At 32.5% G+C, this 72,089-nt stretch overlaps 2 protein-coding genes across 2 annotated transcripts; both read right to left on the bottom strand.

The window, feature by feature from the left end:
• Window positions 1-24,048: 24,048 nt before the first annotated feature.
• On the bottom strand, window positions 24,049-25,058 carry LOC124912473. The gene is made up of 2 exons (XM_047453098.1): window positions 24,919-25,058; window positions 24,049-24,769 (listed from the first exon to the last, which is right to left on the bottom strand). Exon 2 carries the CDS (start codon window positions 24,765-24,767, stop codon window positions 24,441-24,443), a length of 327 nt encoding a protein of 108 aa, XP_047309054.1. The 5' UTR covers window positions 24,768-24,769; window positions 24,919-25,058; the 3' UTR covers window positions 24,049-24,440.
• Window positions 25,059-45,631: 20,573 nt separating this feature from the next.
• LOC124911912 lies at window positions 45,632-55,156 on the bottom strand. Its single transcript, XM_047452445.1, has 10 exons — window positions 54,823-55,156; window positions 53,500-53,734; window positions 53,293-53,382; window positions 52,203-52,372; window positions 49,928-50,070; window positions 48,392-48,569; window positions 47,732-48,308; window positions 47,534-47,646; window positions 46,845-47,088; window positions 45,632-46,165 (listed from the first exon to the last, which is right to left on the bottom strand). Exons 1-10 carry the CDS (start codon window positions 55,080-55,082, stop codon window positions 45,941-45,943), a joined length of 2,235 nt encoding a protein of 744 aa, XP_047308401.1. The 5' UTR covers window positions 55,083-55,156; the 3' UTR covers window positions 45,632-45,940.
• Between the last annotated feature and the right edge of the window lie 16,933 nt (window positions 55,157-72,089).

The following is a 72,089-nucleotide window of genomic DNA, read 5'->3' as shown; positions in this document are numbered from 1 at the left end:
AACTAATTATAAGTATTCATGTCATCAATTATTTGTTTCTTAATTAATTAGATGACCTTTAACATTCTATAACAAATATTTGTCAATCAAAAAATACATAGTTTTGTGACAAAATTCAAAATTATCTATTAAAATAAAATAGATTAAAAATAAATCTTTATTTATATATGTATATAAATTTTTAGATAATCATACTTATTATGAATGAACATGAATCATCATATTATTAGCTAATATACAAGATATATATAAATAATCACTTAGCAATATAATCAAATAAAACATAACTACAAACGTACCTCATGTCTTAATTGAAGTAATTACATTATCGTCTTATGAACGATAATCCACGTGAAGCGACAATGCTCAAAACAAATCTAGGTGAATCATTCTCACCGAGATAATTCTTGCGAAAATATTTCGACTTACATAATTGTCTCTTTCAATGTATGATTAGAATAAGTTCTAACACAAATAACTTATTTAATCTTAAGAAATTAAAATTTCTATGCTCAATTTATTTCATAATTTCTACATAAGAAATTATAATGATTTCAACATTCATAATTAATGTCATTTAGACAAATCATGTTTTTTTTTTATAAGAAGACCTCATTTATCTTCAACATCATGGGATAGAGTCATTTTAAAAGTCTAATTTCTACCAAGAAATTATTGACTATCCATTCATCTCATAATTTCTACACAAGAAATTGGAATGGTTTCAATATAAATGACTAGTGTCATTTTATAACACATTGGCTCCATTCATCTAATAATTTCTATCAAAGAAATTTGAATGGTTCCATCAAAAAATCATTGGCTAAATGGGATTCGAACTAGGGACCTTTTGCCTCCTCACACCCTTGCGTCTGAACTTTGAACCATTGTGCCAATGCGCCTTTTTATTGTTGTATTACTGTTTACGACCTTTTGTGTTCTCTTTAGAGAAACTTATTTTTCTCTTATTTTTGACTTAAACTCTGTCAAACAAAATTGATAACTTAGTATCATAATCAAACCGTAAATATATAAGACAATTTATATGTACATATATAAATAGACTATACTTCGTTAATAATCAACATATCACATTCTTATTAATCATCACGCTTAATTAATTTAAGAATGTATATATATATTATAATTAATTATTTTAAAACTGAAACCATATGTTTCAATTATAACTAATTTTAATTACTATTAAATATAACCACAAATTTTATTTTATTTTGAAAATTATAAGTTAACCTTTTAGTTACCTTTTCATTTATTAATAATAATAATTCTAGTAACTCTCAAACTTTTAATGAAAAAGAAAACAAATTATTGTTTTCTAAATTATTTTCAAGATATCATTTGTATATTGAAATTCATCTGAACTAACAACACTAAAAGATAAGAAGTTCCTCACACCCTGATTTCAGACAACGGTCAACACTTCAAAGGAAAAGTATTGCAATTGCTTGACGAGTTTAAGATCGAGCATCATAAGTCATTGCCCTACACACCCCGAACCAATGGTGCAATCGTAGTGGCGAACAAAAATGTGATTATGATCAATAAGAAGATGATCAATATGTTTAAGGAGTGACACGCAAAGTTTTTTTTTTTTGTAAAAATGGTTTAACACCATTTCATTAAGAAGTCCAAAAAGTGGGAGGGTCAAGAATCAAAACAAGAAAAATCTTAGTTTTAATTATAAGATGACAAACAAACAACCCTAGAATTTATGAATGGTAGCAATCAAATAATAGTACAATCAAAGATTACAATTTACATTTCCAATCTTTATTGTTATTTCCATATTTTCCTTGTAGGTCATGTTGCTTTCTTCCACGCCCCCTTCCTCGATCATACTTCACAAAAGGTTATTGAATTGTAGCAGATGATGATGTTTGTCTTCTCTAATTGTTTATCCTAACTCTATATGAACATGTACTAATCTGATAAAACGAATTTTTACCAGAATTTTAGGCCTTTATCAATGCTTTTCTATACTTCAGTTTTGCGAATTTGAGGATCAACAACCCTAGTTTCCTCCTCACTCGTCTCCTCTATTATTTTTTTACTTTCTTCTTTTGCTTGTTCCTCTTGTTATAAATAATGTCTTGAAATAACAGAAAAAAATATATATATACAATGTTACAAATAAATAAAAATAAAATAAGATATACGAAGAACAATATCACCGTATTTGATGGTTGATTTGAGGCATGTGTTAGACACATTTCCCTTAAAACAGTTCCATCGTCTCCCCATGTGCTAGAGCTTATCACAGATGGCTGTCTCCCAGGGTACAACGAATCTAGTAGTGATTCAACACCGAAATCACTACACAACGAACTTGATAAAGTACCTGAACTATCACCGGGTTTCAACGGAAAATCGAACACAGAACTCGAAGAACACTCACAAAACAAGAAGAAGACTTTTGGAATTCTAGAGTGAGAAAGAATGAAAATGAAGAAGTTGTTTTTGATTAGAGATGAGAGGTCTTATATTGTTGAAAGTTAAACCATTAAATAAAATCATCATTTGATCCAACGGTTGGCATTGTCTGCCTCTTCATTACCTTAACGGTTTTCTCTTCATTATAGAGTAATTGTTTGCCAAAACAATTAAGACATTTACAATTCAATACTAACATTACATGGTTTTCCAATTTGTTAATAATAATATAAACTATCATAACAAATAATAATAATAATAATAACAAACTCATGTAAGTTACACTACAAATTAACAACATTTTGTTAATTGGTCATCAAGGCATTTTAGATCAATTAATTTAAATTAATTGATTTAAATTATACATTTGGATCAAATTTCACCATTTAATTCACGTTTGAATTTCATGTGAATTTGATTTGATTTTATTATCCATATTCTAATTTCCATTCATTAATGGAATTTATAGAATTAGTTTAAAAATTCCAACACCTCTTCCTTGTCTTCAGATTGAATCTTTTCAACATTCTTTATTTCTTCATTATCATTATTTTCTTCCTTCTCTGAATCATCCTTGCTTTTTTCCTCTGCATTTTCCTCATATTTCTTTTTTTATCACTATCATTGACTTCCACAATAAGCTCTTTCATTCTTTATTCTTTTGTTTTATTTTCTTGCCTTTTTGCTTCCTAAGCTTTCATGGTTTTCTGTTCTTATTCATTTTTTTGTACATTTATTACAAATATGTTGGAAAGTATTATAGAAAAACACATGTTTGGCCTCCATTCATATGATATTTCCTTGACTGTGGGATTTCCATTCCTATTAATAACTGTCATGTTCTTTTGCAATATACTTTGAGGATTCACTTCAATGCTTATTCTAGCAAAAGTAAGGTGTTCTCCTCCCAAGTGACACGGAAATTTTCCCTATTCCCTATAGGGATAACGTACAATGAATCGAACTTTGACAAACGAATCTCCCTATTCACTGGTTTATGGTATGGACATCACACAACCCATCAAAATCGAGATTTTAACTCTAAGAATACTCTTAGAAAGCTATGTTATTGAAGAAGATTAGCTCAAATCTCGATATGATCAACTAACGTTAATGGAGAATAAGAGGTTAATGGTTTTATGAAAAACCCAAATCTACCAAAAGAGAATGCAAGATACCCTCAATAGAAAGGTAAAACCCAAAAACCTCAAACAAGGTGATCTGGTTCTCAAACAAACCCGAGAATTCCTAGACCCCAAGGGCAAATTTTGTCCCCAATGGAAAGGACCTTTCCTAATAAAGAAAATCCTCTCAGGAGGAACTTTCAGCCTATCTACTATAGAAGGCGAAGAATTAATTGCACCCAACAATCTCAACGCACTTAAAAGATATTTTGTATAATATCAAGCTACGCATAGAACAATTTTAAAACTTATTTCAATAGAATTCAATCCCAAGTTTTGTAAAACTTACACCATGGATAGATGACTCATGTCAAACTATGATAAACCTGATTCTTCTCAGCATAAAAATAAAGGAGAGGAGATACGTAGGCAACATTTGTAAGCTTGGTCTTACTTAAATAAATAAAACCACCAGTCCTTTCCTCGCAAGAAAGAGAAAATCTTTTAATAAAGGAATTAAACCTTGATCCTATCCTAAAATTCAATGTAAAGCATATACCGACCTCGCTCCTCTACAATATGAAATCACTTGGCTTTCTCTACATGGGTCATCAATATCATCGGGAAAAATTACCCTCATGCTTCAAATGGACACAAGTTCATAATCATATACATAGATTACTTCATCAACTGGGTTGAAGAGGCCTCCTACAAAGTCTTGATATCGTCTCAAGTGACAAAATTCATTTGAACTATCATCATCGCAAGATATAAAGTTTCTCATGCCCTAATTTTTTACAATGGTCGACACTTCCAAGGAAAAATATTGTAATTACTCAATGAGTTTAAGATCGATCATCATAAGTCATCGTCCTACAGACCCCAAACAATGGTGAGATTGAAGCAACGAATAAAAATGTGATTATGATCATCAAGAAGATGACCAACACGTTTAAGGACTAACACAAAAAGTTGTCATATGCCTTATGGGGATATCGTACAACCGCTCGAACTTCGACGAATGAAACTCCCTATTCCCTTGTTTACGGTATAGATGTCGTACAACCAATCGAAATTGAGATTTCAACTCTAAGAATACTCTTAAAAAGTCATGTCATTGAAGAAGACTAACTCAAATCTCGATATGATCAACTAACGTTAATGGAGAATAAGAGATTAAAAGTTTTATGTAAAACCCAAGCCTTCTAAAAATGAATGGCAGATACCTTCAATAGAAAGGTAAAAAACAGAAATCTCAAAGAAAGTGATCTAGTTCTCTAACGAACCCAGGAAATCATAAACCCCAAGGGAAAATTTTGTCCCCAATGGATATGACTATTCTTAATAAATAAAATCCTCTCAAGAGGAACTGTCTTCCTATCTACTATAAAAGGTAAAGAATTTATTGCACTCAGCAATATCGACGGGCTTAAAAGATATTTTATATAATATCAATCTACGCGTATAATAGTTCTAAGCTCGACCTTGAAAGAAGTTTATTTCAATAGAATCCAATTCCAAATTTTTTAAAACTTACACCATGGATAAAGGACTCATGTCAAACTACGATAAAACTGATTCTTCTCAGCATAAAAATAAAGGAGAGAAGATACGTAGGCAACATGCATGTTTGTAGGCCTGGTCTTACTTAAATAAATAAAACCCACAATAATTTCCTTAAAAGAATGAGAAAATATTTTAAGAAAGGAAGAAAACCTTGATCCTATCCTAAAAGCCGATGTAATAGATTTTAGGAAACAAGTATGGCCAAAACTAAAGTATATGCTAACATAAAGCATATACTGGCCTCACTCCTCTATAATATGACATCCACTTGGCCCTTCTCTACATGGGGCAACAATGTCATTAGGAAAATTTACACTCACACTTCAAATGGACACAAGTTAATACTTGTAGCCATAGAATACTTGACTAAATGGGTTGAAACAGCCTCCTACAAAGTCTTGAAATCATCTCAAGAGGCAAAGTTTATCTGAACTAGTATCATAGTTAGATATGAAGTTCCTCATGCCCTGATTTTAGACAACAGTCAAAAGTTTCAAGGAAAAGTGTTGCAATTGCTCGACGAGTTTAAGATCGAGCATCATAAGTCATCACCCTACAGACCCCAAATCAATGGTACGATCAAATCGGTGAACAAATTCATAATTATGATCAATAAGAAGATGACCAATACATATAAGGGTTACACGAAAAGCTGTCATATGCCTTATGGGGATATTGTACAATCACTCGAACTTCGACAGACAAAACTCCATATTCCCTAGTTTACGGTTGATAAGTAAAAATAGTTAATTAAGTAGTAATACTAATTAACTGTTTAAATAATAATTTAATTGTGAGAAAATAATTATTTGCAAATTGGAGGATATCGACAGTTGGCCAAAATCGGCTTCGGGAGGATATCGGTAGTTGGTCAAAATTGGCTTCTAGAGGATATCGGTAGTTGACCAAAATCGGCTTCTGGAGGATATCGGCAGTTGGCCAAAATTAGCTTCTAGAGGATATCGAAAGTTGGCAATATCGATTTCCGAAGGATATCGGTAGCTGGACAAAATCGGCTTCTAGAGGATATCGGTAGTTGGCAATATCAGTTTCCGGAGCATTTCTACTCCCGGTACAAATCGGCTTTTGGGAAAGATCGGCTCCCCATTCCAGTTTTCCAATAACGGCTTCCCATTCCGGTTTTCCAAGATTGGCTTCTCATTCCGGTTTTCCAAGATCGGCTTTCCATTCTGGCTTTCCAAGATCGACTTCCCATTCTGGTTTTTCAAGATCGGCTTCCCATTCTGGTTTTCCATATTTCAGCATTCCACATTTCGGCATCCGATAATTCACAATCTCCATAATTAGTCAACCTGAGGAATATATACACATGGATATTTCCTAAAATATTAGACGTCAGCTTTACACTCCCCAAATAATCTTTTCCATTTAAGTGCAAAGACTGATTTCTTCTCACTCTAGCAGAATTAGATCAAACAGTCTGAATTATACAATTACTTGAAGATTGAAATCGCATTAAAAGGAATTTGGCTTACTATTATCCAAAGTACAGATAAGTTCAAAGAATATCCCATATGTTGTACCATCCTGAACCTCAACCAATCAAAGTGAAGACAGTGATCTTATGAAGCAGATATAGCCATTGAAGTTGCAAATATATCTGTTGATATATTTGCCTACTTAAGAAAACAGAAGTCAATCTGCTTCAGCACCTTTTTCAACACCTTCAACCTTTACTATCAAATCGCTCAAACATTCGAAACTTACAAGTTCTCAAAGAGTGTTATAATCTCAATTGTATTATAATACTAACTATTCTGTGTGAGTGGTGAGCATTGTAAGTTAACATAATTCATTTATGTTCAACAGAGTGAGTATATTGAAATGTCAAAAACAGGTAGTAACTAAGCATTGGTTGTTTGACTGAGTCTGTGTACGTGTTGTAAATAGATCAAATATTCTAGTGAATATCATTCTTAAAGGATATTCTAATCTATTCTAGTGAATAGATTTGAAGAAGGGGTGACGTATGAGCTTTTATCTCAGAACATTCATAAAACCTATGTCTTGTGTTGTGTGTTCTTCGTTATCTCATTATTTCTGTTGATCATCTGTTTCTTCAAATCTAAACAGACAGTTATGCACTTGACTTTGTCAAGAGTTTGTGACGGTTTGTGTAGAGTGAAGACGAGATAATCAACCTATAATAGGGTTATTATTGAACGGTGTGTGTAAGCGTTCAATGTTGCGAGACCCTTGTCTCCTTCGGCGATCCCGATCTCAACAACGATATTTACGTCGTACAACTCATCAGAATCGAGATTTCAACTCTAAGAATACTCTTAGAAGCCAAGTCATTCAAGAAGACTAACTCAAATCTCGATGTGATCAACTAACGTTAATAGAGAATAAGAGGTTAAAGGCTTATGTAAAACCCAAGCCTATTAAAAACAAATGTCAGATACCTTCAATAGAAAGGTAAAACCCAAAAATCTCAAAGAAGGTGATCTGGTTCTCAAACGAACCCATGAACTTCTAGAACCCAAGGGAAAATTTCATCCCTAATAGAAAGGACCTTTCCTAATAAAGAAAATCTTCTTAGTAGGAACTGTCCGCCTATCTACTATAGAAGACAAAGAATTTATTGAACCTAGCAATCTCGACGCGCAAAACAGTTCTAAGCTCGACCTTGAAAGAATCTTATTTCAATTGAATCCAATACCAAGTTTTATAAAACTTACACAATGGATAGATGACTCATGTCAAACTACGATAGACCTAATTCTTCTCAGCATAAAAATAAAGGAGGGAAGATACGTAAGCAATATGCATGTTTGTAGGCCCATTCTTACTTAAATAAATAAAACCTCCAATCCTTTACTCAAAATAAAGAGAAAATATTTTGAGAAATTAAGAAAACCTTGATCCTATCCTAAAAGCCGATGTAACGGATTTTAGGAAACAAGTAGGGGAAAAGCTAAAATATAAATATGAACGGTTCCATTGCCAAATAATCTCCTTCCATGCTTATAGTTTTTCTTGATTTGGTAAAACAGAAGCGCACATTATTGGATTTCATGGAAAGAATTGACTCACCAATTGTCGCTTTAATAGCTCAATTCTCGTTTAGAGTTTTAACATTTCCATGTCAATCACTTAAGAATAAAACAGATTTTAAAATTTACCGAATTAGACACATGGAGACCTATGTAGGAGATGAAACATAATGACATTGTGATCTTACAGAAAAAATGCAAGTTTTATAGTTTTAACATGTTTCATTGTTTGAGAATTCTCTATACTAACTTGCCGAGACTTTTTTTTTAAGGCGAAGAGAATAATTGAGATGCTTATGATCAAATACAGTACGACGATTCTAAAGTTAGATCTCAACACTTATAGGAGCTTATTGCTTAAAAAACTAGTGACTTATACAAGGAGTTTAACAAACGAATAAATGTTTAGAAAATTGACACAATTGTATAGATGAACATTTGACACAAATGTATAGAAATTTGACACAATTGTATATATGAACATTTAACACAAATTTATAGAGATTTAATACAAATGTATGTTATTATTTATAAAAATGAAAGTTTTAGTTTAATAATCGTATTTGTAGTTATTATTTATAAGGAAAGTTTTAGTAAAATTTAATAATCCAATTTTTAGTTATATTTTTTAACGCTGGATATGGCATTATTCAGCAATGGATATGATCTTATTCAGTGTTGGATATCTACATGTTCTCTCATCGGAAAAAAAGTATAACGATGGATATGACTAACTTCAACACTTGATATGGCCTTATTCAGCGCTGGATATTGCCTTATTCAACGTTGGTTTTCTATTTGTTCTATCATCAAAAGACAGTTTATGATACCTTTCAGCTTCCACTACAAATTAGGGGTGAGCAAATGGGTAGACTCAACTTGTATTATCCCACTCTTATTTAACCCAAATTAAATTTAATCAACCATTTATCTAACTTATATTATTCATTAATTAATATGGGTTGGGTGGCCCAAACTAAATTTTAGTGTTTTAACATATTTATTACGTTGTTGACTCGTTTAAGATATTTTTGACATGTTTAACACATTTTTTACCGTTTAACAATTATTTGATTTTTTTCCCGTTTAATACGATTTTGACTTGATCAACACTTTTTTTTAACTCATTTAACCAATATTTGTCACGTTTTAACTCGTTTAACAAATGCTTAATTTATTTTGATCTGTTTAATATGTCGTTGACCCATTTAATATGTTTGTGGTCTGTTTAACACACTTTTGACACATTAACACGTTTTTTTATTTGTTTAACACGTTTATGAAATGTTTAATACATTTTTTATCCGTTTAATATTTTAATTAATAAATTAATCGATAAAATAATAGGTGGAATGAATAAACAATGCCTTGATTATGGTAAACTTTATTTATTTTTAAAACCAAACTAGATATTAAAGAGATGGGTTATTGATTGTTTATATGTTTTAACAGTTGTGAACTATTTTTTTTTATTATTAAACTGTATACAATAAATATATTATTAATAAGTTTAAAAAAAAATAATTTTGTATCCCCACTTGAATGTAGGTTCCACCAAGTATTTCTCTTTGCTAAATAATGAGGAGGTCAAATAACAATATAGTGAGTAAGAAAAGCGTGAATTGTGTTGACTAATTAAATAAAAAAAATAATGAAATTTATTTTATTTTGGTAATTTTGGTAACCCTTACCCAACTCAAACTCAACCCAACACAAACCAAATTAACTTACCCAAATTAATATTTTTTTGGGAAAATACCCAAATTAATATTTTGGGTTAGGGTTGGGTTTGGCTCAACCCAAGATATGCTCATTCCTACACACGACTAACAACTTTTGGGCAAAGTTATTTCAGCTTCATCTTTTAATTTTAATTTTCTCTTTGTATTTGAGTCTATTACTTTGTAGGATCTAAGATGCCGCGTCTTCCTAGGACTTAATGTATGGTTATGTTCAAATTCTTTTTTAATCTAAACAACAACATTAATCTTAACTTTATAATTTGTCTTAGTTTGTATGACTAGACTGTAAAATATTTTTGGACATTGATGTTTTCCTACCACTTTTGGCACAAACAATGAAGTATTTCGACTTACCATCAGGGTGAGGCCTCACCGTGTACCCAAAATACATAATAATAATAATAATAATAATAATAATAATAATAATAATAATAATATATTTAGTAAAATTTGAATCCATAAACATAATAAATAGTGATATAACATATGAAAAAAATTAACCTCCCCGCACATTCTTCCCTTTCCACTCAACCAAAAAAAGAAAAAACTTTTTATGACAATTAAGGTCCTCTCATGTAAAATATTAAATTTTGATTAAGTTAATAAATTTATTTATAATTACTTTTTGCTAATTCAAGATTTTTCAAGATAGGTATAGAACTAAAATACTAAAATTCTAATATTTTTATTTCTTTTCAAATTTTATAAATAAAAGTTACAAATGGATGTTTGTCTATATATAGATTTTTTTTAATAGTAATATTTTTTTAATATTAATTCAGTCATTAAAAATGAGGGTGAAGATACTCTACATAATGTAAAAAATTGTAAAATTTAAATTATGAGGGGCTTAAATTATTGTAAGAAAAAAAATCCAAATTTGAAGATGATCGAAATTAAGACAAATTATATATGGATTATCTTTATAATTTATTTTATAATAAATTTTTATTATAATAAATAAAAAAATAAAATAATAGTATATATATATATATATATATTAGATGTGAATATATCTTTTATTTTCTATATAACTATTAAATAAAAATAAAAATTAAAAATAATAATGGTGAACACATGGTAATTTATTATATCGAAATTTTGGTATAATATATATATAATTTTTATATACCAAAAATTTCATTATGTTATATATTATGGATAAAAACAAAATTTGACTAATAATAAACATACCTTGAAAATAATGGCGGACCCAAAAATATTTTCTGGGGAGCCCAATACATAGTAACGTAGCATTTTTTGGCGATCAAATAAATGGATTTTCTAATTAAAATTTTACTCGATAATTGCATAAAAATACTAACAAACACAATTACAAAATACTATTAAACACAATTACTAAATTATTCTTGTCCATGAATTAGTACAAAAAAAGACAAATTTATTCTACGAGATTCCATTTGTTGAAAATATTGCAATATTGGTTCATTTTCAATTATTGAGAAAATATTTTTCTCAACATATACAACTAAACTATCATTCATCCATTTATCTCCCATTCGATTACGTAAATCAGTCTTCACGGTCTTCATTGCAGAAAAAATTCTTTCAACGGATGCAGTTGCAACTAGTAAAACTAAAACCAACTCTATCAATCGATAAACTAATGGAAAGACTATATATTTTTCTGTTGCAACCAATTTCTGAGCAAGAATTTCCAAATCTTCAATTTAAGAAAATTGAGGATCATCCCGCAAATTAAATACGTAAGCCCGAAGTTGTTGTTTCAAAAAATAAATAATCACTGCCAGTGAAATCTTCGGGATAAATTTTAGCAAGACGAATGAGTTTACGAATATTAAATTGGGAGAATGAATTTCTAGGATGAAGACATGATATGCAGCCAAGTAATTCTGTATTAACTTCTGAAAAACGATTATTCATTTCTTGCATAATCAAGTCAACAACCGAGCATTAAATAATAAATAATAACTATTAATAGATAAGAAATAATAATTATTAATAGATAAGAAATAATTTTTATTATACTTGACAAAAGATTTCCACACGATAATGATGAAGATTAGTGATGAGTTTCCCTTTTCCTCTCCGCCTACCATTGCTATCAATTATCATATGCTCATTCATATCAAGTATTGAAATAGAGTGTAATTGACAAAAAAATTTAACTTGTTCCAAAATATCATGTCATCCATCTTCTCTAAATTTTTGTAATTGATTTTTCGAACTCGCAATCAATGACATGGCTTGAACTATATTTTGATCTCCTCTTTGTAGGCAAAAGTGACAATTCACTTGTAATTCCCAATAAAATTTTCATCAAATGCAACACAAAAACAAATTCATAAAACACTAACTATATAAAAAAATATGAAAATCTAATTTAATAGATTTCAGCTTAGTTTTATGAGAATATAAAAATAAAATAAATAATATAACTAAGAACAAAAATACAAAAACGTGATAAACACATCTTATCAAGTGAATAAACATTCGAGATACCGAATCAAAACAATGTAACTATTTTAACTTGTTTATTAATATTAATTTATATTTTCTTATAAAATTTTGAAATAGTTTAAAATTAAGAAATATAAAACAATATTATTATTTTAATTTTTATATTTTATCCTTATAAGTAATTTGTATTATTAATTATATTGAAATAAATAAAAAATAATGTGTAATTATTATATAATTTTAAAATAAATAATATTATTATATGATTTATATTATTTTATATATAATTTTTTATACTTTATTTATATAAATAAATCTTATTTATATATTAATTAAAATTTATGTATTATTATAAATATTTATATATTAGAAAATATTGTTAGTATAAAATAAAATATTAATAATAATTATTTTAATAAAATTATATTTAAAATTAAAATAATATAATTATGAATTAGTTTATAGATAAATTATATAGATATAAATTATATTATAAAATATAATAAATAAAAATTGTATTATTATAAATATTTGTATATTAAAAATATTTGTATTAAAATTTATGTATTATTATAAATATTTGTATATTAAAAAAAATAATAAAAAGTTATATTATAAAAGCCAATTGAAATAAAAGTTACCTATCAAAAAAAAAAATATATATATATATATATATATATATATATATATATATATATATATATATATATATATATATATATATATATATATATATATATATATATATATATATATATATATATATATATATAAATTTATTTTAAGGTTGTGGGAGCCCGCCCCAAAGAACCTTGTGAGTCCGCCACTGCTTAAAAGTAGTTATACTTTCAACTATCTCTAATTTATGTAGTTTAAAAAATTATTATTAAAAAGTTAATAACTAAATAAAATGTTAATTTAACTTAGAAAGATTTGCTCATGCATATTGATGGTTGGAGTTTGTGGTAGAAAACAAACAACTCCAAAGCTTCAAGCTGACAGACATCTAGCATCATGCATGTTGTGCGAGATGATTGATCAATCCAAAGTCTGAAATTCAGAAACTCAAGAATCTTAGAGCAGATTATCGCCCATAGCTCGGAACAAAGCTCGTCGAAGCATACTTCTATGCCACATCTGGCCGCTTATGTTTATTTGTTCGGCCCCTTCTTACCCCAAATTCGAGTGTATCCAAATGTCTCAAGAATCGCATCAAATGATTGATAGTTTTGAATCGCATTTGCATTCGTGACAATACATTCATAAATGTTAGATAAAAATAATAATAAATATTAGTTAAGTTTAAACTTAATTAATATAAGCTCTTATGCTTCTTAATAATTTTAATTTCTTTAAATACTTCAAGTTCTATCATGAGTATAATTTTTTAATAAATTGAATTTTTCACATTTTACTAATCATTGTTAGTACTCATCAATGCCTATCATTTTAGTATTTAAACTGGTCATTCAAAGATGCAGTAGACTTAACAGCAACAGCAACAATGATTTGAGTTGAAGATGAAATTATAAAATATCATTGCCAATAATTGAAGGATTAAGTGCCTAATTTCCCTTCATCTCCATCACATTAAGAGATCACAAAGAGATTGAAAGAATTACTAGATCTTTTCTCAATCTAGCTCATGGCAAGGTAAATATCTACTTAACTAAATATATATTGAAGTTTTTATTCTTTTGTGCATCCATGTCAACAAACAATTTATCATACCATCACCATCACCATCACCATCAATCTATTTGCATTTCTAAACTTAAGCATAATTCTATTTTAAGTTCTTCAAATAATTAAAAAAAATCAAACATCACTTCACTCTTTTCTCACCCATTAAATCAATCAATTCATGAACTAAATATTAAAATAATTTATATTTTAAAATTTTATTTTATTTATATATATTAATATCATTTTAAGTCTTTTTATAAATAATAAAAAAAACATACCCATTTCCTCAAAATCATATCATTTTTTTTTCTCTTTAAGTTATTTTGACAACCTTGTAAATTATTATTTATTCTTTTGTATTTTGTTCAGAGTTACCTAATTTTATTTGACCTTAAAAACAAACTATTGGACCTCCAATCTATTTATGCTAATTATAATTATTTGAAGTTTGTTCATAGTCCAAAACATTGCCAATAAAAACAGGGTTAATAGTATTTCAATTCCGCCAATAGTTGCCAAATTTAACTTCATTGTCCCTATCTAATTTCTCAAAACTTTAACTTCAATGCACAAATTATATATTTTTTAAATTGGATCAGAATATCATTTATCCTCTCTCAATCTCAATTGTAGTGCAATGATTGATTGATATCAATCCTGAGATTGATACCTTAATTCTAAAGTGGCATCATAAAACTATTTTAAAAAATGTACAAAAGTCTTTTTCCCAATCATTTTTAATTGCAGGCGCGTTCATGCTGGCGACGAGCATTCCGCCTGCTCAGTTGACTTACCCTTGTGCGCATTTCCTGTCTGGTCATGGTTGGTTTCTTGCGGTGACACGGTCAACCATCTTTTTTTTTCTTTTACATAAACAATATTAATAATAGATGCATTTAATTTAGTATATTCATCTAATTTATTTATGTACTTTTAAATTTTATTTTAAGTAATTTATAATTTTATTATTTTAAAATTTGATTAGTATAACATTATTTTTAAAATAATTATTTATTTTAATTTTTACAATCAATTTATAAATTTATTTTAAAATTATAAAATTGATATAAAAAGAAAAGAGTGTTTACAATAGTAAAAATTAAAATTGTTCTAAAACTTCTCTTCTACTTAATTATCATTTTCAGCTTTAAAGTAAAGAACTTTAATTTTTTTTTTTTGCACTTTTTCAATGTCTCAATTTGTTTCTAGGTATTTCTTTTACAACCAAGAAATCTTACTCATACTTATCATTATTCTTCTTCATCATTTAAACCTAATATATTAAATATTAAAATTTAATATTATTAATAATTTATAAAATCATACAATTAAACTTAATACATTAATATATTAGACATTCTCCATTCATAAACTAATTTCTAAATTCTTTAAGTAATAAATTAACAATTAGATTAAAACACATTGAGTAAGATTATTTAACTAGATCATAAATTTAAAAAAATTATTTAAATAATTAGAAAATTTTAGGTATGGGTCAAGGTAACTCTATGCAACAGCAGCTGCATCCTCCCTCCCACCGAGCCTGAACATGATCTATCAGAATTCACAATTTGTTAAGAATGTGAATGATGCAATTGATTCTACTAAGAAGGTATGTATTGTTAATGATGTCAAGCAAACTGTTATTGAAAAGAAGGAAAATGCAATATATAAAGATTGTAATATGAATGGGCATTACAAAGAAGATTGCTTTAAACAATGGATACCCTAAATAGTGGGCATGGCAGTAAGTGCTCCAATGGATCATGAAGGAACAGATACTTCAATAGAGGTTTTTGATCTGTTCAAATCATACTAGAAAACCATGAAGAACAATGGCAGCCACTCTTAATGTATTTCTAAATGTATATATCATATATAATTGCAAATCATATAGCATGAGCTTAAACAATTTTAAAAAAGAAAACTAAATCAAAGCACATGGTTTATTTTTTAGTGCTATTATTAATCATATATGTTGAAACTAAAATTTGATGTTTAATATAAAAGAAACGAAGTAGTAAGACTATTTCTATTCTATGGATCAATTAATTGATCAAGGAAATGAAAATGGTTTTGTCAAGGCCTAAAGTAATCCTAAAAATGTGATGCTAGCATTGGATTTTAGATATAACCTCTTGTATGTATCTAAACAGTTGAAAGAAAATTTAATTAAATGTACATTTGTTGATGAAAATGATGTGTTGCAGGATTCTAAAGCAAATCAAATTCTAGAAAATCAAATGATATATGTAGAAATGCCAAGAAAATTTTGGCCATTTTACTACTAATAACTAGGGGTGAGCATAATTTGGGTTTACCCAAACCGAACCTCAACCCAAACCCAAAATATTAATTTGGGTTGGTTAATTTGTGTTGGGTTGAGTATGGGTTGGGTTTAATTTGAGTTTGGTTAGGGTTACCCAAATTATATAAATTTAATTTAATTCTCTATTATTAATCCAATATAAACCAATCACCTTCCAACTTTAAGTCAAACACGTTTTTGACATTTGTGTTTTTCACACGTTTAACGCGTTTTAAATATTTTTAACACGTTTTCACACTTATAACACGTTTTCACGTTTTTGAACGTTTAACATGTTTTTGATATGTTTAACACGTTTTCACACTAATAACACGTTTTTCACGTTTTTATCACTTTTAACACGATTTTGACATATTTAATACGTTAAACACGTTTTTCACGTCTTTGGCACATTTAACACGTTTTTGATATATTTAACACGTTAACATGTTTTTCATAAATTTAACACGATTTTTACGTTTTTGGCATCTTTAACACGTTTTTGATATGTTAACATGTTTAATACGTTTTTGATATATTTAACACATTTTTCACGTTTTGGCATGTTCTTGGAACGTTTAACGCGTTTTTGACATTTTAACATGTTTTTACACATTTAACATATTTTTGACATGTTTAACATGTTTTTTGCACGTTAACACGTTTTAACAAGTTTTAACATATTTTGGCCAATTTAACATGTTTTTGGTATGTTTAACATGTTTTTCACGTTTTTGGCACGTTTAAAATAATTTTCACGTTTTGACACGTTAAACGTGTGAAAAGCGTATTAAACATGTAAAAAATGTGAGAAACATGTTAAACGTATAAAACGTGCCAAAAACATGGAAATGTGGAAAACATATCAAACGTGTTAAACATGCCAAAAACTTGAAAAACGTGTTAAACATGTTAAAAACGTGTTAAACGTGTAAAGAATATTAAAAACATGAAAAACATGTAAACGTGTCAAAGCGTGTTAAACGTGCCAAAAACATGAAAAACATGTCAAAATGTGTTAAATGTGTCTTAATCGAGAAAAATGTGTCAAATGTGTTAAAAACATTTTAAACGTGTTAAACATTCTAAAAACATAAAAAAAAACTTATTCAACGTGTCAAAAATGTGTTAAATGTGCTAAAAACGTGTTAAACGTGTCAAAACGTGTTGAATAGGTTAAACGTGTGAAAAATGTATTAAACGTGTCAAAAACGTGAAAAACGTGTCAAAAATGTGTTTAACGTGAAAAACGTATTTAACGTGACAAAACATGACAAAAATGTGGAAAGCATGTTAAACGTGTCAAAACGTGCCAAAACGTGTTAAACGTGTCAAAACGTGTTAAACATGCCAAAAACGTGAAAATGTGTGAAAAAACTTGTTAGAAATGTTAAAAACATATTAAATGTGTCAAAAATGTCTTTATCGTGAAAACATGTTAAACTTGTCAAAATGTGTCATAATCGTGAAAAACGTGTCAAAAGTGTCAAAAACGTGTTAAAAACATGTGAAACATGCCAAAAACATTTAATAAAAAAAGGTGTCAAAATGTGTTAAACGTGTCAAAAACGTGTTAAACGTGTCAAAAACGTGTTAAATGTGTGAAAAACGTATTAAACGTATTAAAAACGTGAAAACGTGTAAAACGTATCAAAAACGTGTTAAACGTGTTAAAACATGACAAAAACGTGAAAATTTTGGAAAACGTGTTAAATATGTCAAAAACGTGTTAAATTTATAAAAATATGTTAAATGAGTCAAATAAATGTTAAATGAAAAAATAATTTGGGTTACCCAAACCATATTGGGTAAATTTAATTTGAGTTGAATATGGGTTGGATAATACAGGTTGAGTTTATCCGTTAATAACAACGTGCTTGCTTGATTAAAGGGGTTTGATAATGCTAAATAAATCAAAACTAAAGATGTAAATTTCATTGAACACATTACCATATAGAAATCCTAAAATGGAACCAATTTTTGTTGATGCAAGGGAAGAAGATTCTCAAATTCACAAGCAAGAAGAGACATAAAAAATAACTAATTTATCTACAAATGAAGATGATATTCAATCAACATTTATTCATAAACGCTCTATTTCCCATAGCATCCTACTCATGCAGAGCTTATTGAATGAATATGGCAAGAAAAACATATTATCACGTGTGGCTTCAAAATTGACATTAGAAAAGCTTTTGACTCGATCAGATGGGGATCAATCCATGAATTCCTCATTGTTGTAGGTTTTCCAATTATTTTCATTGATTGGATTATGCAATGTGTTTCCACTCCTCACTTTGTTGTGAGCGTGAATGGTATTTATGGAGGCTTTTTCTAGGGTGAAAGGGAGTAAGGCAAGGAGACTCTATATCTCCTTACCTATTCGTCTTAATAATGGAAATTTTTGACTGCATTTTAAAAATGCTTCTGAGAAGTCATCATTTCAAATTTCACACGTACTGCAAAGAAGAAGAAATAACCCATATACGTTTTGCAGATGATCTATTTTTTTGTGACTTATGCGGATGTTGAATCTGTTAGTATAATTAAAGAAGCTCTAACAATCTTTTTGAGTATTACAGGTTTATACATCAATGAGGACAAAAGTCAGGCTTTCTATGGAGGGGTTAATGAAGAAAGGAAAGAAAACATATTCAATATTATGGGAATCAAGAAAGGTGAAATACCAGTGAAATACCTTGGAGTACCCATGTCATCAAAACAACTCCGATATAATCACGTCAGAAAATTGGTAGAAAATGTTAGAAATTTTGTCCTGGGTTGGGCTACGAAAAAATTGTCTTATGCAAGTAGAATCGAGCTCGTTAAAAGAGTCATATTTGAAATTATTGGCTACTAGGAACAACAGATAGTCATCCCAAAGAAAGTAATGGCCGAACTCGATAAAATCATGAGAGATTAGATCTGGGGAACACAAGGCAGAGGAGGAAAAAAAGTCAAATGGCAGTATGTTTGCACTTTCATAGAAAAAGGCATACTAGGAATAAAAAGTTGTGTTGAATGGAACAAAGCCCTCACCATCAGGAGCTTATGGGAGTTGCAGCAAAAAGCGGACTCTCTATGGGTCAAATAAGTGCATACAAGATTTATGAAAGAAGAGCAGAGTATCTGAATACGAAGCATCAATGAAAGAATGACATGGTCATTGAAGAAAATCCTAAAAACAAGAAAATATGTCTTTCAAATGGTGAAAACTACAATTAGAAATAGAAGAGGGGTATTATTCTGGCATGATCCTTGGCTGGATAATATTCTCATTATATTCAAAGAAGAAATGCAAGGAAACAGAGTTAGAAGAGAATACATGAAGTACTCATTTAAAGACGTCTATGAAGGTAAATGTAATTCACTTTTGAGGCATATTCTAGAAGGTGATAGAATCATAAACTTAATGAGGCAGAAACAACTCAATGAAAGTAATAATAAAATATGCTGGAAAACAGAAAGTAACGAGAAGTTTATTATATGAAAGTCATGGAAAATGGTTAGAATAAAAAGACAAGAAGTAGATTGGCATAATGTGGTATGGTCTCCAAACAGGGGCGGAGACACTCATAGCGTGACCCGGGAAGGACTTACCTGCTTAGTAGTACTTTAATATATAATATATAATTATATATCTACCTAATTTACTAACTTTTCTATTATAGCCCGAAGACCCACCAGCTAACTAAATATATATTATATGTATTCTATTTAACATCTAATTTTAACTAATATATTTTATAATATATTTATTCTATATAACATCTAATTCTAACTCATATATTTTATAGTATATTTATTCTATTTAAACCACATAAATATAATTTATTATTTCTTAAATAAATAAAAAGAAAATACTAGTCAATACTAATATATTAAATATTATATTTATTCATAATTAAAAAACATCCTAATTTATTCCTAAATAAATCATTTATACAATAATATATAATTTATTGCTTTCTAATTAAAAGTCTCTAACTAATTCATTCTTAATTAAATTTAATTACCTATAGATAAACTATATATAATTTATCCAATTTAACTTAAAAAAATATGTTGACGTCACTAACAATAATAGTCACGGTCATAATTTTAAAATTTGAATTCTTACTACTCATTAGGTTAAAACGGAGGAGTGTATTTTGTCAGTTTAAATTGAAATTCATTCTCTCACCAAGTTTGTATAATTTCAATTTTATAGTAATGTGTGTCTATATGAATCGTTTTTACATTATTCATGTTTTGATAATAATTTTCTTAGTATTTAATAAATTTATAGGTTGAGAATCTCAAAATTCAACAATTTTTAATGTCAAATTCAGAGAGAAAGAGACAAATTAATATTTTATCTTTTTTTAAGCCAAAATTGATAATCCTTCATTATTTGAGTCAATCGAACCAAATACAATAATTTCCGATAAGAATTTTGAATCTCCTTCTAAATCTCAAAGAGTTGAGTTTGATGAAAAATACATTGAACGAGATCCTGAATTGCGTATTTCTATGTGGTGACACCCTGTAAATCATCACAATAAAATTAGACGAACTTACATTAAAATGAAACCATATCAACCTATGTTGTCGGAATTTCCGAGATCTGAATTTGGAAAGCAAAACGTCGATTTCAATACTCTTGGTTTAAAAAATTCACATGGTTGGAGTACTCTCCTTCGAAGGATGTTGTATTTTGTTTTCCATGTTATCTCTTTGAGTTAGGTAAATTCCAACAATCTGCATTTACAGTTGAAGGTTTTAAAAGTTAAAAAAAGGTTTATGATGGAGGAAGTGTGCCTTTATGTCTCATGAGGGGAGTTCTAACACCCTGCACAATAAATTTTCAAATTTTGTTGCTGATGTGATGAATGTAACTCGACATATAGATAAAGTTATGAATCGAGAATCTTCTGAATAAATTGAAAAGAATCGATTAAGGCTTGCAGCAACAATTGAGAGTATTTGTTGATTAAGTTTGCAAGCATGTGCATTAAGAGGTCACGATGAATCTTTAGATTCCCAAAATCAAGGTAATTGTATTGAGATGTTAAAGCTCTTGGTAAAATGGAATGATAATATTGATAATGTTATCTTAGGGAAAACTCTAAGAAATGCAAAGTATATGTTACAAAAAGTTTACAAGGAAATCCTAGACGTTAGGGATATGATGGTGCTACCAAACATCGTGTTATTAAGAACGTTTAATATATAATGGAATATTAAAAAAACATCGTGTTATATTAGTTTTTGTGAAAATGATTTTAGCCCGGGTAGGCTTGAAATCTTGGCTCCGCCCCTGTCTCCAAAGATTATTCCTCGTCACCAATTTATTCTCTGGCTGGTATACAGGAAAATGTTGACAACAAATGACAGAATTCGAAAATACATAAACATTCCTAATATTAACTGTGTCCTATGTTCAGGAGTTGAAGAAAGCATAAACCATTTATTTAGAGAATGCTCTTTTATAATACAAATCTGGAGGATATATGCTGTAAACATGAACATCATCAACTTTTCAGGAATATGGAAAGAAATCCAAGAATAGATGAAGAATAAAGCAAAAAGAAGATCTTTCTATGTAAGTATGTTGAAATGCTACTTTGGAACCATAATCTACAATATCTGGAAATAAAGAAATTTAAGAACTCATAGTGAAAGAAGTAGAACCGCTGAAGATATTTGGAGAGATATAACTTCAGATGAAAATGCACTCATTCAATCCTGGAGAAAAATCAAAAGGAATAAAGAGAACAGAAAGCTCTGTCAGATATGAAATATTTCTTTTGAGAAAGTCACAAGTAGAATAAAAGTAAAAATACTGTAGACGCTTGTAGACACTAATTGATTGTTGTTGACTATAATTCAATTATTGTCTCATTGTTAAATCTAAAAATTGTCTAGATCTGATTTTAAACTTTTGTATTTTTTTTTCCCTTTTTTGGGTTTTTTTTAATGAAACGACACTAAACTATATATATATATATATTCAAATTAGATACGAAGAAATCAGTTACCAAATGTTGCAAACAATTACAAATGTCATGGATCAAGCCAAAAAAAATTGTACAATATAAACACAAATAAACAATTGAAAGTGCAGAAACTAGAAAAAGCACAAGTAAACATTCCCTGAAAAAGTTGGATGATTATGTAGTTCAAAGGTACAAACCAGTAACTTATCCTTTTGTATAAAATCCAAAAACAAATAATACATCAACTTTCTGTCTAACATAACTTAAATTTGGAACCTAAAGCATATAAAGAAGCAAGCATTTCTGAAAGCTAGAATGAAACAATGAATACGGAATTGCAAGCTTTAGAACTAAGCAACTAATTGGAATTGACACAAGGCTGAAAATATTTGAAGATATCCTTGGGATATAACAAGGCTGAAAATAGAGAAGTATACAAGCTCAAAAAGAACATTTATGGATTAAAATAATCAAGAAGACAATGGAATTTAGAAATATCCAAAACATTAGATTATAAACAATCTAATCATAATCCTGGCTCTTTATAAAAACAGAAAGGAGACAAGATTACTAAACTATAAATAGTTTATGTAGACGATATTCTTATAGCAGGGAATGATCTAACATAAATATCCTAAAAAAGTTCTTCACAACAAATTCTCCATAAAATACATTGGAGAAGCCAAGTATTTTTTGAGAACAGAAATTGCTAGCAATTCTAAGGGTATATACTTAAATAAAAGAAAGTACATATTGGACATAATTGATGACCTAGAATTAATGGGATCCAAGCCATCAACTACTCCTATGGCAAAGGCTTTAAAAGCAGAATCAAAGGTCAAAGGCATTTTAATTGAACCTAAACATTTTAGAAGGTTAATAGGTAGACTGATATACCTCAATTTAACAAGATCATATATTAGTTTTTGTGTTCAACAACTATCTTAATAAATGTTGAAACCAGCCAAAACACACATGGAATGTGCAACACAAATTGATAAATACCTAAAGAGAAATCTATCCCTAGGCATATATTATGAAGCAAACCAAGATATAATATTGAAGTATACACGGACGCAGATTGAGGAAGTTGTACCATATGAAGAAAATCAGTTACTAGTTTCTTTGTGTTTTTAGGAAATTCCACAATGTCATAGAAAACAAAAAGAATAAGCTAGGGTTTCAAGGACTTCAGCTAAGGCTGAATATAGAAGGAAAACACTTAATTAATCTCAAAGAAGGATTAAACCTCCAAGATTATCATTTTGAGAAGAGGATTAAACAAAAAATACAGAAAAACAAATCTAACCAAATCAATTGAATTGCAAATTTTCATTTTCTGTAATTTTAGGAATCAATTGTAATTCGTTTATTTACACTTATATGTAACAGAACTGAACTATAAAAACGAAAATGTGAAATGAAGAAGAGGTAGATTTTTTTGCTCATTCTAATTTCCAATTTATTTACTTCCCACTGCAATCTCTTTCAACCTATAGATATTGTTACTCCAACTCACATTTCTTTTATGAGTATGATGAAGACGAGATCCGCGTGGCTGGTGAGAGTGGAGATAATCAGATTGATCATTTATCGTCGCTTATAATGTTCTGTTCGTGGACATATTAGAGAATGCATCTATTATCGTAATTGAAAGATAAAATAATTTCAAATTGCTCTTTGATAATTGAATCATAGCTAATGGATTTGCAAAATCTTATTTTTCTGCAATCTTAGAAAATTCTGTTTTCAGAAAATTATTGTTTTCTAAAATTTGATCTATTGAATGACTTTTAATCAATGAAAATGATAGAAAGATAACTATAATTTGAAATCATAAATAATGAAGAAGTGATTTAAGATTGTGAAACAAATTTGAATCCATAGATTAACTAAAAAAATAGATCATCAATACAAACTTTTTACAGAATTTAAATTTTTTAAAAACATAACATTTTGTAGATATATTTTTTTTTTGTAAGATGGGTTGTTCAAATGATAGAATTTTAAATTTTATACTAGAATAATTGTAAATATAGTGTTTAAATAATTTGTGTTTGGTAAATAGAAACCAAGTTCTTACTCCATAAAGATGGAGCCGCCAGCTAGCTAGCTAGCATGATCTCTCAGAAAACAATCCTAAACTGAGGAGCCTCTTCACAGTCTGCGGGTAAAATCTCCCACCGGCAGGGATCGAGGTCGTCGGTGATAGGACAATATCCAGCGAGCGTGACCTTGTCAGTCGATGCGGAGACGGATCCGAATTCGAAAACCGTAACATCGGCCGGCATAAGTGGAGGAGTACGCAGGACCTCAACGGCGCCGTTCATGCCAGGCACCTCGGCATGTCCCTTGACAGTTGAATCAGACTTTTGTGGTGGTTTGGCTTCCGGTGAGGATGAGGAAGAAGGAGCCTCCTTATTGCCTTCTGCCCACCAAGATAGAAACCCCATAGCTGAAAGTTGGAGATAAAGAAAGAGAGAGAGATGAGCTCTTATAAGAAGAAAATTCGATCATTCACTTGTATTATGAATCGCAGAAACAACAGCACAATGATACATACACCTTAAGGTGAGAGAAGATCGGAAATTGAAATTCTCTTACCTCTGCGCCGGAATCTGGAAGTAGGAAAGAGTGTCTCAGGGAAGAAGCTTGAGATGGATTGGAATTTGGATAGAGCAGCGCCTTTCTTTCTCTACCGGATTCTGGCCGGTAAATTCTCACTATATAGCCCCAGACATATCTCACCTTACCAAATTATACTCTAATTTTTACTTTTTAAATGATGAATCATTTTATTAAAAAAATACAAAATAAAACTATTTATTTAACAATTCACTTTCTTTTCTTATTTAGTCTGAACTCCGGGCGAATTTGATTAAATAACCTGAAAGAGGAGGTTATTTGATCTGGTGGTGACTTGTTAATTTTTTTGCGCTCGTGGTTCTATATTTTTTTATACGATATTGTCTTTGTCACGAAACGTTAAGTGACTTAGCATTTCGCGAAGTGAATTAGGGTTAGTATATATACTTTAATATTTTCATTTTCTTAGTTTTTTTTCTCTCTCTTCTCTTGTTCTCTCTTTCACGGCGGTGACGACGGCGACGACGGCGACGGAAGTTGCGGGCGGGGCGGCGGTTCAATTCATACAGATCTATACAGATTTACAAGATCTTCTAACTTAATCCATTTATGTTTTAATCTATACAGATTTACAAGATCATAAGAAACCAAATTCCGACTACGGGCAGCAGCCATTGCATGCGTACAAGGAAGACCCGAAACTTCAAATACTCTACAAGTCATGTCTTTCAAATTGAATTTGAAATGGAACTGATTGTAATGCACAAAAAACTCGAATCGGTTAAGCGATTGAACTGTATAGAATCTAGCCTTCTCGAATCCCTCACGTAACACCTACTCATAATTTGGAGATAAAACTTCTTCGTGATTTGACGCTCTTTCTCTTCTATCATTAAACCAATGTTGTATTGTGAATCTTAAATACTTAGCCACATCTGAAATGGGATACTTTCTGGCTTCCCTGCTCTGACTATTGAAACTCTCAACATAATTGTTTGTGAGTTGATTGTATCGCTTACCGAAGAAAAATACTCTACTCCATCTTTGGAACCCAATTTCTTCCAAATAGGCAGCAATCCTGTGATCTTTAACCTTGATCTTGTCAAAAAACCGATTAAATTCGTGGATAGTGTACGCCCTTGAAGCCGAATCAAACTTTGCATGACACTTATCACTTTTGAATTTGGCCACGATATTCATCTTTGTGTGATATGTGCACGCATCGTGGTCTGCTTTTGGAAAAACAACACACAAGGCATTGACGATGCTTGGGTGTCTGTCGGATACGAAGACGAGATCATCAACTAATCCAATTGCGTCTCTCAGTTTTTGCATAAAATAAGTCCAAGAGTTATTATTCTTTGAATCAACAACGCCGAATGCGACAGGATATAGTTGCTCATTCGCATCCAATGCAATAGCCACCAATATTTGACCACCCACCTTGTGCTTAAGAAAACTAGCATCAACACATAATACAGGACGACAAAAGGATTTGAAACCCCTAATTGAGAGGCCTAGGGACATGAACATATACTTGAAGTGGCCGAGCTCGTCTGTCTGGATGTCAGTTATGGTATCAAGATTACACTTCTCCAACATGTAAAGGTATGATGGCAGTATTCCATAGGAATCCTTTACCGTTCCTCGCACCGCTTTTAAAGCATTTTCCCTTGCCCTCCATGCCTTATTATAAGTCAAAAATATCCCATAAGTTGACTGCATGTCTTCAATTATTTTTTTAGGCAAGTGGTTATGGTGATGGTCCATGTACTTGCTCTTCACGCACTACCCAATAACCCATACTGGTGTTTGCATTTTTTTCTTGGGCCTCGACAAAACTGAGCATGAGTGTTGTTGCTCAAATTTCCGGATCTCAAACATCTCAGAAAACTTACCTTTCACAGCCCGCAAGCTCCACTTGCATGTCTCATCCAAACATTTGAGTTCCCAAAGATGTTTTCTTGACTTCTCCACTTTGAATTCAAAATGATTGGTCATCGCATATTTATATAGAGCAAGTTGAAGTTCTTTTTTATTTTCAAACAACGAACCGACTTCCAATACGGTTTCACTAGTTAATGTCGTCGCAAATGAGGGGTCTGGCTGTGATGTGTCTGTCGGGTCTATCAATGGTGTACCCATTGAAGATCTTCTTGCACTAGATGGTGTACCCATTGATGATCTTCTTGCACTAGATGGTGTACCCATTGATGCCTTTCTTGCACTAGTTGGTATACCCAATGATGATCTTCTTGCACTTGGTTGTATATGTTTTGATACTTTTTCACCAGTATTAACATGCAAGTCCTGAGTAAGTGGGATGTGAGGCAAAGAGCTTTCTCCGGCTTCATTTTGAATTTCAACAAAGAATTCCGAGGGTACAACGTGTGGTACAAATTTTGAGTAAGTTGTGGTGGTATACTTTCTTGAGTTGGGTATGTAAGTAGTGGTATCTTTTCTTTAATAAATGCTGACTTCTCTACTACAGATACACACAATGGTGACACAGTTCGACCCAAAATCAAGCGTGATAAATATGTGTTCAAATCCCCATCATTATCAATAAAAACAGGTTTTGGATTTCTGATATTCGGAATATCATACTTGACTTGGAGCACTAAATCGTATGTAGATTTCTGCACATTAAGTATATCGTATAGTATATCAAATAATTCAGCATAACGAGTACTTTTGGGTAAATCAAATGTTTTGATTGAAGATGCATCAAAATACAGTATTCCATCAGCATCAAGTTTCCACTCTCCATTATAGAAAACGAAAACTTCAGCTGCAATAAAAAACATGATTTGATTTAGAAACGGATAATTAATACTTCGTGAATCGCTAGGCTCTTAGCGAATCGGGAAGGCCTTCGCAAATCGTTAGGCACTTAGCGAAACGGGAAGGCCTTCGCGAATCGCTAGGCACTTAGCGAAACGGGAAGCAAACCCTAAACAATCGAAGAAACCGAACATCAATAAAACATGCTTAAAATAAACGTACCAATTGGAACAGTGCTCGTACTCGTCGTGGAGCTCATAGTGGATTTCGACCCGTCGCCGTCGATATCGCCGACGAGATCGCCGATGCCGGAGTTTAGAGAGAAGGAGGAGAAGAGCGGGAAGAGAGAGAAGGAGAAGAAAAGAAATGAAAAAAATGAGAGAGGTTATATTAAATAGTAAGGGTAATCTGGACATTTCACACATTGTCACTTCGCGAAACGCTAAGTCACTTAGCGTTTCGCGGCAAGGGCAATTTCGTCCAAAAAAAATAAAAAGACCACGAGCGCAAAAAAATTAACAACACACCACCGGATCAAATAACCTCATCTTTGAGGTTATTTAATCAAATTTCCCGAACTCTGAACTATTGAATAAAGTTGCAAGTACTCTTTAATATTTTTTTAATAAAATGTTACAATTTGATAAAATATTAATTCTAAATAAACTCCTAAATCACAAATCAATTATTATATCTTTAGAATTGACACAAAGAATTAAGTGAACATTTTCTTATCACAAAAAATACATCATTCCAATTTATTTATTTTTCATGCACCCACATTTTATATATATTTATAATTAGACTTAGAATCATTTTTATAAAATAAATTAAGTAAATAAATCAACAAATTAAAACGAACTTGAAATAAATATTATCTATTTAAACTGATTTATTGTGACCACACGGTGCACAAGGTAATGCAAACACCCAGACCCAAATCCATAAAGCAATGACTTATTACCCAAACCCCAAATTAGAAAACACTTTCAAAAGGGATATTTGACAAAATAACCCTAATAATGACCCCTTAAAATGATCAATGCCAGATAAAGTTTGCAAAATAACTTTTTTGGCATGTCTAAAGACAAAAATACCCATTCACGTCACATGACGCATGATGTTCGTGACGCGAAGGGATATTTTACAAGGTTCTGAAAACCGTTCCGGACATCAACCCGATTTTTTGGACGTACTTCGGTCCGACCGGTTGAACCGGTTGAATCAGTGGTCGAATCGGATTTTAAGAAGATAATAAAAAAGAAAAAAGTTACTAAATAAATTATCTTATATAATTTTTTAACTTAATCATGGTTAAGAAACCATGGTTACTTTTTTTTAACTTTAATCTACTACAGCAGTCAACAAATGATGTAGAGACCGACTGATGACTGATGTCTTTCTTTTTCTTCCCATCTCTTTCTTTCTCTGTCTTTCTTCTTCTTCTTCTCATCTCTGTCTTTCTTCTTCTTCCCATCTCATCTTTGTCTTTCTCTGTCTTTCTTCTTCTTCCCATCTCACTGTCTCCCCTTCTAAAATAATAAATTTTTTCGTTCCTTTGTTGTTATTGATCTTCAGTTTTAACGAGTAGGAATCGATAAGAGTTATTGGATACTTTCAAAACATCCACTTAACCACGAAACGATAATACAGTCTTCTTGAATCTTGATGCGGAAAGGATTAGAGTCAAGGTCTCCTACCGAGGAGAGAATAACAGATCCAAAGGAAACCTTTCTAACCGCAAATTTCCGGTTCCGATTTCCGATTGAACCGTCCGGTCGGACCGGTTTTTGACCGGTTCGAAAGGTAACGGTATATAAGTCAAAAACCGGACCGCACATCCAACCGTTTCGCGGTCGGACCGGTTGAACTGCCGGTCGGACCGCGTATTTTAAAACCTTGATATTTTGGACTATGTACAGATCGAAAAAATCATTTTTTCAAACATTATCAGGTCATCTCTTCGCGTCATAAATGGTGAGAAGGAGAGAGAAAGGGAGCGACGATTCAAAAGTTTGAGGCGAAAATTGGGAGACAATTAAAATGACTCTCGGGCGAAGGTTATAGGTAAAATAATGAAAAGAGGATCCACGACAAAAGCTCGCAAGCGAAACCCGACAGACAATCGACTATCCTCTATCATGACCCAACTCGTTCACTATTTGAGAAATAAGTCTTCTGATAACTAACGTAACTCATACCAGATTAGACAATAGAATAGATAGAGAAGAAGAAGACAAAATAAATATATTGGGTAAAGAAAAGTATGAAATAAGAAAAAAAATCAAGAACTGAAGTTTAAGATATCTATTAGAAGAAAATAGAAAGTGTTAACATTAGAAAGTTACATGTTCTTAAAGTCCTAATAATTTAGTATTTATATTCAAAATAAATGTTATCGACTTTTATTAATAAATAAAAATAAAATAAATAATAGTTTAATAAATATGTTAGGATCGATGTTAACAATAGAGATGGGGTCTAACTATTGTGAAAAGCTTATGACTTAAATTTGATTTTAACTCTGTTAGAAGTTAAAATATGTTTCTATTTTTCGCAAATCTTCACAAACTCTTGAACTAGTTTAAGTGCGGAACAATTTGTTGGATTTGAAGCGTAAGACAGATGAATGAAATCAACATAAAGTAAGAACACATGGAGTTTTATGGATATTTGGAGATAAAACTCATACGTCACCCCTTCTTCCTAAAAAGGAAAGATATTCACTAGAAGACTTTGATTGGTATAGATCACACTACACAAACCCAATCAGAAACCACAGCACTTCTAGCTAACTCTCTATTGAACATAACAATTTCTGTTCAACTTAAAATACTGAGATTTTACACAAAAAGTACAGTATATAGATTATGGAAAGTTCACAACGTAAGTAGTTAATTCACACTTGAGCTTGAGAGAGATTAAGAACTCATATGGCAAGAGCGAATGTGAGCAAGTAATTCAGATAACCGAGAGAGCGGGAGTAACTGAGTGATTCGTCCATTGTCCTTGAGCTTCTATTTCTACTTGAAATACACCTATGGTCGAATCTTCTACTAAGACACGTGGCATGTGTCCGTTGGACGATCGCCAATAGTACGATAGTACAGCAGAGCATGTGAATTAGGATCGTGGCCGTACCGGACTGATAATGCGCCGAATATTCTCTAAGATCGTGTTGTACTAGATAATACAACACAGGCGGGCAATTTGAATAATAGTGTACGTGGTAGTTTCTCATTTGTTAAGGTCAAATGACTTATCAGACTGCTGATAACGAACACTGCATACGAGCTGAGTAGAGAAACACACGCTCCTTCGGACATCTGATCAAGTCGGATGACGTCTAACTACGTTTCTTCTTTAGTCCGCGTCTAAGAAGGTTAGACAACGTCTAACTACGCTTCTTCTTCAGACAGCGTCTAAGAAGGTTAGATGACGTCTTACTATGCTTCTTTTTCAGATCGCGTATAAGAAGGTTAGACGACGTCTAACTACGCTTCTTTTTTAGACCGTGTCTAAGAAGGTTAGACGACGTCTAACTATGCGCATTCCTTAAACCACGTCTAAAGGAGTTAGATGATGTCTACTCAGGCACTCCTTAGACTACGTCTAAAGGAGTTAGACAACGTCTGCTCGCGCACTCCTTAAACCACATCTAAAGGAGTTAGACGACGTCTGCTCGCGCACTCTTTAGACCACGTATAAAGGAGTTAGACGAGGTTTACTCGCCCACTCCTTAGATCACGTCTAAAGGAGTTAGACGATGTCTACTCGCACACTAGATCACGTCTAAAGTAGTTAGACGACGTCTACTCGCGCACTCCTTAGATCACGTTTAAAGGAGTTATATGACGTCTACTCGCGCACTCCTTAGATCACGTCTAAAGGAGTTAGACGACATCTACTCGCGCACTCCTTAGACGACATCTACTCGCGCACTCCTTAGACGACGTCTAAAGGAGTTAGACGACGTCCAAATAGACAATCTTCTTTAGATTTGTACGTACACAACGGCAAATAACACAACTTAGTTTTATTCGAACAATGTCATCAAAATTATGTTGTGCATATTTTCTTAAGTTAATTAATTATTTCTTAATTAATTAATTTTCTTTTTTCTTTATTTAATTTAATCCAACAATTTTCTCCTTTTTGATGATGTTAAAACTAAGTTAACAAATCGAGGTTAACAAATCGAGTTAAGATCACAAGTTCAAAAACTAACCAATCTATTTATAATTATGAACAAAATACATAACATGGGAAAAGTTTAAGATCCCTCCCTTTTAATTCTTGAATATATTCAGCGGAAAAATGGATCTCTATCGTTGAGTACACGTTCTATGAGGCTTTGACCACCTCTACGACCGCCTCCGCGATCACCACCACGACCACCGCGAACATATTGGCAGCTATCACGGCCACTTTGAACGTGCTTCCTTTTGAAATGAGTACCGCAAGTACTTGTTCCCACTCGATTTCCATCTTCCCCCTTGATTGTAGGCTGATTCTTTCCCCCTTTTTGACATCATCGGGAAGATCAATCTGTTTTAGCAGCCTACTCAGCAGGCTCAGTAATAGATATTGCCCTTAGAGACTTTTGAAGCCTCATACTTCTTCTCCTTTCCTTTGCTTTTCCTACTCTAAAGAAGTAGTTAAAGACACTTTGACTGTCCATAACTTTGGTGGTGTTAATGCGACCCCACGTCCAACATTAACCTAGAGATGTTCGAACAACATGCTGAGCTAAGCAGCATAACCAGTTAGCTTCCTTGGAGAAAAGATCATTTTCACTAAATTATTAAAAAAAATTTGATTAGTTGATGGTTATTCCCTTGTTTATAGCCACCATCATCTCAAAACGTTCTTTGGAATATATATTATTGGCTACTTTTGCCATGGGAGATTTGGAAACGATGTCATTGAGAAGAGAAAACTCAGTTTTTAAGGACGTCTTTTTCCCGTGAGATTCAACATGAAAGGAGGTATCTGAGAAGACTCTCTTCATCTCAGACAGGATATCATCTGGAAAGGTGTGGAACTCTATCAACCCCTCCATTAGAAGCTCGAAAAACTGAGCGAAAACTTCTTCAGAGATGGAGATGTTTGCTCCTCTTATCGTCACATGGATAACATCGTCGACTATCCTTGCAGATGCAAAGAACTCACGAACCTCCAGTTCGTGAATGATGAAAGGTCCCCCGAGAAACTTCCTCATGCCGGAAGCTTCAAGAGTTTTGAACATTACAAAAATTTCTGGAAGCATCAAAGAAAGGACGGACTCAAAGTTTACTGGCAATGTGTTAAATACAATGGAGGTCATTTATATGTTTTAGAGTTTAGATGAAGAAAAGTACTTAGGATTTTGAAGAGTTAGGAATCTCAAGAGTTTTCTAAAGAGAAAGAACAAGTATTTAGAATCACAAAGTGGATGGTGAATCTCTTTAGATGTGTTAGTTAATCTTTATAGAGTATGACTAACACATGACCAAAAAAGTCATCATTAAAATAAACCGTAATTTAAGTAAAAATGTTTTCCCAAGAAACTCATAATTAAAAGACGTAATTTTAAAAAGAAATATCATAAATTCATCATTAATTAAAAGGCGTGAAGTTATTAATCGCCATATATTTTAGTCATAATTTTAACATTGAGAGACACGTGTCTTCAAGTTATTTGAAATATGAATGTTCAATTTCTAGGCGGGAAAAGCACATGGAAACTCATGAGACGTTGGACAGCTGTCCCACTCGTCCGAAGATGAGACATCTAAAGACGCACGTAGTTAGATGTCATCTATGCTATCTGCATGCCTTGCATCTAAGTTGGGTAGACGCCTGTTCGGAAGGCGTCTAATCACACACGTCTACAAACGCTTAGCACAAGTCTAGACATCGTCTTAACACGCACGTCTACATATGCCTAGCACAAGTCGTGATGTTATCTGATTATGCACGTCTACAGACGCTTAGCATAAGTCTGGACATCGTCTGATCACGCACGTCTACAAACGCTTTAGACGCCTGCCTCAAATTTAGACGTCTAACCAGGCTTAATTTACAAGTTTCTTAAGCAAAGACTTGTCTGATACATGGTTCCTTTAGATGACTGATCTGATTAGTCCGATTTGAGACATCCGTCTACACACGTCTATCCAACCACTTTAATCAACAACTTTCCCCCTCAATTAGTGCATGCTTAATAAATTTAATTTCGTTCTAAAAGACCCAAAACATTTCTAAAATAAGAAAATTTAGTCTTGGGAAGTGGCTTCGTGAACATGTTTGTCACTTGTTGATCTGTTAAGACATATTCCAACCGAATATGTTTTTGATTGATATGCTCTAGGATGAAATGGTGTCGAATGTTGATATTCTTGGTTTTGGAATGCAACATCGGGTTATATGTGATCGCTATGGAACCGGTGTTGTCGCATAAAATCGGAGACTCGTCCACCTCAATGTCGTAGTCCCTCAGTTGTTGTTGAATCCACAAGAGTTGAGAGCAGCAAATTCCAGTAGTAAGGTACTCATCCTCTACTATAGATATGGCGACGAACGTCTTCTTCTTCCTGAACCAAGAGATCAAACGATCACCAAGGAACTAGAAGTCCCATTGGTGCTCTTCCGATCGATCTTGTAGCATGCATAGTCTGCATCAGAATAGCTAATTAAATTGAAACTTGTAAACATGAAAATTTGACTTACCCTATTTGTAAAATAATATTATTATATCTAATAATATTAAAATAATATTTTGGATTTTTATATTCAAAATAACTTGAAAGAAGGAATTAAAACCTAATTAAGGATTAATTATTGTGATAATTAAACCTTAATTAAGGAAACTTTCTAAAATCCCAAAAATAATTTGAGGATAAAATATTTGTATATATTTTACCCCAATTAGACCAATTAAATCCCAAATATTTAATTAAGATTTATTCATGATTTATGTTTAATTCTTGACTTAAACCAATTAAATAAAATATTCAAAAATTCTCAAAAATTCCCAAAAAAATAAAACATGATCATAATTGTTATTATGAATCTAGAAATATTTTTTGTGAAATTTTTGGTGAAAAAATGGATTTAAAAGGAATTAAATTCAATTTTTAATAACCTTTTAAATAAAATTTAAAATTGCATAATCCCGTGTGGCTGATTTTATGTTTAAACTTTGCAGCAGAATCCTGGACCATCAGATGAGCGCCCAAATCTCATCCGATAGCCTAGAACACACTAGACACCCAGCTGTAGCGTAACCACGCGCTCCCGCCCGCACCGGATCAACTAATGGGATGAACTAACCCCGTTAGTTAAGACCGCGGACGGAACGCAGATGACGTCAGGCGAAACGACGTCGTTTCAGCCGTCTTCTTCGCTGGGAAATAGGGGTCGCCGGAATCGCGAACTCGTAGGCGAGTTTCTTCCAGAAGCTCTAGCTTCGGTTACAGGCGATCAAATCCGTTGATTTTTTCGCCCACTTGATCTCTTTGTCAGCGCCTACGTTTCCCCCTTATCTAGAAGCCTTATCTCCCCCAAGATAAGACTGCCACAAATTAGGGATAAGAACGCCAACGATCAAAAAGGACTCAAATTGGCTTTCTACAGCCGACCTTCGAGCACTATAAATAGTCTCCTACCCCTCTACTGTCAATCCTTCAAACAATAACCAAGAATTACACATCAATTCAACCCGATTGAAAACTTACAGATTCCGGCGAAGAACAATTTTTGTCAAAACTTTCTCCAGCGAGCCAAGCTTCGATCCAGTCTTTTGGATCGTTTCCAAAAACTCCCAGGAATGTTTTCCAGCTGTTGGTATGATTCCAGAAGTTTTGAATATTGATTTGTAATTGAAAATTTTGAATTTCATAAAATTTTCTTGTTTGATCACTTTGGTCGTGTTCTTATGCTTGATTGTATGATTTCTTTATAGAGAATCATTATATATATATCATGTGTAAGCTTTTTGTTGAAAGAAAACCGATCAAATCAACCTAGAACAGAATTTTGCAAAAATTAGTCTGAAAATTGGATTTTTGAAATGTTCTGTTCTTGGTTTAAATCTGGATTTGTTGCTCCAGATTGTTGTTATACACGTTTATAAACATGTTTGAATCATTTCCATACAATTGTAATCATGTTTTGATCATGTTTGATTAAAATTGAAATTTGAGAAAAAACTTGAAAATCTGAATTTTAAAGTTCCGTGTTCTTGCTTTTAATCTGATTGTGTTGGTTTAATTAGTTGTATTACATGTTTGTATACATGATTGGATGATTTCTAAGTAACTGTAGTCATATTTTGATCATGTTTGATCAAATTGAAATTTTGGATAAAAAGGTTAAAAAAACTAGATTTTTGAAATTTCATGTTATTGCTTCTAAGTTGGATTTGTTGATTCAATTAGTAGCTATACATGATTCTTAACATGTAGGGATGAATACCAAGTAACTATTTCACCCTTTTGATCATGTTTGATCAAATTTGGTTTTTGAAAAAAAAGTTAGATTTTGATTCAATCTTCAAAAACTATTTTAATGAGGTAATGATGTTCTTGTTTTGGTATAGATTAACTATATTCATCATTTCAAAGTTAATGGAACTAAAATTAGATCTTGAAATGGCCTAATTTAAAAGACCCCAATTTTTTTCCTAGAAATGGTGTTTTAAAATTGATCCTCTTATGATTTTTAAAATCGTGATTTATGTTAGGGCTTTTGTTCTTCATGATCATATGAACCTACCGCAACTTACGGATTGTGATTTTGACATTCCAATCAAAAGTTATGGTCTTTTGAAGTTTTGGACCAAAACAATAGCACCCGGTTCTGTAATTTTTCCTTAGGACCGAGAAAACATGTCAGGACCGTGCCACCCAACCGAGAAAACATGTCAGGACCGTGCCGCCCGACCGAGAGAGTTGGCTTAGGACCGACTAAACTAACCTAGACCAAATTAACCTAGGACAGACCTTGCCACTTGACATAGGATTGACCTTGATACCTAACCTAGGACCAACAATTAAGCCTAGCCTCATTTTAGCCTAGGCCAAACCCTAGCCCTAGCCTAGGATCAAACCCCACTTAGCCTAAGACCTTTACAGCCCTAGGCCTAAGTCCGAACCCTCACTCAAGATTGAACCTCTAAAACCCTACTAATCCCAAATTGACAAGATCGGACTCGAACCTAGGATTTAATCCTTAGGCCCGTTTGGTTTCAATTTTCAAAAATCCAAAACTATTCTGGAACCAAACCCCCATTTTCTAAAAAATGGTATTCTCAAGGTCAGAAAGTAACTCTCAAGATTCTCTGGGATATTTCTCAAAGCAAATGTTTTGCTAAGGTCTTGTTTGATTATACTCTCTAATATATTTTTCTGATATTTTCAGGTTTTGTTAAATCTAAACATCAACGCAACAGGTACACACATTCTTTATATAATTTTGTACAATTATTTAAAGTCTATCGTCATTTAGGACACCTAGACTACTAATTAAAGATAAGGAATGTTATAATTAGATTTATAGAAGCCAGACTTTGTCTATTTTAGAAGGATTTTGAAAACTGTCCTTAGGCGGGCGTAGAGGACATAGCGCGAAAGCCCTTTCCCGAGCGTAAATAGACAAAGAACCAACTTTTTTAGAAAACCCGATTTAAATTAACTAAATATGATTAATTTAAAGATTATTTATTTTAAAATAGAGTCGACAAATGAATTTAGAAAAATTAGTAAAATGTACGTTTATAAACGTACTTTATATCAAAGTTTTTATAGAGGTTAATATTTTGGTTACGTTTGAGAAAGGGCTTTCGCACTATATCCTCTGCATTGTCAAAGTACGATTTTATTTTTTAAGTAAAAGTGTGACTATCAAAGACTTATTTATAACATTTATTTCCTTTAATTAGTAGTTCTGGGGTCCTAAATAAAGATAGCTTTATATGACATAAATAATTATACAAAATTATTTAGAAGGGCGTACCTACGATTGCGTTGATATAAGATTAAGTATAAATCCTAAAAAAATATTAGAAAATTATTAGAATTTAAAAATAAATTCCAAACAGGGCCTTAGCCAAAATATCTGTTTGGGAAATATCCCGAAAATATTTAAATATCATTTTATGACCTTTCGGGATTATTTGAAAATGGATTGGGGTTCCAAAATTATAAAAAAAAAATGGATTTTAAAAAGTGAAACCAAATAGGCCTTAGGACCGGAGTCTTAGGGCTTGGGATTGTTTTACATATCTGGGTTCGAACGGGCTCGATCTAGAACAAGGGTGGTCTAGATTTGGACACCCGATCAAGGGACTAGAAGGTTCGGCCCTAGGGTTCAAGAGGCTCGGTCCTGAACTTAGGTTGTTTAGTACTAGGTTTGGGAGGCTTGGTCCTAGATCTAGCTTCCTCGGTCGTGGAACTAGGAGTATCGGTCCTAGGTCAGACCTCTCAGTCTCAGGGCAGGATCCTCGGTCAGATTCCTCAATCTATGCTCAAGAACACCAGTCCTAAGTCTCGGTCTTAGTTCAATTTTCTCGGTCCTTGGTCTCGGTCAGGACCGAGAGTTCTTAGTCATGTTTCTTAGTCCCGGTCCTATAGGACTCGGTCGTTGGGGACTAAGTGTTATTCATTTGGTATGAGGAATTACAGGTTTGTATCTTTTGATACATATAATGAAATCATGATCTGTAAGTTACAATCAACTCATATGAATGTAATGATCATAAACCCTAACCCTAACACGATCAATCAAACTCTATACAATTTAATTTTCAAAATTGTTTTTAGGGAAAAATTTGAGAACTTTTAATTTAGGTCATCTCATAGCCTAACTCTTGTTTCAACAGATATGAAATAATAATTATAGTCAAACACAACCAAAATAAGAACATCATTCAAACTCTGTAACAACTTTCAAAACAAAAATTCAAACTTTTTTTTTCAAATTTCAATTGGATCAAACATGATCGAGATGTTGATATTATGCTTTGGAAATCATGTTAACATGTTTACAAACATGTTAGGAAACTATTTGAATAAAAAATTCAAGTTTAAAGCTCAAGAATACAAAATTCAAAATTTTCAGATTTTCAAATCAAATTTGGATTTTTTGATTTATGTTGAATTGATCAAATATCTTTCTACATAAAGCTTATAAATCATCTAAGGATTGGTTTAAAACAAAGAAAATACAAAATTGAACTCTAAACATGATCAACCCGATCAAACTTGGAAAAATTCAATTTCAAATCATAAATTGAATTATAGTGGATCTGGAAACTTACAAGTGATTGGAAAACACTCCAATGATGTGTAGGAAGCTTTCTCAATCTATTGATCAAAACTTTGATCGCCGGAGAAGATTTCCACAAAAATTAGTTTGTCGGAGTTCTTCAAGATCTTCAATTAGGCTGTAATATTTGATGGATTGGAAGAAGATACCTATAGGCTATTTATACCAAGCTAGGTCAGTTGTGGTGAACGAATTTGACTTCAATTTGGTCAATGAAGTTCTTTTTCCCCGTTTCTCTTTTGTCCTTAACAACTTAGGTTAGTATAGGATTTGACTTCTAGACCTATAAGAATTGATGGCGAGGAGAAGATGTGCACATGGGTGAAAAATGAAGAGATAATATCGAGTATCATAGGAGATAACTCTTCTAGAAGGTCGCAGACGTCATTCGCGGGCCTCTAGAGTTTGCGAAGGAGATGAACAAAAGGATTTCGTTTTATTTAAACAAAATGCGCTATTGCGTTCTATTAGCGTTCCGTTGGCACTGAAGAGTTTAGACTAACGAGGTAAGCGTTCCCGTTAGTTGTTTTGGTGTGGACTGGACGGGCGCGTGCTTCTGCTATAGTAGGGTGTGTGGCGTGTTTATGGGCGCTGATCCGATGGCTAAAAATCATGTTACAATGAAATTCGTTATTTTTTGCCACACTAGAATATCAATTTTTATTAATAATAAAATGGTTATTTGAAATCAAATTTCTAATCCTTTTTGCGTTTTCTTTACCAAAATAATACACAAATTTGTTTTTGACAACATAACAAAATTTTTGTTCATTTATTATATTTTTTGGTATTTTGAGGTATTTATTTAATTGTTTAAGCTATAAATTATATATAATTTATGTTGAAAATCATAATTAAATAATTTCACCTATTTTATAGGTTTAATTTGGGTAAAATAAATATAATATTTTAACCTTAAATTATTTTTAAATTTTTTATTTAATTTTTCTAATTAGGTTTAATTATCATAATAATTAACTTTAATTTAATTTTTAATCTCTTTTTGGGTTATTTTGAATTTAAAAATTCAAAATATTATTTTAATATTATTATAAATTAATAATATTATTTATAACTTAGGGTATGTCAAATTTTCATGCTTACATATTCAATGAAATCCATCAAAATATGTAACTAGAGTGTATCAGGAATATATAAAGATTGTAGTAATCCCACCTTCATAGATTTTTCATTTTAAAATTTTTGACAAATATCACATATTTTGATCATCTCTTGCACCTCCTTTTTAATTTTTTAGGCCAATAAAAATTTGTCTTAATTCATTAATAATTAGCCTATATACCTCATATCCTCCAATACTAGAGTAAACACTCATTTTCACTCCTAACTATATAGTTTGATAAATTTCAAGGCTATTTTTATATAAAATCCATATACAGGCTTATTAAATAAATAATTCATTTTTGGAGATATCGCTGCAACGATGAGACTATGAAAATCATTTATTTCAGACTTTAAATTAATAATAAGATATATAATGAGTTAAATTTAAATAATATAACTCATTAGTAATATATTTTATCTTTATTAGATAATAACAATTTTGGAGCCGTCGTAGTGTCGATCAAACTCCGGAAAAAAAAATCGGATAAAATTAACCAAAATATATAATATAAGTGATATATTGTTATATAAATGAATTTATTAAGTTTACACGATGTTAATGTGATTTTTTACTTGTCTTATAAGGTATTATCGGAAGAAAAAAAATATTTCGACCGAAGGCCCGATCGAGATCCCAATGAGCGATTGTTCTTGATGTTATTCAAGATCTTCAACCTGATGTTTTAAAAAACAGGTCAAAGTCGCGTGAAGGCTCTAACTATTTCTTAAAATGTGTTTATCTTCTTCGTCTCACGTGAATGTGAAAGAGTAAGGGAAATTATTAAAGTCAGCAATTTCTATCAAGGCACGACCAATCAGAGAACATCTCGTTTTTACCCCAATGATGCATTTCTAGAATATTCTAGCGTTTGAGGCACACAAGGTTGAAATTATGTAACAGTTTTTTTACAGTAGAATATAAATACAACATAGTAGCCTCTGTAAGAGTTACATATTCCCAGCCCCTTTAGCTCCGGAAATCAAATTTACAAGCCAAAACATCGAATCGGTCTCTTCTATTCCTTAAGGAAATTTGTGAAATTTGGTGTGCTATCTCTGTAAGGATATCCATAATTATTGTATAAAATTATAAATACTCTTTATTCAATTCAACGTTTGCATTTATAATTTTCATTAAATTAATTTTTTTTTATATCTTTGAACGATCTATTTGCATGTTATTTGAATGGTAAAATTGATTGCACATTAGTCAAATTAAAATAGTTTATAAACTTTCTATTTTTTATTTTTTTTTAAAAAAAACCCACAATAAAAGTGCCCAAATTGATTGAAGGGTTTAAATTTATTAAGACCACCTTGTTTAATGACAATGGCTCAAGAACATATATAATGTTGCATAGAAATTGATTTAGGAGCTTATAACTTTTAAAAACATCTTTTAGATAAAAAAAATATTTTTTTATTTTCAATGAATTTTAGAATTTTCTTAAATTTTAATCATTGATTGATGTTATGGTGTTATTCACATTATAGATTGTTGTTACTACAATGAAAGCTAACATTTTAGCCCAAAAATATTTCAAATTTGGATATTTTTTTAGTAGTGTGTTCTTGATGTAGTGTGTTATTAATTTACGTCGTCAAACTGGTCGTGGCTTGATTTTTGACCAACGTTGGAACCTCCAAAGTCAAACTACCAGCCACCTGAGAATTTTGTGCTTGGCTAACTTTTTGACTGAAAAAAATGTAACCATCTAAACCGAGGAATTTAGCTGTAGAGAATTCTAGCCATACGACCAAGAAAACTCACTCGCGACCAAGGAAGTTTTAACCACGACCCATACACATTTTCATCCGGCTTTTGCCACCAGACCTGACAGGTCGGTCCAATTTAGCCCTTAGGCTTTGTTTGTTTGCATGCTTTGTGTAATTTTTGTTTATTTCTGTATTTTATTTATTTATTTTCCTTAATTAATTACTAAAAATCCAAAAAATATAAATACATGAAAATTATATTTTCAATCAAAATATAAAAAATTTGAATAACGCCCTCGTTTGGCCTAAAATTGAACTTTGCTTCAACTTCAAAGAGTCATAACTTCTAAACCGCTTGTCCAAAAATTATGAATATCCCGACATCAAATTTCATAGTTTTCTAGTACTTTGAATTTTTGGACATTTTTCAACATGACTATATGAACATTTTGAAACTTTAAAAAATTATTATGATACATGTGTGTATATATTATGTATGTCTTGCACTTGTTTTTGCATGATTTCATGTTTTTAACATAATTATTATTTTATTGTTTTTTCTTTCTTTTCTTCTATGCTTCATGTATTTATTTGTATATTTTGATTTTCATAATGGTCATAAGAATCATACAAACGTGGGAAATAGTCCTTAGTACTAATATTAGCCTGGTATGAAAATTTAAACAAAAGTTTTAAAATACATAAAAAGTGAGGTGTAAAACTAATATTTTCAAAAAAGGCCTAAAATATAGGAGTAGAGATATCTAAGTGGATGAGCGTGTGAGGTATATCGCTGATGCCTTTTCCCACAAGTAACCAAACACCGAACCCATAAAATAGAATCTTTAATTCTCGGTGTTCATACACCATAATCATTTTTTCTTAATTTTGCGAGAAAAATTAGGTGTCGACTATTTTTCGTAAGATTTTATTCTTAAAAATAAAAAAAAATTTAAAAAAGACATAATGTTAAGTCTACTATTTTATTCCTAATCTTGATTGAGATTCTACGAGACATTGTTTATGGGTGGGACTTAACTATAAAGTCTAGTTTTTTATTATTTGTTAAAAAATGACCTTTCAATTTCTAAGATAATAATTTCTCTTTTAAAGCGACTCAAGCTACGAAGAAAAAAATATGGCAAGCAATTTTTTATTGCGTGTACAAATAGATTTGTGTAGTAGTGACCATATTCCTTTCCTCAAATTTTATTAGTTGCCCATATAAATTCAATTCTTGTATTTTATCACCTTTCTTTTCTTTTATATGTGTAAAGAGGGCATTTGTCTGGTTGTGTTGTAAGTAGAATAATAATCTTATGTATTTCTTCATCTTCTTTATAAGAGTCTTTCACTTTCCCTTGCCATATTGAAATGACTATGGAGATCATGGTTAATTATGTGGGTTTCTTATATAATGCTTCAACAACCATGTTGGTATTTTCTTTTTTATTGACAATGGTATAGTTAAACCCGAGAAACTTGGACAACCACCTCTATTGTATCATTCTTGTGATATTTTGTTCCATTTGAAACTTGAGACTCTAATGATTTATCCGAATAATGAAATGTTTTTATACAAATAATGTCTCCATTTATTTACTGTCATAAGAACAACTAACAACTCGTTCTCGTATGTGGAAAATCCCAAATGTGTTTTAACAACGACTTTACTAAGATAAGTGACATGTCTTTCTTTTTGCATTAGTGTAGACACTCATTTTTTCACCCACAATTTTTATAGTTTATAAACAACTATTTTTGAAATATGATTAAATTTTCAGGAAGGATTAATTTTTAATTTTTAATTTTTAATAAGTTAAGGTAATAATTTGCCTAAGTTGTAGAAACACAAGAACTTTTATAATACTTACAATACTAAAAGTTTTAAATAAATCATATAACCTTAGATAATAAAATAAAATAGAAAACATATTTTTCCTTTATATTAAAAAAAAAAATCATATTATTTTGTTAAATTTTAAGTATTTTATTTAATTAGATTAGATTTAATTAAATAAAATCCTCATGGTAAAGGGGTAAGACTTAATGTTTCATTTTTATTAAATAATTTGTTTAATTTCTAATTAAAAAGTTAGTTAGTTTTCTTGTTTTGGAAAGTTAGTCTTTCTTTTATAAAATTAGTTAGATTAGTTAGTTATCAATATTATTTTATTTTATTTGTTTTTATTTGATTTTATTTAATTTTGTAAGAAAATAAAAGAGGAAAACCCAAAATGTGAAGATCATATAGCTTTATGGGTCAAGCTCCATAAGAACAAGCTAAGGTCCATGAATATTAAAAAAAAAATAGGCCAAGATCTAAAAAGATGAGCAGAGATCCACAAAGAAGAGCCTATATCAACAAAGAAGAATGCTTAATTTCTAAATATTGAAAGGTCCAAACCCAAAGATACAATTAAAATAATCATAGTAAAGAAATAATAAAAAAATTATAAAAAAATAAAAATAAAGAATTCATTCATTAAAAAGAGAGAAATATATTCTTATTTAATTAATAAATATATAAATAAAAAAATTAAAAATTAACTATAATTTAATAAAAGACGCTAAATGAGTCTATTTTTTATAGTATTTATGTTTAAATAACATTTTATTAGTGCATATGTGTAACTTTTTTTCGTATTAATATTATTTTTTTCGTATAATAATTTTGGAGTCCAATATAATTTTAGTTTAATTTTTATTATTTTAGGAGATCCAAAATTTAAATTTATATTGTCCTCAAATTCTCAACATTGGCCCTATATCTAATATACAGAAGAATTAAGAAGAAGGTAAAGATTGTCTAAAGTTATTTTTTACCTAGTTTGATGAGTTCACAAATTCACTCACAATTTCATTATGATTTTCTTATTTCAGCTAGTGACTCAATCTTCGTGAGGTAATTCGTCTCGATTTTGTCAGCCTTTATCACACCCACAAATAGGGTGTTCAATATTTGGTTTTTTGGCCGAATTTGAATTCACCGAATTCGAATTTCATTTTCGGTTTTCGAATCGAATTCAAACCAATTCGAATTCAAATACAATTTTCGAATTGGTTTTCGAGTTTGGGTTTCAACTCGAAAACCAAACCGGTTTTCGAGTTTGGGTTTCAACTCGAAAACCAAACCGAAAACCGAATTCATTTTTTTTATTATTTATTTTTCCAAACTTAGTTTAAGAAAAAATTAAAAATAATTAAATTAGAATATTTTGAACTCAAGATTTAAAAAATGTAATAAAAGTACCCATGGTTTAGTGGTAGAATGAAACTCTGCCACGGTACAATTCTCGGCTGGTGCAATTTATTTTGAGTTATGCTAGTTTCAAAAAACAAAAAAAACAAATATCACTTCATTTTAATAATTCACTTTATTTTTTCATTCTTTTATGCAAATATCAATTTAATTTTGATATATCCTGATTTGACAAAATATCAATTTCCAAGACTCTACAAATCAAATTTTATAGTCCTTGAATAGGCAAATAATTAGTAAACATGATTGTTTCTCACTAACAAAAATATCTGAATTCCAAACAAATTTAATAGCAGCTAACTAACAAGGAAAACAAGGTTTTTACTTGTCATTACAACACAATGTAAATGTACTACCTATTGTAAAACAACTCTCAAGGAAGAAGAAAAAACCCTCAAATCTAAATTGAATAATTCAGTTTTTTTTTTCAATAGAAGTTTTGAGGTTCGACAACTCAGTTTTCTTATCATCGAGTCTGAACAATTGAACATGTGCTGCAAAGATCAATTTTAACAATTTCCAATAAAATGATACTGCTTTGACAAAATATCAGATTTCTAAATAGACTCATAAATTACAAATACAATTTTATCATTTGAGAATCGAGGCAAAATAAAGAATTAAGTACCCATGACTGTTTCTCAACACGACAAAAATAGTTGAATTCCAAATAAAGTTAGTAGCAGCTAACTAACAAGGAAAACAATTTTTACTTGCCATTACAACATGATGTAAATCTACTTACCTATTGTAAGACAACTTAAGGAAAGAAGAACAATAAATGGTTTGAATTTGCTCAAACCATTTATGTTTTTTTTTGAAGAATAAGATTTGAGGTTTGACAACTCACTTTCTTTTCTTATCATCGAGTCTGATCAATTCAACAGGAGCCGCAGGTATCCTAAACCACCACTCTTTCATCCTCCTCTGCCATTTGTCCATACTGTCTTGCCTCATGGAAGTTTCCCGTGTGAAAGCCTCAATGAAACCCATCACCACAAAATACTTGAAAGGTACCAAAACCAATATAACCGCCATCAAAGCCAACACAGCACATATCTTGTCTGTCGCCTGACCCACCAAACAAACAGAACCCGGAAAAAACTAAACCAGTTCAGTAGAAATCACGATATAAGTTGCCCTGAGTTAAACAAACAGTAAAAAACATGGAAAAAAAATGTTCAAAGAATTGGGTAAGTTCCTCAACACACAAAGAATGTGAGTTGGATAGTTCTTAAGATTATTATTTTTCTTAAATAGTCTTTGGTTTTATAATAAGGGGATACTTAACAATTATCTAGATCTGAATTAGGATGAGAAACTGACAATAAAAAGTGAAAAACATGGAAGAGTCTTTGGGTTTTATAAGGACTACTTAACAATTGGCCAATTTGGAAATAATATTTTACGCATATGGATCTGAATCAAGATGAAAAACAGCCAATAAATATTTTGATACAGATGAGACAAACAACAAAAAATGGACACATTGAAGAGTCTTTGCATTTTATAGTCGGTACTTATAAGATTGAAGAGTCTTTGCATTGGCCAATTTGATAATAATTTTGATTATGGATATGTTAATCAGGATACCAACAAAAAATTTCCCTACAGACCAAACAAACAACAAAAGAATGATGACATTGAAGAGTTTACAAAATTCAAGAAATTGCATACAAAACCCTTTTGAAAACCATAGAAGAAAAAGAGAAACACTATGAAAGGAAGAGGTATAAATAAAGCATAATACCTGCGGAAGTGCTGCAAAAATGAGAGCCCTTAGTTTGAGTAAAATGACATTAGCAGTTTGAATATGAGTCTCAACTTGAGCAATTGATTCTTGTAATATCAAGAGCTGTTCAACGGCATTCTTATTAGGAGGCACTGTGATCTTGAGAGCCTCAATTTGTTTCTCTTTGTGTACATATTTCCGCACAAGCATAACAACTGCTACAAAAACAAATAACAACGGCAAAGCATACCTTATCCAGCCCCTGTACATTGTAACATATATGTTATCAACACTAAGATCTCACATATATAATAATAATAACAGTATTGCCTTCGCTTCATTTGGAAACTTTATTTTATCCAATCCGAGCAATAATAATAATATTTCCTTCACTTCAATACAATTCTAAATACTTTTCTTGTACATTTAATTCTATCATCAGCGCATTTGTTTTTCAGAGTATCTAGATCTAGGCCACACCCCATTTACAAACAGAACTTCATCTGGATTCACACCCGTATGAGAAAACAGATGAAATGATGTTCCAAATGAAGCCATATCAATAAACTAGGTGGTATGTGAAATCTCTATTATTATCTTCAACTAATCAAATCTCAACAAAAAATTAGGTTTTCTAGAAAACATATGTGAACAAAATTGTTCTTCCTTCCCATACTTGACAGCCAAGGTTGGATGTTTAAACTTACCTAACAATGCCATAACTGACCAACACTGCAAATACAGTCGACTTCCATGGATCTCGCCACGTGGCTAATTGTTGCACCCGGTTAAATGATTCGATAAGTGGGTAAAGCAACTCCTACAAAAAAGAAGCAAGATTTGAATTGTTTTCATGTAGTAATACAAATGGAATTTTGAAAAAAGAAAGAAGAAGATGAATGCACCTTCATCACAGCCAAATTCATATCAATTCCTTCAACTTTGACCTGATCCACAGTTGCTTGTGCTGCCTCTTCCCTACCAATGTTTTCTTTACCCTGTCTAACTGCCATTTCCAATGGATTGACTTCACCGACACATACATCTCCAATGGGTTCTATACATTGATCATCTCCTTCATATTGTTGTTGTTCATTGCTTACTATTATCTTAAATCTTCTCAGGCTTAAAAGTGATGCTGGCAGTTTCATGCATGCTTTTTCATTGGTAGTTGAGCTCAATAGTTCCAATCGTCTCGATAGAGTTTCAAGTATCTTATCTCCCTCAGGGAGACTTTCAGCAAGGTTAAAGCATAATAAACTTTTGTACTTTGATGATGAGACACGAAAAGCTTCTCTCACTGCTCGAAAACGAAATATTCCTAGGATTGCTCTTGCTATTGCTTCAGATTGTTGAATTCCTTCCAGATTGTACTTTCTAATGAATTTGTGTGCGTAGAGTATCTCGAGACATATATCCAACCAGTAGTCTCTTCGAGAATTGCCTTTGAATTCAGGAAACTCCATGTAAACAGGCTCTAAACTGTAAAAAGAAAAAGAAGATGATATTCTCAAATTAAAAGAAATTTGAATTTGAGTGTATATGCGTGGGAAAAATGTACATACGTTGATGTTGATTTGTACATCACAGCCTTATCGAAAACGCGGGCACCCAATGGGCCGGTCAATTCAGGTCTTATAATCTGTTTCAACTCCGTTTTCAAATCGTATCTAGTAGCTTTTTCATACAATCCAACTCCCAAAGACTCAAAGTACAAGGCATGAGTTGTCAATGTCAGTCGCCCTATAAAAAATAACAACACTTCAATTTCTAAACAGAATCTCGACAGGAAGTCTATAAATACATCACAAATATTGTAATCGAACAAATTCCAAATACTGATGTTTATAAACTTGGTTCTATATACAGCTCAAAATACCCAATATACTTTTTCAACATGCTCACTTGATTCTACTTGAAATAAGGTCAAAATCTTTAAAATGACACAGAGAAGGTGACAAAGAGACGATGCATGAATTTATATTTACGACCTTAGGTTATAACTTGTTTCTTTGTTGCCTCTGTCATGAGTAAATCAAGAAATGCATAGGAATACTATAGACTTGCATAGTTGCATGCAAGGAATTAGTTCTCTTGTAACTGAGGATAACAACCACAGGACCAGTTATTCCTTTATAGTTGCCATATGACCTGGCATAAGTTTGTTATTGTCAGACTATTTAGGAGAAACAACCCTAAATATGTTATGTTGCAAACCCATGCCCATTATAAAATTGATTAACATGGGTTTAAAAGAGTGTTTAATTAATACATTTATAACACTTTATGTTTAGGTTTCTAGGGTTCAATCCTAAAAAAATGAAATGTTGGTTTATGATTGCACAATTGAGTTTTGCTAACCCTGTTATGAATAATAGAGTCCAAGCTCTACGGTTCAAACAATACAAGAAAATGATGGGGTAAACTTTTCATAATTATATTGAAGAACTAAAATGTTAACATAAGTCTTCCTTTATATTATAAGGAAATCCTAATTCTTATATAGTTTTAATTCTTAACTAATCTTAATTATCCTAACCAACTAAATAGACATAATTAAATATAATGTATCTAAATACTATGAATTTTTCATCCACGTGCGTGATTGACCTAATGCAAAATCATATTCCTTGATACAAGAATTCTTGTTAAGGAAGAGGGAGAATAAAATAAGCCTTTTGAAAGAAGAAGACAATTTTTATTACATTTTCAACATATTATGGACATATTACACACTGCATATTTATACTACTATTAATAACTGCTATAACTACCTACAACTTCTTATGCATTAATAATATTTACTAGCCTATTACACATATCATGAGCCTTTGAAACCTTATTTATGTTTCATATAAGACTCTTGGTAAACCAGTGCTATACATAAGCACCATCATCTTCACCTCTTATTAGTTACAAAAAGGCACATTATTGAGAATGTATTAACTTAAACACTTCTCATCCAAATGAGGCCAAATGGGGGCATTATAGATGATTAGTCAACCAGCTTTCAACTTCTTCATGCTTATTTTGAAATAAAAGTTGACAAATTTTCTTTTCATATAAAGAAAAAAGAGAAGGATTTCAACTGCATAACATACCAGGCCAAGCTGACATTCCAATATGTTGCAGCACTGGCTGGGTAGGAACTGTTCCATCCACCTCTAAGATGATCTCATCCTTAAGAAGTTGAAGGCTAGATGTAGTTTGAAGTCCAGTTGCATTCTTCACTACTTTGATCACCCTGCAAGCAGGAGCTAAGATTTGACTAAAGTGAGAAGATGGGTGCCCATGTTAGATGGGAAGTTGTACATTCTTCACCTCAAAACTGTATTAATTTCTTTATTGTTACATCACAAAGTTAACACCATTTGTTACACACTAAAAAGGCTGTTCAACAAATTGAATACAAATAAAAAAATATCAGTACAACCAATTCAATGTTTAATACTTTGTATAGATATTATTTCTATTATTAAAAGTATCATTCACAACCAGTACAGTATTTAATGCAAACTTTCATAATTTAAATAATAATAAAAAAAACATTGAGGTCATAAATATAAATGCTGACCAAGATGTTTTCACCTTAGTATAAAATGTCGTTTGATTTGTCTATCGCTGTTATGAGTGTAGGGATAAGCCGCTTAAGTGTCAACGAATTTCAGATATAGTTTCCGAGATTATTCAGAGAGAAAGAGAACAAGAACAGTTGAGATTTTAAGAAGACCAAGGAAAGACTCAGATCAGATAGTGATGAGAATCAGATATCTTGCCTAAAGGCTAACGGCATCATCGTTCCTCCCTTGGTCTTCAATTAATTATATATAGACTTTCCTACAACTAAAGCCACATGAATCCGGTTTATGGATGGTTGATCTAATTACCAAGTTCTCCCTTACTAATACAATATGCTACATATAGAAAGTTATCAATCACTACATAGTCTTCCACATGTCATACAAGAGACAATCGCCGCCCACTTCATTTATTTTTTTGTTATCAAGTTTTGGGATTAGTTTTCACGCACATCGACTAGCAAGTAAAACTGTGGATCAATGAAATGGGTTTAATCCTTTCAAAACTAGTAGAAGTTCACATTGCTCAAAGGAAAATTGTTTTTTAATGTTGAATTTTGTAAATCAATTTATAAATTTCGTTTTGACTTCTTAAGCTAGAATTCCTATGTGTACACTGTAAGGTTGTTCATACCTACCTTGCCTATAAAACCCCAGCTGCATTAATGATACCAAGAGAACTTTTACAGGAACTAATGAAGCTAAGTACAAACCTATGTTAATATATGTTTCCATTTTCCAGAAGGGTAGCAAAGGAATGGACATACACATTTGAAATTTATTAGTAAGTGAATGAAGCAACTAGCTACTGAGAAAATCAACCAAATCCATTCATCTCCTCCAAGTTTGTTTTTTCTGGATTCATGTTTGTAGGAAGGGTGATATAAGTCAAAACATATTATGAATGTTGATTTTGGAGAGAAGCTAACTGATTTCTAGTATACCGAATGAATTAATTACGATGGGTTGTCAAGAAAAATATATATACAACTTTGGTAAACATTACCACTAAATCTCTGCCAGAAAGGAAATTAAATTGAATAAGAATGCCCAAAATGTGATGTCCTCTCTTTTTCATAAAGGTAGGATATGGGATTTCCTCTCTTATGGATTTTCCGTAATAGGAGGATTTTCTTTGTTTTTAATAGAGGTGAGCATTGGGTAAGACCCAATCCATAATTCCCAACTCAAACAAAACTCAATCTATAAATATCCAACACATGCAAATCTTCTAATTTGGGTGGGGTATGGGCTGGTAAACTCATTTTACCCAAATAATGGTGTGTTTGATAAATTGACTATCCAACCCATTTTATTTTCAATCAAAATTTTACATAAATTTCTAAAAAATCAAGGAAATATTACAAAATTTCCTCTTTCCTCATTTTCTCTCTCCTCAATAACTCAGCTAAATAAACTTCTCACATGTAAAGATAATAATTTGATTAATTTATAATTTTTAAGATATTTAATTTGAATTAATTGGTAAATAATAAGCAATAAATTGAATCAACAAAATAAAGATTAACAATCATTTTTGTTAATACAAATTAAAAAATAAAAAAAACGGAAAATTATGTATAGCAAGATTTGAACTAAGAATCTTGCGTTAAAGTAACATATATTTTTTTTTCGAGAAAATGATGAATCTTTTATTAAAATAAGAGAAGAACAATTATTTGATATAGGGTGATTTCGTGGCTATGCTGAATGTGTTGTTTCAGTTTCATATTTAAGGAATAAAGGGAAAATAATTCAAGTATAATAAGTGGTTAGAGTTGAAGGAAACAGAACATACTTTTCAAGCATTCGTAAGTACTTGTCATATATAAGAAAGTGTAGTCGATGCTCAGAGGCACTTGTCATCGCATCAAAAAGATTGTGGGCAGTGATGACATCAGCAATAACAACACATGCTGGAGCTATGCGAGCAAAAGCTTCAGAACCAACAGTCTGCTTTTCATCAACCTGGCGCCCAATATAAACAAACCATTCAATAAACATATATATTTTAAAACTTATTTCTTATATTAAATAGTACTGCAACATGACATAAATTGCAAGGAGTCTATCAAATACAAGAATTTGAAGGAAAAAGAAAACCAATGGAAAGCTCAAGACTGATGCAAATAGGCTTAGCTTAATCTGCATAACCATTTTTTTTTTGTTTTGAAAACTATGGTTTATTTCCTGGAGGAAGCTAGAATGACCCCCACTTCATTCAGAGCGTTCTTAGTGGGAATCCAACCCGAGACCTTTGGTCTCTTAGGTAAATTTATTCTCTTATTCTGGACAAGGATGCCAGCAACAATGTAGAGGAATCGTTAAGAAATATGTCCATCAAAAGTGAACTTCATTTACTTCTCTAACATTCAAGATTCAAGTCTAGTCATTCATTAAATCATTAAACATACTGAATAAAAACTGTTAGTGATTAATGATTAGGAATTGAAGAGATAACTGTATAGTATGTTTAATGATACCACCAAGACATGCCTCCCACTATTTAGTATGTTTAATGATTCAAAAACAGTTAGGAAATGAAAACTGTTTCCCTTTTGTTATCACAACATATAACGAAATGCATGTCGTGTGGAAGTGGAAAAATATGGGTTCATATATTTCCAGACAAACCTTACAACTTTTTTATATGTGATCTCAGATCTCATCCAACTCAACTTCAATTGTCATGCAATCTAAAATCCAACTTTCATATAAATCAGGTTTGTGATCCAACTTAAAATCTAACTACATTATAACTTTTTACCAAACAAAAAAATAATTTCCAGATCTACAAATTTAACAATTTCTCATTTGGATGAGATACAACTCTAATTTTTCTAAAAAAATGCATAGTTTCAGATATAATATAAGATTAAATGCACAACCTGAACACTCATGCTTGTGGTACTAGAAGAAAATAGTGACCATCCATCTTCACCTTCCACTTCCTTATTACTACTTTTATCAGCAGCCTCCTGAGAGTGAAAAGAGAGTTATTACAACGATAAAAAAAAAACAGTTAGCTCATCAATTCCTAGCACGAAAACAACCAAAATTGAAGCAAGAAAATTGATGGACAATGTATAGATCACCGTGATAAGTGAATCAATCTCGGCACTAGGGTTCTCCCATGCAAGCATCATGTCGTAAGTAAAGCGACGAAAATCCTTGTCACCCAAATATTCTGGATTAGCAGTAACCACATTAAGTGCTTGGTATGAACAGAACTCCAAGAGATTTCTGGCATAATTTGAAGGTTGCTTGAAGTTATCGGGTAGTGTAGTCTTAAATAGTTGTTGTAATTCTTCCGTTTGGATTTGAAGGATCCTATAAGCAAGTCAATGTAATAAACAGCTTAAGGCATTCAATCACCAGCTAAAAACATCAACATTTGACAGATTCCATTATATTGTAACAAAAAAAACTATGCCTTAGAATCAAACTCCCCAAACAGGAGAGTAGTTTATGCAGCTAGCCAATATATATATATATATATATATATATATATATATATATATATATACAAAGGATATTTCGTTCAAAAGAGGCTATGAGGCATCAAAAGAACAAAAGGAGTCAACAAAAACACGAAATGAGAGAAGAAGAAAAAAAGAGAACCAATAAGACATGATTCACTACCTACTAAATTTGTTAAGTAAATTCAATATGTCCAACACCGAATGATTTGGTGAGCATTTATTTATGGACATGATAAGATTAAGTTTGGAAAACACAATCTAGGCACATTGAAATACCTTTTCAAGGCACATTTTTAACTCTAAGAGACATTTACTTCAAGACTTCCCAAACAAGGATCATTTATACATATCTAGAAAGTACTTTTCATCAATTATGAAATTGACATTTTCTTGTCATCAAAAGATATGTTGTCAATGATGGTGGGGATAATTAGTCAATGATGTTTAAGACAAATCCATTCACTTCCCAAAAACCAACAATTTACCCATTTAACATTAAGCACAATCTACAACAAGCCCCAAAGTTCTTTAACAAAAGAGTTGTGACTTAACAAGTAAGACATTGTTCTCTTCAAAAGAATGAGACAAGCAAAATCAACTAATAATACTAAATCACTTATTCTTCTTGAGCTTATAATAAAGGACAAAACCTTCATACAAACTATTCCATTGAACATATAATAAAAAAAGAAATATTGAAGGGTGTAAAGAGATATGTACTCAAATCTCGGTTAGATAGAAGATATATGTAAATAATAACTTGAATAAAAAACAGGACTTAAAAAGGATCATATACTAATCTCCATGTGGTGTGATTTTGAAGAAATCGTCAACAATATAAGATGGGGGAAACCTGAATTAGGTCAAAGTATTCAAACAGAATGATAGCAGGCATTCCAAAGACAAACATACAAACAGAAAGGGAGTGCAATTTACTTGGAACAGCGAGTGACGACCGAGTTAGCAATGGGAGAGAGAAAACTTATGGGCTTAGGAATAAACAAAACTGATTCATCATCAACCCTTTTCTTTTTTGAAAACAAAGATTCGAAGAAGTTCTTGTTCTGTTGGTTTCGGATCAAATTCGCCAGCACCCCTCCTCCTCCTCCTCCTCCTACTAGCTTTCCACCGTCCGCTTTTGTAGCATCGGGACTGCTGCTTTCTTCTGTTGCCATCTTTCCTTCTCCTTCCGCCATTTTCCCCTTTCGCGCTTGATCTCAAATGACAGATCTAACAGACAACTTCCATGGCGAGAAGGAAGTATCTTCTTTAAGATTGCTATAATATGGAGTTATGGGTTATTTTATATAATAAAAAAACTGATAAAAAATCTATATTGTCTAAAATAGATAAAATCGTTCATTTTTGTCATGTAAATTTATTTCAAATGGGCTATAATTTATTTTAATTAAATTAATAATTTTTAAAATATAATTTTCCCACTAATTGTATTTACTTTTATAATTTAATTTTTTAAATAATTTATTAAATTTATAAAATACAATAATTTAAAATACAATAATTTAAAATACCACCTTCTAATTTATATTTAGTTAAATTTATTTAATATAATTTTACCATTATAATTCACTAATGGCCGAAATTGAGACTTCTTATTCGGGATTAATTGAGATTTCAGACATTTTCTTTTAAACTTTATAATTTCGGACTCTTTATTTTAAATGTTATACAAAATCAGATTTTATTTTAACGGTTTCAAACATCGTTAACTTAATATTTACATATCATTTATAAATAAAATATCCATGTCACTAGTTTAACTATTAAATTTCAGCGAATTAAAAATTTTGACTAGAAATTTTAGATAATCAATAATTAAAACTCTTTATTCGTAAATATTTTGGTAGTTAAATTAGTGACATGAATATATATTTTTTTTATAAATATCACGTAGTTAACGGTGTTTAAACCCATTAAGACAAAACATTGTTTTTATATAATTTTAACAATAATGAACCTTAATTATAATGAGCCTTAATTGAAAGGTTTGAAAGAATGTGTAATTTGACAATTCGGCCATTGAATAATATTATTTTGCTCTCATTTTATTTTATTTAAGATGAATAATGAGTTTTGGGAATTAAAATGTAGATATCTCCAACCTCCCTTAGTTACTAGGTTCACTTAGTTAAGTAGGATTGTAGGAGTGTAAACGAGTAAAGCTGTTAGTTAGTAGCTCGGTCAAAGCTCAACTCAAACTCGGTTTGATTGAGCTCGAGTCGAGTTCGAGAAACTCAATTTTGTAATCGAGCTCGAGTTCAAACTTTATAGCTCTAATTTGAGTAGCTCGTTTTATAAATATTATAAATATTTATTTTTATAATATATATAAATATATATAATAACTTATACATATTATTTTATTGAATGTAAGATATGATATAAAATACAAAATCTAATCATCTTTCTCTCCTTTAAGTGAATATCTTTCCTCAAACTCATAATTTTTCATTCTACTTTTCTCTCCTTCAATCAAATAAGTAAATCGATCTTACTTACACATGTCTGATCATTCACATTCTACCCAAATGAGCAAATCAATTTTGAGTAAAATGTGTAATTCTAATTAATAAAATTTAATTTATGAGTTTTTTAAATTTGAGCTCGAGTAGTTTGAATTGTTAACGAGCCGAGTTCGAGTATAAAATTTGACACTTGATAAGTTCGAGTGTATGTAATGCAAAACGAGTCGAATTTGAGTATTATGGTACTCGTCTCGATTCGCCTCGACTCGTTTACAACTCCTAATTTGCGGATTATTTTTTTAAGCCGCGGAAATTTGTCGTAGTCTTAAGGAAAAGCAGAACCCACCATTAAAAAAACATATCAAGCACCCCTTAGAAAATATGGTAAATTACTTCTTAAAAAATAAGAATTGTTGAAGAAATTAGAGTTGAAATTGATTATATTTTCTTAAGTATAAGATGACAATTATAATCAGTATTATGAATTTTGATTCGAATTGTCTCGTTAGAGATGACTTTCTCCAATTTCATGGGTAGTTGACCGGACCTGAGACAGGGATATTATACGTGTCTACGTTGCACCTCAATTTATTATACGTGTCTACGTTGCACCTCAATTTCGTTCTGAATACTAATAAACACAATTAAATATATAAAATTACTTTTTTATTTTTTTACATTCTTCGTATTTTATATTTTTTTTTATTCTTCGTATTTTCTAAGAGTATGTTTATTATTTTTATAATAAAAAAATTATATTTTAAATGACACAAGATAAATAATGCCCCACAAGAATTTCCTAAAACCGTACGGGGCGTGAATGGTAAGTTCATTCCCCGCCTGAATTATCTCATTGACAACAATAGTTTAGCGTGTTGATAAAAATATGGAAAAATGCATAAAAAATAAAATAATTATATTTTAGTGTTGTATCCCGAAAAATCATGTCTCGTGAAAATCTCGAGGTTTGATAAATTTTAACATTGGTTTGCGTCAGTGGCGGACCTAGAAATATTTTCTCGGGGGGCCAAATACATAGTAACGTAGTATTTTTTTGGCTATCAAACAAATGCATTTTTTAATTAAAATTTTACTCGATAATTACATAAAAGTACTAACAAGCACAATTACTAAATTATTCTTGTCCATGAGTCGGTACAAAAGAAGACAAAATATCTTCATTACGTTGACTATACCAATCAATCAATTCAAGAAAATTAACTTTATTTGATGAACTACTTGACTCATATGTTCTCGAAAAGGTAATCCTTGCCTCAATAGAAAGCGTGTTACATCAAACATTGTCGTTAAACGGGTGCGATAATTTATTTCTATATCACGACCATGTGTACGTAAAACGTTTCTCACGTTATGTCTTTGATCTTAAAATGATTCAAATTGAACTCTAGTTTCATTATGACAACTATTTGAAGTTCTCATATGATGATTGAATATTTCTAATGCCCTTTTCCAATTTTTGTACCCATCTCCTATATATGTATCATCTACGTTTTCTCTATTTAAAGGTTGAAAAGATAACACCAAAACAAAATGATGCATCTTTTGATATGCTATATTCTAACCATGTATATTTGATTAGTAACATTAGACTCATTAGTAGGCTCATTAATTGATTGAGAAGACTCATGCTGGTCATGTGATGTAGAAATACAAATTCGTCTATAGATAATAGAACATCTCCATTATTCTATATCCTACATAAAATAAATAATTAAAAATAAATATATGTCAACTCTAGGCCCCTAAATAAAATCTAACAAATACATTTATTTGTTGAAATAATTTAAAACTAATTTAAAATTAAGAAATATAAAATAATATTTTACCCTTATATTTATATAAATTGTTATTTTACCCTTATATTTATAAGTAATTTGTATTATTAATTTTATTAAAATTAATAAAATATATATATATATAAATATATAAATAAATTATAATATAAATGTAGTTTTAAAATAAATAATAATATTATATGATTTTCATTATTTTAATTATAATTCTTTATATTTTAACTTATATAAATAAATTTTATTTATATATTAACTAAACTTTATGTATTATTATAAATATTGTATCTTAGAAAATATTTTTTTTTGTATAAAATAAAATATTAATAATAATTACTTTAATAAAATTATATTTGAAATTAGAATAATATAATTATGAATTAGTTTTTTTTTATTAATTTTTATAAAAGGAAGTGTTAGTTTATTTTAAATATTAGAAAAGAGTGTTTGTATAAAATAAAAATTTTATAAAAAGAAATGTGAGAGGCAGGGTTATATCACCTGACCTCTATTATACATTTCAGCTTCAAAACCAACAGGACACAACCTTATTTGATAAACATATATATATAATATATTAAAGGTTTTACCTTAGTTGGGGGAGGCCCGGGCCCCCCAAGGCCCCCTTGTAGGTCCGCCACTGGTTTGCGTGTGATTAATTTTTTAAAAATAAAATGTTATTTTAAACCTCCTAACATCTTTTAAAATTAGTTATAAAAAAAATAATTTGGGCTCAAATGTTAATAATCTTTAGATTTGTAATAATCAAAATAAAATTTGATATTTTAGAAGAGGAGTGATAGAGAGAGGGAATTTAGTGAGGGAATGATGTGGCATCACCTTCATTGGTTGAAAAATGTAAAAGTGGGAAGAAAGAGAGAAAAGAGATAAATTATTTGATTTTTTAAGCGAATAGGATTATGGCACGTCATTCCCTCACCAAATTCCCTCACTAAATTCCCTCACCTAATCATTTCTCATTTTAGAAATATGTTGTTTTAAATTAATTAAAAATTATTAATTAAAATATTATTCATTTGAAAACAGAGTCTTCAATTGATTTTTGAAAATCAATAAAAAATGTGTACAAACGTATTTTACACTAGAGTTTCGTTCTGGTTCGAAGTTTGGTGATACTCGGGAAAGGGCATACGCGATATATCCTCTGTACCCGTTTTAAAAATGGTCTTTACTTATTTAAATTTTGCTTTTGAAAATTGGTTATATAACGTTTTATTTTAACCGATTATTATTCTAATCCTAGACATTCGTAGGTTTATGCGTATTTAAAGAATTTTAATAACAATTATTTCAATGTTGGTACATATTACTGATGATGACTAAAAAGGAAAATACTTGAAAAACATTAGTATTTAAAGGCATTAGAGTTTAAACATAAATCTCAAACAAGCCTTCATCAAAATATTGTTTTGTAGAAATATTCCAAAAATATTTGGAAATCATTTTCTAATTATTTGGGATTTTTAGAAAATGGTTTGAGACCCCAAAATTACAAAAATAATTTTTGAATTTTAAAATTGGAAGCAAACAGGCCTTAGGACTAGTGTCCTAGGTCCTGGGTTCGTTTTATCAGTCGTGGCTAAAAAGCCCTCGGTCCGGGTTCATGATCCTTTGTCGGGGTGTTAAGGCCTCTCGGTCATGGGTTTGGAAGTTCTCGGTCGGGTGTGAGACTTCTCGGTCTTAGGTCTGACTTCTCGGTCAGATGTAAAAATCATTGGTCGGACCTCTCAGTCCTAGATGATGAATATTGGTCGGACCTCTCGATCCTAACTCAATTTTTTCGGTCAAACCTGTCAATCTTGTTCGGACTTGTCGGTCCTCAAGAACATCAAAATTGTAGGTTTTTCATTTTTGATGGAGACTCGGATCTTTCGATCAAAAGGTTTGGGTAGCTTCACAAAGCTCCCATGAACGTTAAAAACATCATCCCAAGGTATCATTATGATAGGATCGGTGACACAAATAGAGACAGAGGTCTGACTATTTATGACAACTTCTATAACACGGTTTGATAAAAATCCTGTTAAGGATTAATATCATTTTCTATTCTTCACAAACCCTTACAAACTCTTGAAACGATTCAAGTGCGGAAACGTTTGCTCAGGTTTGAAGCTAAGAACCAATAAAAGAGAAGAAGACAAAATGTAAATGACACAACAGTTTGTTTATGGATGTTCAGAGCAAACTCTCCTACGTCATCACTTCTTCTAACCACCAGAAGGATTCACTATACTTCTTAGAATCAAATACAATTCTGACCAGCTAACTATTGAACATAACAACCTCTATTCAACTTACAAAATGTTTAAGAATATCACTCAGCTAGACAATGTTTTGATTCTATCTCTCTCTCTTGAAGATGATGTACAAACTCAGTAAGCAAACAAGCAATTCGTAAGATGGATTGTATGTCCAGCAGCTCGTCTGTTGTCCTTGAGGATCTTTAAATAGAAGACAAGTACCAACGGTCAAATCTTCTACATTGAAACGTGGAAAGCACCCATTGGAACGCCTCCATAGTACACGAGTACAACAGACTCTGTGCACAAAGATCGTGGCCATACGAATCTGGTAGTGCGCCGTATATTCTTCTAGAATTGTCCTGCAAGGAACAAGTAGTGGAAAAAATATTTACTTACGTGGCATTCATTCATTGGATGCAACTGGTTGTCGTACTGATCTGCACGGATTAGTGGAGCAGAAGTAGCGTACAACTAGTTGATCATGGGTAGACGGATGCTGACTTCAAGCAATTGCTGAAGCGAGGCATTAGACGTGCTTCGTTAGACTGCAAGTCTAAGGAAGTTAGACGCCCTATGTCTAATAACGAGATCCATTAGACCACCAAGTCTAATGGAGTTAGACGGCACGTCTAACTACGTGTCACTTCAGATTAGTTTGAAGGAGTTAGACGTCAGAGTCTAACTTTCATCTGTTGGACTGCACGTCTAACTACGTATCTATTAGACTGCACGTCTAACTACGTATCTGTTAGACTGCACGTCTAACTACGTAGTTGTTAGACTGCATGTCTAACTACGTAGCTGTTAGACTGCACGTCTAACTACGTATCTGTTAGACTGCACGTCTAACTACGTATCTGTTAGACTACACGTCTAACTATGTATATGTTAGACTGCACGTCTAACTAGCAACGCATCTAATAAGTCTGATTTAAACTAAGTCTAACTTAGCATTTTGATGCACCTGCACAAAAACAATTAGACGACTTAGCTTCATTCTTATTTAAGTTTTACATAAGTTCATCATCAAAATAATTTGACCCAACAATTTCCCCCTTTTTGATGATGTTAAAACTTTGCACAATTAATAAGATAAACACCCATCAAATTAAAGTAAGAATGACATTTGTTCACAAATTCCAAGTGTGAGTACCAAAAACCAACTCCAAGAATAGTATAGAGATTTTAGTAAAGAGAGACCTCAAATCTTGATGTAGTTGCTTTGGAAAATTGACTCCTAGTCTCTTCAGTCTTAGCAGCATGTTTTTATCTTTCTGCATCTTAATCTGCTTATTCGCACTAATCATATATACATACATGTGCTAGAGTATTTTGTTTCATCCTATGCATCTAAGCAAGTTTCACATACGTTCCCTATGTTAGTGAGAAGTTTCACATGTTCTTCAGGTGTTACAACCTTGAACTTGACAACATCTATACCACATTTCTTGATCAACATTTCAATAAGTAACTTAAAGTAGTTGTTAAAATTTGAAAATGAGCAAAAAAAAAAAAAGCAAAAGTCAAAACCAATAAAAAAATATCCTAGGGCTTGTTTGATGAGGGTTATTTTGATTTAATCCAAATAACCCAAAATCCCATCATCAACTAAAAGACTTCTTAATTTATTTATCTTACTTTTATAAAGCTACCCTTGTATTTTCACCTATTCAAATAGTCTATTGGACAATACAAACATAAATCAATTATCTCATATCCCTTGTCAAACATTGATTTTCCAAAAGATCCAATTTTTGAAAAAAGAAATCCTTCCTCAAACAAGCTCTTAGTTGCTTAACAGTGTGTCATCTGAAGGAACACTTTACCTTTAACAAGAATCAAACATACCACCAATTGCAATTACTGGTAAAATGATGATTCTCAAGTTCAAGAGAAAAATGATACCTTAGCTTTAAAATGGTTCATGTTGTCATCTTGCCACACCAAAAGTCCTACAACAATGCTCTTCAAATGCACTTGTAATCCATCAGCTTGTGACTTCAATAGTCCAAGGTTAGCCTGAACAACTAGAAACAAAAGACAGAAAAATCTTAAATTCTGAATTGATTATGGAATGAGAGAGAATAAAACAACTCTTTTTCTTGAAAGAGATCAACTTTTTCATCAGAATAAAAAGAAATCCAAGAAGCGTTCAAACATTACAAGGTGGTGAAAGGAGAATTAAACAAGAATCACACTACAAGAATGGTTTAATGATAGAAGAGAAAAAGCTTCTAACCACACAGAACATTTATCTCAATATTATGAAAAGTTCTTACGTGAACAAGCCGAGAAGGCCAGATTCTACAACGTTAATCCGCTTAACAGATTCGAGTTTCATGTGAATGCCGGTGAACATGATTTTCAAGTTGATCTCCAAACTCGAACTTATACTTGTATGGTATTTGATCTATATGGTCTTCCTTGTAAACATGCCCTTGCTGCTGCCCGTTCTCGAAAAACTATTCCATATGAGTACTACTCAAGGTTAGAGAATTATTGCATTGTTTAATTCTAAGATTGAATTTATATAACTTAAATATTATTTTTTTCAGGTTTTTCACAACTGAAGCGTGGTGCATGGAATATGTAGATACATGTTATCCAGTTTGCGATGAAGGTTCTTGGGATATTCCAGAAAATATCAAGGAACGAGTTTGTCTAAACCCCCCGTCAAGGTTAAGAAGGGTAGGCCAAAAACAAAGCGTAGGCCATCACAGGTGAGCCTCGTAAGGAACAGAGACAGTGCAACTCATGTAGCGGTCAAGGCCATAATAGGGAAACATGCAAAGTAGTGATGCCTGCACCATCTACTTCAAGACAACAAGTGTCACAACCTTCACAACCTTCACAGTTGGCCCAACCTTCACCATCTTCATCTTTGCCACATTCTCTAGACAATATTTCTTTTGGTTAAATTGTATCTTTTTGTTAAATTGAATGTTTTTGCACCAACTGAATCAGTGACTATTCCACATGATGTTTTATATATATATGTAGGTGGTAGTTTTGTCCAGGTGGTAGTTTTAATATATGTCATGTATGTGCAGATTTTATATATGTGCAGGTTAGGGAAACATTTGTGCAGGTATTGGGCGTGAACGTGGGTCTTGGGCGTGAACGTGGGTCTTGGGCGTGGGCGTGGGGGTTGGGCGTGGGGCGTGGGCCTTGGCATGGGGCGTGGGGGTTGGGCGTGGGGAGTGGGGCTTTGGCGTGGGGCGTGGGGGTTGGGCGTGGGCCTTCGCGTGGGGCATGGGGGTTGGGCGTGGGGCGTGGGAGTGGGGCTTGGGCGTGGGGCGTGGGGCTTGGGCATGGGTCGTAGGCGTGGGGCGTGTGCGTGGGGCGTGGGCATGGGGCGTGGGCCTTGGGCGTGGGCCTTGGGAGTGTGGCGTGGGCCTTGGGCGTGGGGCGTGTGCCTTGGGAGTGGGGCGTGTGCCTTGGGCGTGGGGCTTTACATATTATTACTTGAATTAATTTAAAGTTTTGTTATACATATTATTACTGGAAAATCTCAGTCATTTGAATCTAACAAAGACAACAATAATTAACTAATTTTAGAATGAAATTTGAAGCAAACAAATTAATTATTTATATTTAATTTAGATCAATGGTCTACAATTTGATGGAATAACCTTACTGCCCATTTGTTTCCCCAAAAATTCATATTTTTAGTGACCACATTTGATATATCCAATGAGGCAGTAAGGTATTCCAAATGCATAATAGTAAAACCCACAGTCCCCACTTTTGGTTGTCTTTGGGACTATTGGGTGTGGTATTATGGAATATGGCATCGCATTCAATTTGATCTGTGGAAACCTTTTCTTATCGCCCATGGTGAGCCCCTGTTCAAGCAAGTACGACACCATTACACACATTGGTTTCAAGAAGTCGTCATATTCATCCTTTGGGAACATATTCTGCTCGCAGTCATATACATATATGCACCAATCTTATAGATGAATCTTGCACATGACCTAGTTCTTCTGCTTTAGGTTCAAGGGTACATATATCATATCAACAATATTCCAAGGATTACTTCCTTCACCAAATACGTATTCCATGAGATCGTCGAATTTGTAGCCTACAGGATTCGGGGTAAACATATCATAGCAATTATTCATCTTCTGAGAGAATTTGGAGTCAGCAATTGAGAAATTTCTTGGATATGTCTTCGGGAACTCCGCAACCCTTCGTTTCAGTAGATGACAAATTTCATCTATCTCCTGCGAAAAAAATTATTGATTAAGCAAAATTATTGGGCGTAGAACGTGGGCGTGGGGTTTGAGCGTGGGGGTTGGGCGTGGGGCGTGGGGGTTGGGCGTGGGGAGTGGGGGTTGGGCGTGGGGCGTGGGGGTTGGGTGTGGGGAGTGGGGGTTGGGCGTGGGGCGTGGAGAGTGGGGGTTGGGCGTGGGGGTTGGGCGTGGGGCGTGGGTGTTGGACGTGGGGGTTGGGCGTGGGGGTTGGGCGTGGGGGTTGGGCGTGAGGCGTGGGGGTTGGGCGTGGGGCGTGGGGCTTACAAAAATAAAAAACAAAAATACTTATCGTATCGTGTAACCATTCTTGAGGCTTGAGCAATCTGTTGAAAAAAGAACGATCTTCAGAGCAAACCGTCAACTCCTTGAAATCTTTTTCATCACTCTTTAACCATTTCTTCAACTCCTTCATCTTTTCCTCGTCAATTCGTAACAAAGGATTAACCTTAACCGTATCATTTAGTTTAAACCCTTTCCCACCAGGGTCGGTGTATTCCCCCAATTGTTTCGACTTCTTCTTTCTCCGAAAACTTTTACCAATAAATTGTGATGGAGTCAATTGTTTCACCTCCTTCTCCTTCTCCTTATTCTTCTTCGTCGTCTTCTTCTTCTTCTTCTTCTTCTTCTTCTTCTTCTTCTCCTTCTCCACAATCACCTCCTTCACAATCTCTTTTTCCACCTCCTCTTTCTTCTCCTTATTAACCGGAACATGGGGCAAATCTTCTTCCTGCACAATCAAAAAATTATATTAATATACATTGTGGAACGTAGGGTGTGGGACTTGGTGCAATACCTTGTCATTCTTCTCAACTTCCACCTCCACCTCTTTGTTCTCCTCCTCCAACACCTCCTTCTCGTTATTCTTCTCAGCTTCCACTTCCACCTCTTTGTTCTCCTCCTCCAGCACCTCCTTCTCCTTATTCTTATCCTCATCCACATCCTTAAACTTGGGAGAGGATTGGGGAGTAGGGCGCGAATCATCATTCTTCTCCACCTCCACCTCCTTCTCCTTCTCCACCTCCACCTCACATCCACCTCCTTCTCCTTCTCCTTCTCCACCTCCACCTCCACCTCCTTCTCCTTCTCCACCTCCACCTCCACCTCCACCTCCACCTCCACCTCCACCTCCACCTCCACCTCCACCTCCACCTCCACCTCCACCTCCACCTCCACCTCCACCTCCACCTCCACCTCCACCTCCACCTCCACCTCCACCTCCACCTCCACCTCCACCTCCACCTCCACCTCCACCTCCACCTCCTTCTCCTTATTCTCCTCTACCTCTACCTCCACCTCCTTCTCCGTATTCTTATCCTCCTCAACCTCCTCCTTATTGTCATGCACATCATCACTCTTATCCTTATTGTCATGCACATCAGCATTCTTCTCCTCATGCACATCATCATTCTTCTCCTCTGGGCCATCAAAACTCAATTTGCGAGAGGTTTTTGGCGTGGGGCGCGAATCATCATTCTGCACAATGAAAAAATCAGATTAATATACATTGTGGAACGTGGGGATTCGCACGTTTTATACCATCATACCTTGTCATTCTCCTCAGTCTTCTCGTCATTCTCCTTAGTCTCCTCGTCCTCCTCCTCAGTCTCCTCGTCCTTCTCCAAAGTCTCCTCCTCCTCAGTCTCTTCGTCCTCGTACTCGTCCTCCTCCTCATCGTTCTGCAAAATCAAAAATGGAATGAGATTAATATACATTTTGAGGTCTTGGGCGTGGGGATTGGCGTGGGGGTTGAGCGTGGGGCGTGGGGGTTGAGCGTGGGGCGTGGGGGTTGAGCGTGGGGCGTAGGGATTGGGCGTGGGGCGTGGAAGGTGGGCGTGGGGATTGGGATTGGGAGTGGGGGTTGGGCGTGGGGCGTGGGGGTTGGGTGTGGGGCGTGGGGGTTGGGCGTGGGGCGTGGGGCTTGGGCGTGGCGGTCGGGCGTGGGGGTTGGGCGTGGGGCTTGGGCGTGGGGTGTGGAAGGTGGGCGTGGGCGTGGGGGTTGAGCGTGGGGCGTGGGGCGTGGGCGTGGGGCGTGAGACTTAAGCATGGGGGTGTGTACCTTTTTCGAATTCCTCTTCTCAGCCTTCTTCTTCTTGGCCAACTTATCAACATTCCTCTTCTTGGCCAACTCATCAGCAATCCTCTTCTTGGACAAAATCACTAGCTTCTCTCGCCTCTCCTTCCTCTCCTTCCTCTTTCTTGTAATCTCATCATCATCCTCCTTAGTCTTCTTCATCTTCTCATCATTCTTCCTCTTAGAGTTCATCAACTCATCATTCTTCCTCTTCGTCCTATTCTCATTATCAACATCATCATTCTTCCTCTTCGTCCTATTCTCAACAAGTGCAAGATCATTATTCTTCTTCTTTGTCGTCCTCTTCTCAGTATCAATTGCAGCAATACCTGCCTCTTCTTTTTCTTCTCCTCCACCATTCTTTTGTTCATTTCTTTGCTCCAATAATGTGATTATAAGTTGTTGATTCTCCTTCATGAGCTTGATTTCACTTTTAATCTCATTCACATACTTTTTAATCTCATTCACAACATTTGTCAGCACATCAAGTTTGGCAGTTATGTCTTGAGATACTCGATTGGGTGCACAAGATGTAGATTTGTCTTCAGTTGGAATAGGAGTCGTCACAGAAGGGATTATTGAATGAGAGGACCTTTCTTGGCTAGTTTCATCACTAACTTCAGGGACCTTGGGACTAATATGTCTACTCTTCTTGGTCGGCGGTTTGGGAGTCCTTTCATGTTTTTCTTCTTCTTCAAAAACTTCAATCTTTCTCTTCCTCGTATCACATCCAAAGAATTCATCATAAATGTTGTCTGTCATATCTTCAAAGTCGTCCCCAGAGTACATCCGCTTCTCCTCCGCAGACTCATGAATTTTTCTTCGAACAGTGCACTCCTGGATGGCTGTGGATACCTCAGGTCCGGTATAACTCCTAAAAGATTTATAGAGAACTATCCTTGGGCTTGTAAGATCATCTTCCAGTGTCTTTTCAGCAAAATTGGGGACGAATGTATCGATAAGCTCATAGGTCCACACTTGGAATGATAGTGCGAACCCATGTAAATTATAAGCGACATCACATATGCCTTTCTTGTTCCAGTTTTTCTTCTTGGAGAGATATAACCCACGAAGGTATTTGATATCTTTGTCAATACCCTGCAGGGTAGCTCTGAAGGACACATTTCCCCATGGAAATTGGAGGAACATCTCCATGTCTTCCACCATGTGAAAGATTCTCAAACTTATCTTCCTCCTGTTATCAGATGCGAACAGATACTGGTAAATGAGAAATATGAGCCCCATCTTCCATGAATCCTCCTTATCAGAGCATCCAACGAAAATGTCTTCAAGCTCTTTCAGTCTAACATCCTTTTTACCCTTAAAATATTTGAGGACAAGGGGTGGACATTCTTCAACCTCCTCCACCAAAGGAAAACTGCCAAAGTTGACGCCTGTCACCAATGCATAATCCTTCATGCCCCAGCAGACCTCCTTACCTTTGACCAAGAACCTTATCTCCTTCGAATTTGAACTGACTTTTCTGATAAGCATCTGATGGAGTATGGTTCCTGAAAATAATAATGTCGGGGCTTGGAATATATACTTGAATTGGGTCTGCAAAGCCCTATCCAAAAGATCATGGTGAGTAAACCTCTCCTTTATCTTTCCCAAGCTGGGACCGGTGGATTTCCATGAAACACGGCCATTAAAATCATTGAGAATGATTTCCTTTGGTTCCATCTGCAAAAACAGTCATTAAAATCATATACACAATGTTTGGTGGATCAAAAAACAGTAAAATCATATTAATAATTGCAGCCACGCACTACCCACATGCCCCACGCCCAAGCCCCACGCCCCACGCCCAACCCCCACGCCCAACCCCCACTCCCAACGCCCAACCACCACGCCCAGACCCCACGCTCCACGCCCAACCCCCACGCTCCACGCCCAACCCCCACGCCCCACACCCAAGCCCTACGCCCCACGCCCAAGCCCTACGCTCCACGCCCAAGCCCTACGCCCCACGCCCAAGCCCTACGCCCCACGCCCAAGCCCCACGCCCCACGCCCCACGCCCAACCCCCACGCCCCACGGCCGACCTCCACACCCAACCCCCACGCCCCACGCCCAACCCCCACGCCCCACGCCTAACTCCCACTCCCAACGCCCAAGCCCCACGCCCAATCCCTACGCCCCACGCCCAACCCCCATGCCACACGACCAAGCCTTAAACTTAAACTAAAACCCTAAAACCCTAAAACATTTCATACTCAACATGCAAAGCAAATATACCATTCTCAGCATTCATAATAAGCAAAACATATACCAAATATTCACAAACATTCTCAGCATTTCAAACTATATCATTCTCATAATTTAAAACAATAAACCTAAACTAAAACCTATATCATTCTCATCATTCCTTACAATCCATATAGATTACCTAAACTAACCTCAGATCGTCAGGCTAGAATCGTCCGAGGTTTGGCGATCGTCGAAGTTGCTGGCTGGAAGTTCGGCTTGGCGATCGTCGAAGAGGCTGGCTGGAAGGGTTGGGCTTCTTGGCGAACGTCGGGGATGGTGGTTGGCGTCTAGGGCTGGGCGGGGGAGAAACCGGATGGGGAGAAAGCGGGGGAAGAAGAAGGGGAAGTGTAACGGTCGGGGGGAAAGGGAAAGGGGAAGAAGAAAAGAAAAGAAAAGAAAAGAAAAGAAAAGGAAGAAAAAAAAGAAAAAAAAGAAGAAAAAAAAAGTAAAAATGTTATTAAGGGTAAAATTGGAAAAAAATTAAAAAAAGGTTAAAAATCAAAATGTTTTTTATGGAGGTTAAATATCAGAATTAGAATTAGCTTCTTTTGAGGGTTATATTATCAAATTTTCCGTTCTAAAGTAGGTCTAAGTGGGATATACTGTATTATGTTAAAATATAATATAATAAAGATATTTATTTAATAGTTATTGAATAATTTTATATTATATATACATAATAATATATTATAGATATTATGTTTTTTATATTAAAAAATGTTGAAAATATTTTTTAAATTAAAAATATATAAATAATTTTGATTTTATAACTTATACTTTTTCTTTTTTTTAGTTTAAATCCTTACTAATTTAAATAAAATTCTTTATTTCTTTTATATATATTACTTAAATATTAAATAAAAGAAAATATATTTGATATATCTAATTTATTAGAATATTGTTAATTTATATTTTAAAAAGTTAGTTTAACTTATAAAATAATATAAGTTTATTAAAATTTTGATGCATTTTATTGATTAAAAGTTGGTAATGAAAAATTTATTAAATATTTTTGAATAATTTTTATTTATTAAATTTAAAATAATTGGAGCTATTTATTATTTAATAGTTAAATATTATTTTTAAGTAAACTCTTACGAGTTTACCATTCGAGTTTACTTTCCGAGTTTACAATGGTCTAACGATTTTATGTAAATTCTCGATTTTGACAGCCTTGGTTTTGACAGCTTGATATATGTCTTCTCGGGGAGTTTCTTGATGAGTATTTCTCGTCTTGAAGTTTTATCAGTTAGAAGTTGCAAAATGTTGAAGGGATTAATAGGAATATCGATGGGTGTCGAAGAGCATCGGAAAAAATCAATTGAATTTTCTGTTTTATAGAGATTGGATCTTCGTTTGTTAGACAAATTCACGAGTTTTGTCATGGACAACAACAATTTGGATGATGAAGAGGAAAAACCGCAACAAAGGACACTATTTTATTATGATGAGGTAAAAAAATTTGTTCTTAATTAGTTAATTGAAGGGTAGTATAATTTAAATTGGGAATAACTGTAATAATAAAAAGTAATGGATAAATAACTAATAATATAATTGATAGGATTATATATGTGTATTATACAAAGAGAGGATCTGATCTGATACATAAGAAAAACAAGTAGAGTGTGTAATTAGATAAAAAAAAAAATGAATGGAAGATGGGAGGGGTGAGGGTAAGGTAAATTAAAGTAAGAAATAATTGTAATATGGAGATTTCCCTGATTAAATTAGTACGTAAATGTAAATGAATGTATTTAATCTTATATACGAACTATATAGTAGGATGAAGGGAGACAGGAAGAAGGATATCATCATCCTCGTGATAACATATTTCCTGTATTAAATGAATTGATGTTGGATAGTTTAAGAAATTTAATACATATCTATGAAATCAACCATCCAGGAGGACTAGGAGTGCTTTTATTTCAAAACTTTGACACACCTGTTTATTGAAGGATGTGGGAAATTGAGATATTTGTTTTCAGAGAATATAGTTAGAGTCGCTGTCAAGCATCTTCTGATTATAAAAATCTCTAATTGTGGAATGATGGGAAGTGGTGATGAAGAATATTGAGGAGGAATTAATAATAGAGGATGATGATGATAAAGCTGGAGGAAATAATTCTCTTAGAAATAGTCATTTCTTTCCACTCCTTAAAACTATGCTCCTCTGGAATCTATCAGGCTTGAGGTGCTTCAGTGATGTTGCTTATACTTGGTCCTTGCCATCAGTAGAGGATCTATGAGTGTCACAATGCCCCAAGCTAGAGGCACTCTCTCCCGGATATTTGGATTCTCCAATGCTGGAAATTCTCGAATATGAAGGACACAAAGTAAATGTAAAGAATACATGAAAAGGTGACGTTAACACTGCATTGATTTATATTAAGGTAATCTCTCATTTATTTATCAATATTTTATAATTAAACTGACTACAGTATTATTAATTTGTAAACACAGAACAACCGAGTAGAGAAGAAAATGGATGATGATGAAGAATGAGAATATTGGTGCATGGGTAAGTCAATAAAACAAAGAAACAATTAATTATAATGATAAAAGTATATGGCTGACTGGCTGCTTATCTTACTCTGTTCCTCCACTCCGGGTTGCTTAATTTACAACACATTTTTTTTTTGTGTGTATGAAATTATCATAAGTTTCTGTATTTTGCTCTTGTTTCTCGGCATTCATGCATGCAGATTGGCAAGAAGAGAAACCGGTTGTTGACGAAGCGCGACAAAATGGGGAAATTCATTATTCGGAACTGTTGCAACTTCTATCAATAATACAAATGTCTTTCTTTACATTCATACAACTAAAATACATAATCATCATGATTGATAATTAGTAATGCTATGCTACAACAACTTAATTATCAATATATTATGCATAAATCCTTTAATTATATTTCATATTATGTTTCTTCATTGTTGTCTGCTGTTCTCCAAATGTTTGTTTAATCTCGTTATATTTAGTGATACTCTTTAACAAATAAGTATATATTTTTTTGTAAGAGAATCAAATACATAACTTAAATATAATGTTTTTATTATGGAAAATGA

The sequence above is a fragment of the Impatiens glandulifera genome, chromosome 8 (assembly GCF_907164915.1).
Source record: "Impatiens glandulifera chromosome 8, dImpGla2.1, whole genome shotgun sequence".
Taxonomy (NCBI): domain Eukaryota; kingdom Viridiplantae; phylum Streptophyta; class Magnoliopsida; order Ericales; family Balsaminaceae; genus Impatiens; species Impatiens glandulifera.
The sequence above is the reverse complement of the archived record's forward strand: the minus strand, read 5'-3'. Positions and strand labels throughout refer to the sequence as shown.

Excerpts from the sequence above, each read along its gene's own strand:
- LOC124911912 (XM_047452445.1), bottom strand. The coding sequence starts at position 55,082 with ATGGCGGAAGGAGAAGGAAAGATGGCAACAGAAGAAAGCAGCAGTCCC. Across the intron at positions 50,071-52,202 it reads TACTTACGAATGCTTGAAAA|GGTGATCAAAGTAGTGAAGA; the intron begins GTATGTTCTGTT and ends TCCTGCTTGCAG. Across the intron at positions 46,166-46,844 it reads TTTTTGCAGCACTTCCGCAG|GCGACAGACAAGATATGTGC; the intron begins GTATTATGCTTT and ends TTGGTGGGTCAG.
- LOC124912473 (XM_047453098.1), bottom strand. The coding sequence starts at position 24,767 with ATGGGGTTTCTATCTTGGTGGGCAGAAGGCAATAAGGAGGCTCCTTCT.